We start from the raw sequence: 72,089 nt of genomic DNA, 5'->3' as shown, positions 1-72,089 counted from the left end.
ATATTCGGACGAACTCCCGGAAAGCACCTGGACTTTACGACAATCTTCTTGACGAGTTCCGATGAGCTTCTTTAGCAAGCTCCTGGACTTCTCGATTAGTTCCAGCAGAACTTCTGATAAACATTCGAACTTCCGACGAACTCTTGAACTCCCAACGAGATATAGATCTTGACTCTGACACAACACCTGCTTTATGTCTTACTGCTATCGTAGTTAATCTTGCACACTTTTTTCAACATACAGATTAGATCAAATAATTTACCAATTGATTTCATCATCAAAATCTGAGATTCAGTAGGAAAACACTATAGCAATCACTTGAGAGATCCCCTCCTCTAGTTCTAAGTTTAGAATTCTATTGAAGGAGGAGTGAGTGCTTATAAAAGATTGTCTCCTAAACCTATAAAAAAGAGAAGAGGGGTGTAAAAGGGTTGTTGATCTTCGCCTATTGAAAAAAGATCGATTGTGGAAGTCAATGGCCTTAAGTGAAGAGGAATCGAGAGTGGATGTAAGTCACGACGACCGAACCACTATAAAAATCTAGTTTGCATTTCCTTCATAATTTTTCCTTATACTACAAACTAAATTCTAACTTTCACTATGCTTCTGTATGCTTTTAAGTTAAGCATCTTTTTGATACATTATCACTGAATGAACCAAATAGCAAGCCTAATTCAGCCCTAATTCGGGTCTAGTTGGCCCTTAATTGAGTTAGTATGGTTACACCCAAACCTAACTCAAATTAAGACCTAACTATAATGATTAAGACTTAAACAATTATAAAATAGTAAATCTAAGTTGTCTAGCTTGTTATTTGTTCATCCGAGCTCTCGACAAACTTCCGGTGCATCGTCCGAACCTTTGGCATATCGCCCAATCCATCAGCATGTTAACTCTCACAACGTCCGATCTTGGCGCAACATCCGATTTATCCAGCCCAATGCCCGATCTCTAACTCTGACCTAAATTTTGATTCTTTTTCTTTAATTATTTTATCTTTTCATGATCGAAGTTAGTCCTGCATCATTTTTCTCAAATAGCACATTAGATCATAAACTCATCAATTGATTTCATCGTCAAAATCCAGGATTCGACAATAGATATGTAGGATTTCAGGGATATACAATCTCCTTAGGTAACACATTTTTTTATATATGCATAGTTTTTCGATTTCACACGATGATGAAACTTTTTCTGGGAAAATTCTAGGATTTTATTTCATGTTCTTCTACTACACATATGATACTGCTCTAGATTTTCCAACATAGGAAATAAATTCAATGAGCCTTTCTATGGCTACGATTACCCCGATCACATCGATGACATTCCTTTAATGAAATTCTTGTTGTGCTCACGGCTTTAGGCCATCGAGGAAGCTAAACAGCTTGTCATTCTCAAACATAACTTGTATGTCTGGTATCAATGTAGAAAATTACTTTACATAGTTCTGAATGAAAGTAGTTTGGCAGAGTTGTCTCAACTTCCTTCTTGTGACGAACTCTGTGTTCTCAAGTAGAAACTAAGTTCTCAACTCCTACTTTAAGTCCTCCCATATGTCTGTTGAATCTTGGATTTTGATGATGAAACCAATTTATAGTGTTTATGATTTAATCAGTGTTTTGAGTGATGTATGAAGCTTCGATTATGGAGAGATAATTAAAGCAGGAAGAATCATGTTAAGCCAGAGTAGAACATGTCAAAAGGTTGGACGTCAAGCTGAATGATTGGTCAACATATCGATAGAAGGCTTCGGGCCATGGGTTCAAGCATCGAGCCAAGAAAAGCAAAAATTGCGCCAAGGAAATCAGAGTTACGGAAGTCAACTGGCCGATTGGGCAATAGACCGTAAGAGAGGACCATGTACCGAAGAATCAGACGAAGTGTCGATGAACCAATGATATGTCGGACAATATTTAATTAGCTTAATAATAATTATTTAGATATAAGTAGGTTTTATTTATGCAGGATTAACTATGATAGCGATCAAGGCATAAAGCATAATGAAGTCTTGGAGTTAAGAACAAGATTTAGTTGGGAGTCCGAGAGTTCATCGGAAGTCTGAACATTCGTTGGAAGTTCTGCCAAAATTAACCGAGAAGTCCAAGAGCTTGCCAGGGGTCCGTTGGAATATTGTCGAGAGATCGTCAAAAGTTCGTTAGAAGATAGCCGGAAGAAACCTAGACTTACTAGACTTATTTAGCTTAGTGTATGCCTTAAAATTTATAGTTAGAACATAATTTGGTTACAATTGGGTCAACCCAATTAGGGGCTAATTGAGCCTAAGTTTGGGCTATGTTAGGCAAAGTAAAAGGCCCAAATAGTGACCCAACATGTGGCACCGTCGGTGACACAATCTCTGAGACTATGTCAGACAATGGTATCGCTAGATTGGGTGGTGGTACCATCCATTGACAGTGTCAAGTGGTGGTACCACCAGTCTGGGTAGTGGTACTACCCAAACATAGTCTTCCAAGCGGTGGTATTGCCAGTACCTTAAAAATCGGGGATGAGACTCTTTTAAGCTCCAAGTTTGAATCTATTTGAGGCCTATAAATATCCCTCTCATCCCTACTCAGATAACACAACAACTGAGTACCCAAATTGGGAAAAATGCTATTGTAATCTTGAGAGTTCTCCTCTAGCCCAAGTGTTTAGAATTATGTTTAAGAAGGAGTAAGTGGGGGTGTAAAGGTTCTCTCCTGAACCTGTCAAAAGGAGAATCAAGTTATAAGGGTAATTGATCTTCGCCCATTGAAGAAAGATCGTTAGTGGGTGCTGGTGGCCTCGACAGAAGAGGAATCGGTGGAGTGGATGTAGGTCACAACGACCGAACTACTATAAAACTTGGTTTGCATTTTCATTCTTATAAATTATCTTTACTGCAAACTACATTACCTGCTTATTGCTTTTACTATGCTTATGAACGAGATTTGAAGTTATCTTTCCGAGATCAATTTTAATCGAACGAAGAGTTTTTCATAATTGATATTTTTAACCGCTACACTAATTCACACCCCCACAAACCACAACCCCACACCCCCCCCTCTCCTTCTCCTAGTACTGACTCGATCCTAATAATGTCCACTTAAAATATCAATTAGTTGATTTTTTACAAAACCTTTAAATAAGGAATAATTTAATTTTATTAGAAAAAAAATATGCATGTTAAATCTTCCAAATGTATGAGTTCCTCTTATATATTTTTTTAATTTCTCAATTCTTTTTGAAAATTGAGTTTTCTTTTTACCGAGATCATTTCCTATCACCTTCTTGAAGTTTTATTCATAGATTTTTTATCCTTCGTAAAAGAAGAGATTTTATTCATTGACTTTTAGTATACTTGATCTTTTATGCAATAATCATTTTCTACGAATCCTTCTTCCTTCTTTTACTATAATAGGGATTTGATTCATGAATTTTTAGTATGCACATTTTGATCTTTTATATAATGAATCCTTTCTCTATCTATTTATGAAAGTAGAAGATTCATGGACTTTCGACTCTTATAACTTGATCCTTTTTGTGATGAATGAATTTCTCCCTTCTTTTTTCTTTTTTTTTTATTTTTATGACAAAAGGAAGAAAAAAAATTGCTAACATCTCAAGAAAAGAAAAAAAATGCTAAATTGCACATCTTAAGAAGAACCAAAAACTACTTGAATATCTAAATAGAAGTACTAGCTTGCCCATTTCAAAAAGCAAAAGTAGTTATCTTACAAAGTTTTTGCTTAACTTCTTATTTCACAAATTTGCTAGCTTGCATAAATTGGTGTAAAACTTACTTGCATAGTTTAAAATACTTATTGAATGATTCTCATTTTTATTGATGACAAAGGGGGAGAAATGATGAATGTTTGGAATCATAATCTTGAATTTGGTATCATGCATAAAGTAATAGATGGTTAAAAAATGCTTTAGTATCATGTATGTTATGCCTAAAATGATTGAAAATATGAATGCTTTGGTATCATGAATATTATGCCCAAAATGATGTTAATTTTGGTATCATGCATGAAGTGATGAATGCTTTAGTATCATATAGGTTATGCCCAAAGTGATTTATTATCATGCATAAAGTGATGAAATTGTGCATGTTATACTTTGATGACTTGAAACTATGATGATGCACAATGTATGAAATTTTGATATATTGCATTTGATCACTATTATTGAAATTATTTCACTTGAATTCAAAGATTATGATTCCTTTTGAATTCAAGATTGCCTTATCTTAATATGGCATATAGATGGGGGAGTGAAGGTTAACTCCATCATCAATTGGTTATCATCATCAAAAAGAGAGATTGTTGAATCTCGGATTTTGATGATTAAATCAATTGATGAATTAATGATCTAATCCATGAGATAAGTTATGCAGGACTAACTACAATTGTGAGAAAGGCAAAATGATTAAAGAAGAATCAAAGTTGGGCCAGAGTCAATGATCAAGTATCGAGCCAGATGAATCGGGGGATACACCGAAGGATCGGACGATGCAGTGAAAGCTCGTCAGAAGTTCACCAGGAGTTCGCCAAAAGATCGTCGGATGTTCGTCAGGAGTTCGTTGGAAGATCATCGAGAGTTTGTCAAAAGTTCATCGAGAGTTCAGTTGAATAATTGACGTGCCGGACAACTTAGATTGCTTATATCGTAATTGTTTTAACCTTAACTATCGTAGTTAGGACTTTAATTTAAATTGATTTTGGAAGAAATCCTACTAACTTAATTAGGGGCTAACTAGGCCCTTAATAGGGTTGAATTAGGCCTATTGGATGGCTCATTCAGCTACTTGGAGCCATGTCAGGCGGTGGTACTGCCTAGATTGGGCGGTGGTACCGTCAGCAATTAATACTACCATTCTGTCACGGACTTAGCTGGTTTTGCCTAAGTCGTGCGGCACCCTTGCGTGTGCGTCCGCAAAGGTCAACCTCCCCGAAGTCTCCCATTGTCCCTTAGGACTAACAAAAGAGAGAACGGGCTAAAGAAAACGCCTCAATCGGGATCCACAAGCAAACATCTTCGAAAAACACTTCATAGACAATGCAAATTACAAACATACTTTACAAGCTCTGAACAGTGGCACAACAAAGGGTAAAATGGTCCATTACAGACCGAAAATCTCTCGCACGTATCCACATGACACAACCTTTATTTACAAGCCTAAAGAGGCCACCAACCCAACTAAAATGGGACTATTAAGCCTTCGGCTGCCCCTCTACATGTTGTACAAGGCATGAACATGCCAAAAAACACGGACATACATAAGCATTACATCAAACATCCTGTTTCGAAGTTTGTCCGTGACATTCTATCCCACTTATTCCTTCGACGTCCTCGTTGAAGCCTTTGTCGACACTGCAACTCCTCGCCTTTGCTGAGTCTTCAATCTTCTGCTCCAACTACAATGCGCCTATTCGCTCCTTGTTGCTCTCCGCTATTGTTTTTGAGTAGTCGAACCTTCGATCCGCCATGCTGCTTCAACTCACCAATGAATCTGACTTTGGTGTGGGGTTGGCTGAGTTGTGTTGATCCTTATTGACTCCTGCGGATCCCCCATATGAAGGAAAAGACCATCCTTACTGCACTAGTCGCTCAAATTCCTCTTGCTGCTTAAACTGGGTGGATGCTTGTTGGAGCTTTTAACGAGCATCGTCTTGCAAACTGCTGAAGTTTTGGGTCCTTCCTCCATAAAATTTGCTCATTGACTCTTCTTTCACTTAGTTGTCACATCCAAGTAGGTTCGCATCACTTTCGCTTTCGATTGGCATTTCATTGGGAAATGAAGCGGACAATCTACTCTTAGTAGCACTGATCACCGTTGGTGAGGATTTGACAACTATTATCTTCCATTATCTTCGAAAGGTCTTTGAACTTATGCAGAGCTCCTCTGTTGGATAGATAAGAGAATTGGGATACTCGGTTTCGCTCATTCTCTTAAGAGTTGAGAAGGCAAAGGTTACTTGACTTCGCCCGCTTCCTCGAGATTGTACTTCATGCATCGAGCTGGTTACTGGCCTTCGCTTGCTCTTTGCTCACACTTCTGAAGCACTTGAAGTGTTTGCACTCCTTGCGTTGAGTTAGTTACTGTGATTCACCTTCTCAATGCCATCGAACTTCTGGAATGCAGGAAGTTTTCACCCCAACTTGGAGTAATTCTCTCATAGGTTTGGTCGCCTCTGGGATTGTACCGTCTTCTCCATCAACCCTGCCGCCTACTCCATTGAGTAGCAAAGGTACAGCACCGCGTACTGCCTGCTTCGTTCCTTGGTTATGCACTCTTGCATGACCCGAAGTCCTTCACTTTCGGCTATCTTAATGAGAAGCTCATTGACACCGGTCTTACGAAGTTTCTCGGCCTCTGCCCTTCAACCTTGTCTCGGTACTTGGAGATTGCCTCTGCATGCTCCACCTCCTCGGCCCCTTTCACCGAAGTGGAGCTTCCAATAGCTCCCAATCATACCTCCGTATGATCTAGTCCCTCCCGAGACTAAGTCGTGTGTATCGCATTGCCACGAACTATTCCACCACGATCCGCTGCACCATGTCGCCTCCTGGTGACATCTCCATTGCATTCTGATCCTTATGGAATAAACTCGAATTGTGAACCCTCCATGTGTGGCCTCTGCCAATACATCGCAGGGTCTCCTCCACCTTCGATTTTATTCACTCCTTTGGCAATCGACCTTCATCCACCCACTCTTGGGTCACACCTAGATGAAGTACCGCTCTAGGACAGTCCGTCGCCTAGTAGCTCCCGAAGTCCACCGACTTCTCTATAATTTGTGCACCATTGTCTGGATCCTGGGCCTCTGCCCCTACCAGCATAATCTCCGCTGCGCATTGCTTCCTTTATGGCAACTTGAATGGCAACACTGTGGCATATTCTTCAAGAGTACCCACCTCTGAGTCCTCTTGCCCCGTGCTAAGGCCTTCTGAACCCAATTTCGCCTCCGCAAATTGAGTCGCCTTAGTTCCTCCATCAAATGCTTCTCCGAGATAAGGTGCATGTGCCCAGAAGCTCCCTTCGTCTTTGGCACCATACAAGATGAGTCCACTCCGTCAAAATGAAGGACCCATGGAACAACATGATCCTACTCTTGCCTCTGCAAGAGTTCATATCCTTGACCTCTGTCTAAGGAAAGCACTGTGCCTCTGCTCCATGTTCCAACTTCTATGTTGGCTCCCTTCATGCGGCTTGGGTACTTCGCCAAGTTACACCCAAGTTGCTCCGCTCCTCATTTTTGCATTGAGTCGATGGTGGCCCTCGCGCCCACCATTCCACAGGTCAGCCCTCCCTTGAGTCCGATCTCCACATCGACTCCAAGTGTGCCTTCATTTAAGTTACTTTGGGTCACTCCCCCACTTGATCTCGCAATGCATCCACCAATGCATTCTCTCAAGCGAGATCATGCGACGACTCCTCGCCGCTTGCTCAGTCCATCGAGCTTCGTGGAGTTGTTGTTTGTTGAGGTACTCCTCCTCAACATGTGAGGTTCGTCCCATATGATTCTCCCTCTAGAGAGCCGGGACTTATCCCTCCTGGATAACTACCCCGTTGGAGCAACATCTCTCTTCGTTTCGGAGACCACCATCCCCTTGGACTACTCCGATCTGTTGAACAAACTGTGTATTGTTCTGCCTCCTGCAAACGCACTTGCTAGATTACGACTCCCCGTCAATACAGTCCCCGCTGCACCCCTCAAGGCCTAGCAACATGCTGAACTCGTTGCACACTTCAGCCTCCTACGGATGTATCCTTCACATGCCGAAGAGAAAGTTTCAATGCTCCATGGCACCGAGTTTCGGTTGCCTTGGGATGGCCACGAACATTCCATCGTCCGCATACAAGCCCATGCATGAGTACCAAATTCTTTGAGTTAGCAATTCCCCTCACCTCTATGAGCTTTGCAGAACTCTTTTGGTCATTGAACAACTCATTCCACCTTGGATGGTCTCATCCTTTACTAAGCGCCTCGCTTGTCTTGAGCACCATCAAGTATAGTTGTCAATGTTGAGCCGTAGCTCAAACTCAGCCATCCCAACCTTTATGCGCTCCACATTCTTCCAAGCTTGCTTGTTCTTGTGGTGCCTCTTGCGCGAAAGGTTGGCCATTCCTTTGAATGCCAATGTCAGATGCCCGCTCCTCCGAGCAACTCCTTTTCCCTGCATCTCCATGCCCGTTTTCCCCCAAACGGTTGCGCGTGTGCTGACTGCCCTCAACGCAGCCCCGCTAGGTCCCCCACGTTTGCATGCTAAGTGTTTCTATGAGTGCTTGTCCCGCTCTGATACCATCTGTCACGGACTTAGCTGGTTTTGCCTAAGTCGTGCGGCAACCTTGCGTGTCCGTCCGCAAAGGTCAGCCTCCCCGAAGTCTCCCATTGTCCCTTAGGACCAACAAAAGAGAGAACGGGCTAGAGAGAACGCCTCAATCGGGATCCACAAGCAAACATCTCCGAAAAACACTTCATAAACAATGCAAATTACAAACAAACTTTACAAGCTCTGAACAGTGGCACAATAAAGGGTAAAATGATCCATTATAGACCGAAAATCTCTCGCACGTGTCCACATGACACAACCTTTATTTACAAGCCTAAAGAGGCCACCAACCCAACTAAAATGGGACTATTAAGCCTTCGGCTGCCCCTCTACATGTTGTACAAGGCATGAACATGCCAAAAGACACGGACATACATAAGCATTACATCAAACATCCTGTTTCGAAGTTTGTCTATGACAATTTGATGGTACCTCCCTGTCAGGTGATGATACTACTAGAGCCCGGTCTTCGAGGCTTTATCAGGTGGTCGTACTGCCTAGTGTTAGTCTGCAGGAGGTGGTACCATCCAATGATGGTGGTGGTATTGCTAGTACCTTGAAAACTAGGGATGAGACACTTTTTGATTATATTTTTGTAGTTATTAGGGTCTATAAATACCCTACTCTTTACTGCATGAAAGAGCACGAAAGTATGAACAAAGTCTTAGGATTTTGAGTTGTAAAAGTGTTACAAAAGTGCTAAGTGTCCTCCTCCTTTAGCTTTGTGATCATTCTAAGAGGGGTGTGAGGTTTGTAAAGGTTGTCTTCTAAACCTGTGAAAAGTATAAAGAGTTGTAAGAGGGTAGTTAGTCTTCGCCCATTGAAGGAAGACCATTAATAAACATCGATAGTCTTGACAGAAGAGGAATCGAGAGTGGACGTAGGTTACGACGATCGAACCACTATAAATTTGGTGTGCACTATTTTTTCTGCTCTTCATTACTATGTTTTAATTGCTTATTACATTTACTTCAAGTGAAGCATACTTTCGATATTATTTTTGATACGGATTTCATAGAATCAAGTTTTTTTATATCATTAAAGTTTTTCAAATCAACATAAGTTTTAGTGTAAGCATTGATTCACCCCTTACCGATTTCAGTCCTAACAATACCTATTGTATTAAACCCAAGGGAATCAAACCCCACCGCATGGATAACATCCTCGATAAACTTAAATATCATCCCATGTATCAACTCACGGATTTATCATCCACTGGCACATCTCTCGTAGAATGATAACTTGTTAAGAATCATCTGATAAGATATCTTCTATATAATTTTTTCTTGACCAGGTACTACTCATGTTACCTCATCATCTTCACCTTGTTGTGAGGTTTACCACCCTCGGAATTTGCAACAAGGGTACAAACTCTTCTAGTGAAACTAATGAGAACTAACTTAAAAATACATAAATACATATATAACATTAGCACTATCTTATTTGCTACTTGCTATAACCACGTACATATTCACATGTATTAATTTATGATTAAAAAATATGATTAAAATAATTATACTAACACATCATGGAAGCATACCATGATACAAGTATATAAAGAACATGAACCATATTTAAAGCAAAGCTTATAACACTTTATCATATCCAAAAAAAATAGAAATAAATGTTTATCCATATCTTTGCTATTTAAAAATAAAATTTATTATTTTAAAAACATCTATTTGGGTCGACGAGCCACTTACTGAGTCCAATATTGGGTTGACTTAGTCCGTGATCAAGATGGCATGAAAATTAAAGCAACGTAACGTTTGGTTGAAAGAGAGTCACATCATCGTTGACTACGACGACAAATGTGAGACTCGTTAGTTGCCGATGTATCTATCAAGATAGATATAAAAGCACAAGCAAGCACTTCTCCAGCAACTGCACAACTTAATCAAGCTCGTGACTGTCATTTGATTTCCAACACCAATAACTACATGTGTCTTCCAAATGTATGTCGATCATGCAAGCCATGTAGAATACTTATGGTGGTTTTGCAATCCCCCCAACAATAGGACTCTCGAGTTGGTGGCAACCCTTCTCAGCCATTGTAACAAATACCTTGCATCATCCCCTTATCAAGGCATAACAAAAGGTAGGAGACAGGGTGGATTCAAGATGATTTTTAACACCCGCATCATAAGGAGAAATCTAGATGGAATAACAAATCTTAAATCTACTCTTTGCAGCAAAAGTTGAATTGTCATCTTGCTTGCCGTGAATAGTGTGCAGTAATCTTTGCCAGCATTCCAAAAAATACACGAGAGTCAGATAGCAGAAGGTAATATAAAATCAGAACCTTGCACTTCTCACGCCTCCTAATAAAATATGTTTTAAGAGGAGAAACCAAAGAAATAGTATCATCAATTAATTATCATTATAAAAAAAAAAAAAGATTATTGAATCCCGAATTATGATGATAAAATCAATTAATGAATTTATGAACTAATCGGTATTGAGAAAAAGTGATACAGAACTAACTTCGATAATGAAAAGATAAATCAATTGAAGTAGAAGAAGGGTCAGAGTTAGAAATAGCGCGTCAAGATGGAAGGATCAATTGCGCTAAGATCAAATATTGGCGATGTCAACATGCCGATAGATCGGACAATACGCCAATATCATTTTTTTTTTTTTGAATTTAGCATGTTTTCATGTTGAATATATAATCTAATGTATTTCATTTCAATTTTTGAGTTTAACAATATGTAGATTTTCCAAACCACATCAAACTTTTATCATAGGAGTCAAATATGATACCGATGCTCTTTCCATTTTTTTTTTAATAGGATGATTTTATGGGTATTTTATGTGAAATTTATTATATTTTTAATTAATTTTATAACTGAGTGTATTTCAATTCATTTTCAAGGGTATTTTTATTTTTGAAAGATTTTAAGATTTTGACACTTTTCAAGTGGATCCTACAATCAAAAATATTTCAATTTATTTTCAAGGATAATGATATAAAATTCTTCCAAACCACCTAAAACTTTCACATTATAGTCAAATATGATATTAGTGCCTTTTTAAATATTTTTATTTTATAATTATATGATTATTTTATATCAAATTTAATATATTTGTTATTAAATCTACAGTCACGTTTACTTCAGTTCATTTTTAAGTGCAAGGGCATGAAGTTTCTTCAAACCACCAAAAGCTTTCACATGTGAATCAAATATGATATTAATACTCTTTCCAGTGTTTTTCTATTTTATAATAATTTTATAGATATTTAATATCAAACTTGACATATTTTCAAGTTGAATATTTAGTCGAGTGTAATAATATGAAATTTCTCAAGATCAATTAAGACCTTCACATTAGTAGTAAAATATAATAATAACATGCTTGTAACATTGTTTCTACTTTTGGAGGAATTTAAGAGTTTTTTTATGAAATTTGAGATATTTTTCATATTTGATTTCATTTTCAAGTGTGATGAGAGGGAGCTCCTCGAAACCACATGAAACTTTCACATAAGTAGTCAACCATGATACTAATACTCATTTCAGTGTTTTTTTTTTTTTTTTTTAAGGATTTTATCGGTTTTCTAAGAGATTTTTGGCATGTTTTCATGTGGATTTTATAATCGAATGTATTTTAATTAATTTCTTAGTTAAACAACATGATGTTCCTCCACACCACTTCAAACACTGAAATTAATGGTCAGATATGACACTAATATTCATTTTAGTTTTTTCTATTTTTCAATCTTTTGAGGATTGTATGGGTTCTTGTATGAAATTTAGCATATTTTCAACTAAATTTTATAATCAAGTACATTTCAATTCATTTTCAAGTATAACAAATGAAGTTCTTCCAGACCACCTAAAACTTGTTACTTAATAGTCAAATATAAAATTAACACCCATTTCAGTACTTTTTTTATTTTTTAATAATTTTATGAGCTTTTCATATAATTTAGCATACCTTCACGTGGATCCGACATTTTAGAATATTTAAGTTCATTTTCAAATGTAGGGACATGAAGTTCCTCCAAACCATCTAAAACTTTACTCATATGAGGTATTCATAATTTATTTTTTTAATAGATTTGTCTATTTTAGAATATTTTAAAAGTTCTTATGAAATTTATTATATTTTCATGTTAATTGTGTAGTGGAGTGTATTTCAATTTAATTTTTGGTGTAATAAGATGAAGTTTGTTCAGAAAACTTTAAACTTTCATCATCTAAGGTAAATATGATATAAATGGTGAATCAATTAGTTTTTAAGTCTATGATGATTTTAGTAGCTATTTTGGAAATATTAGGCTTTAGGCCTCTTTGAAGAAATTTATCATACCAAGTACAGGAAGCTCTCATGGGTGCTATTGTAGGCACAACTGTGGATCATGCTGTGTTGGGGAGGCCACGGGGACGATGGAGGAGGAGAGGCCGTAGATGTAGTCAATGCAACCAAACTCGATGGCCCAACAACGGAGAAGGGAGAAAGGTGGGAGATCGGAAATGAGGAAATGTGATTAGTAGGCCATGCTCTTGATCGCCACGGCATTATCTGCAATTTCTCAAGTATCCTCCATATCTACGATGGACAACGAAAGAAGGAAAAGGAAGAAGGTGGAGAAGTTGTTATCTAAGAGGGAGAAGTTAGAACCGGATCCATTTAATCCGGTTTGATCTTTGGTTTATTCCTTGGTTTACATAGATTCAATCTCAAACCTCACCTACCACGTAATAAAGTTCAATTAATAACGACAGAACTATTCATTCACGAAAATAAATGCTTCCTAATAAATTCTCAATATAGAGGTACTACCGATTAAAAAATAATCATGGCGTTTTTGCAATAAATTAGTTTATAGGCTCATCTTCATCTTCCTATAAGAACAAAGGTTTGTATATATATATATATATATATATATATATATATATATATATATATGTATATACTTTGCAAATTTTAACTGCAATGTTCTTAAGAAATTAAGATATTTAAGATATCCTTCGCATATAAGAACAGCATAATTACTCAAATTTTCATCCAAAACTTCTGTTGGAAAAATTTTCCGGAGAATTATGATATTGAGAAGATGATAAGAGACTAAAGACTAAAACCTTCTATCGATCATAATAACTTGCAATCTCTCTCAAACTCTCAAATCTCCCTTAAATACTCAATGCATTACGTTGTCTGATCAAGTCAATAGTTTGACTTTAACTAAAACTCTACTTTAACTAAAACTTTTAGATCAATCTCTTATCTAATAATAGAGCTTCATTTAATATTCCGACAGAATAAGCATTCCATAGCGGCATATACTGCTGGAGTTAAAAGCTGACATCAACATTAAAAAAAAAAAGTCATCTTCTGCTAATACATTAATAACTATATGTTTAGTTGGTCATATCTGATCGATCAGCTTGAGCAACTTTCGTACATCTGAAAACAAAAGGTGCTCCATAACAACTGCATTCACATAAATTGATCATTCAAAAGGTGAAGTTTGATCAACAAACCTCGGTCTCAAACTTGAGACAAATACCCATGCTGAAGAGTTCCTGGTAGAGCAGCTTGGCACCATAAGGAACATTGATCCGGACTATATTCTCACCAGACTGGCAGAACCCGCAATATGGACCACGAATCTTCTTGCCTCCAGGCACAGGTCGCAAGATAACATTTACAGCTCGCTGGCATTTCTGGCAGATGTGCATCTGAAAGAAGTCACTCAGCATAAACAAGCGCTCATGAAGGTTGGCTGCTGCACCATGGGCAAGCAAGCAGTCTCGTTCCATTTCTCCAAACTTCACCCCGCCAAACCGCTTTCTGTCTGCCACTGGCTGCCTCGTCAGTGGGTGAACTGGTCCGGTGTTCCTGAACTTAACCTTATCTTCGGCCATATGGATCAGCCGCTGATAGAACGTAGGGCCCATGAAGATCATAGAGCGCATCATTTCACCGGTCCGACCATTTAAAACTCTTTCACTTCCCCATCTAGAGTACCCTGCTCTGAAATTTGATTAGGTAGATAATTAAATAGGAGGGTGTAAAATCTGAGTTGGTTCAAGCAGACAATGCAATTTTTGTACATGAATAATAAAAGCTTCAAAAACCAGTAATCAGCAAACTCTTTATGAATCTGCACAATCAACCTTAGCAAGAATAAGAAAAAACTATAAAGTCGAAGTTTTCATTATCCCTCACCATATTGGAATATTTATATTTTCCCTCAAAACACTAGAAAACTGTCTATATGTACACATACAAAGTATATAAATATGTGTTGAGTTCAAATGTTCAAGCTTTTAAATTTTCTTAACATGAGTATATGTGAAATTTCTTGCTTTGATGAGTAATAAAATTTTGGACACTTTAACACTGATAGAGATGTAAATGAATTTTTTATATGGCTACTAAAGTGATAAATTGCTTGTTTCATGCTGACCTAAAGTCACCAATCACTCGCTTCATGGTAACCAAAAGTCACAACGGAGAAGACATGAAAAGCATGTTTACATGAAACTTCAAACTGCTCAGCATGAACTGATTGTTTTATGCTGTCATTTTTGTTCACATAAAGGAAAAATGACAATGCTGGGAAGGGAGAAAAAAATGACAATGCTGAGAAGGGACAGCCAAACATCCAGCAGAAACTAGTTTGGTACCAACCTGAAACAAAACCTGTTTTTTCAAGAAGTGCTGATCCTACCTGAATAGAATCAATCGCTTTGGCTATTTCCTGATCTTGACCTCAACCTAATGGACCAAAACCAATCCATTTAAGATGTCCCAATGGGCTAATGTATTCAGATCATGTCTAGATTGGGCAAAGCTTTTAAGATGTCCCAATGGGCTAATGCGTCAGATCATGTCTAGATCAGGAAAGCTAGCTCCATCAAACAGGGTTAAGCACAGTTTCCTTGCACAAAGGATCCAAAAGACCCTGTTGGATCTGGCCAGATACGATCATAAGGTAAACATAGATGTTTTACCCACCAAGTCAAGACCAACTCTACCAGATTTTGGCAGCCTTAGTTGTAATATCCCTCACTGTTGAAAATTATTAATAAGGGTTTATATGTAAATTTAAGGACCTATATGTAAATATAAAAATTTCAAGGACTAAACTTCTATGTTGCAAAATAAAAAGAAAATAAAGAAAACCGAAATTTTCGGTTTTATCCCACCGCCTCCCACGCACTCTCTGTTTCTTCGAGAAACAGAGAGCGGTGGGGCGTGAGGAGAGAAGAAAGAAGAAGAAGAGGGAAAAGAAAAGAGGAGGAAGAGGGAGAAGAGAAGAAAAGAAGAAGAAGAAGAAGAGAAGGAGAAGAAGAGAAGGATAAGAGAGGGAAGAGGGAGAGGAGCGAGAGGTGGCAGCAGCTAGGGCTGTAGCACCTCTGTTTCCTGCAGGTGGAAACAGAGGAGAGGTGTGGGGCGTTCGAAGAGGAGAAGAAGAAGAAGAGGAAGAGAAGAGGAAGAGGAAGCAGGAGAAGAGGTTGTGATACCTCTGTTTCCTGCAGAGGAAACAGAGGAGAGGGTGTGTGTGACGCTGGGGAGGAGGGAAGAAGAAGAGGAGAAGAAGAGAAGAAATAGAGAAGGGGAAGAAGGGGCTGCGGCTGCGGCGATGGCAGCTGCAGTTGGAAGAGTAGAAGGAGAGGAAGATGAGCAGGGGAGGAAGAAGAGGCTGCAGCCGTGGCTGAGGCTGCGACTGCAGCAGTGCAGCTGGGAAAGAAGAGAAGGAAAGGAAGAAGAAGAGAAAGGAAAAGGGAAGAAGAGAGGAAGAGGAGAAGGGGAGGCAGCTGCGGCAGTGGCAGCTGTAGCTGGAAGAGAAGGAGAGGAAATAGAGCAGGGGAGGAAGAAGAGGCTGCGGCTGTGGTGGCTGCGGCCATGGCTGCGACTGCGGCAGTTGCAGTTGGGAAAGAAAAGAAAGGAAAGGGGGAAAAAGGGGCTGCGGACGGGATTGCGGCCGCAGTGACTGTGTATGCAGCAGCTATGTCTGCAAAAGAAGGGAGAAAGGAAGGTAGTGCGGTGGAAGGGGCTGCGATTGTGGCAGCGGCAGCGGCGGCGGCTGTGGCAGCTGCGTTTGGGAAAGAAAAAGAAGGAATGAGAGTAAGAGAGAGCAAGTGACTTTGCCTCGATGTTCGACACGTGGTGTAGTTGCGAATAAAGGAAGAAAACGGGAGAACAAAACAAAACAGAGAGAGGACACGGAGGAAAAGTAGAAGGATTGGACTGACACCTTCCTTAGATATTAAGATCAAAATATTTGAAAGGCAAGTTCCCTGATCGTTTCTCCTATAATTGCTCTGATATTTCTTATTGCAAGTTTCCCGATCGTTCCTCCTGTAATTGTTCTAATCTTTCCTATTGCAAGTATCCTGATCTTTCCTCACTGTCATTTTTATCTCTACATTTGCTTTGAATATGAGGAACTTTGAATTGTTCTAGCCTTGCATTTGATATATCTCTTGTTTAGACATATCGATCCGAATCTGTGCAACTTCTGAGATTTTGACCTTTCTACCTTGTTATGATTATAACTTCATGTATTGACCTCTGATTTGGACAAAACTTATTTGATCAGAATATAGACTCATAAACCTTTGTTTTGATTGCTTATTTTAAGAATTCGGAGTAAGTTTGTCTGCCCAAACTTCTGTTTCAAATGAGCCTACAGATTCTGCAAAACAGGGATCGAAATTTCTGACCTTTTGATACTGAACTGCTTATAAGTCCCTGTTGCAAACGTTGATTTATTCAAAGCTTATTTCATTGGAAACTAGACTCGTAGATCTTTCTATTGATATATTGATTAAAAGATTTGGAATCCAAACAGCTACCCAGTTATCTGTTGAATCTGACATTATGAATTCTGCCAAACAGAGATTTTGTTCTACGACCCTTGTTTACCAAATTATTTGTAACTCTCTCTATTGGACAGTTCAATTCATATGAAGCCTGTCTTATCTGAAAGTATAATCCAATGATAAATTTCTGAGTAAATTGGAGCACGATTGATAGTTTGAATCATTTGTTCAATGTGCCTCTTGTATTTTGCAAGAAATCGAGCTTTGGTCGATTTCTAATATTCTGGTTTCATTCCTTTGGAAATTGATATCCTTTAGCTTTCTTATTCAATTGAGCTTTATAATACTGCTTTGAATTCTTGTATGCTCTTGTCCTTAAAGTTATTTGCATTCTTGAAAACTATTGTGTAACGTTTATGCTATATCGTATTGACTCATTTAGGCACATGTGTATCCCATTGTTCCGCATTTGCTTTCGATATGTGCCTATTCCATTTCCTTTCAAAATCCGAATATCATTGTGAAAGATTATTGCTTACTTCGTATTGACTCGTAAAGGCACATGTACGTTTTGTTGTTCCGCGTGTGCTTCCGAAATGTGCTACTTATTGTTAAAACTGTCCTCTTGTACTCTGGTGTTATGGGATTGTCTGGACCTTTGCCAGAAATGGTAAAGGGTGTTATTCTGGTCCTTTGCCAGAAATGGTAAAGGGTGTTATTCTGGACCTTTGCCAGAAATGGTAAAGGGTATGTGCTTAGAGCCTGCGATGCTCTGCCGGCCCCCTCTGACTTCACCTAGACGTGGGTGGATGGAGCTCCCAGACGTGGGAGACTTTTGTCAGGTGGTCATTCGGAAATGGATGAATCACATTCTGACTGAGATCCCACTACACCTTCTGTATGTTTGATATGATATCCAGAGCTTTGGTTATGTGTTTCTGTACATGCTTTGGATAAGAATGATATGATTGCAACGTCAAGGACGACGTTTGAGCTTCTGTACGGTATTTGTTTTTGATATGCTCTAAAATGGTTCATTCACTGTTGATATGTTTCGAAATGTTCCATATGCCGTTGATATGCTCCGGAACATTTCATACGCCATTGATAAGCTCCGAAATGTTTCATTTGTTATTGATATGCTCCGAAACATTTCATATGCCTTTGTTATGCTCCGAAACGTTTCATCTGTTATTGGCATGTTTCAAAATGTTCCATATGTCGTTGATATGCTCAGGAACTTTTCCTACGCCATTGATATGCTCCAATTACTCTGTGCTCCATTTGCTATGAACTGATATGTTCTGAAATGTCATATCTGCCATTGATATGCTCCAATTACTCTATGCTCCATTTGTTATGAATCAAATATGTTTTGAATGACATGATACATATGATTTTGTATCTAATGAGATGGTATCCTTGAGAATTCTTGTATTCTGCCTTACATTATGATACCTTACTCGTTTGAAACCGTTCCTTTTGTTCTGAATATGTTTTGTCACTTGCTGAGCCGTTTTTTGCTCACTCCGTTGTTATATAAATCGTTCAGGTCAGCGTGTCACTCTTCGAGATGTTTGATTTGGGCTGAGGCAATGGATAGCTATTCAGAATTATGGGCAAGTCTTGTTGGTTGTTATGCTATTGTTGTATAAGCATATTTTGTATGTAATGAATTGTTCTGATGATCGAAATGGATATACCATGTAAAAGTGTTAGAAGATCTCTCTTATTTGGAATTTCGGAATGTTAAGTCTAATTTATGACGATATGAACTTGTGGTGAATAGTTGGAGTTCTGATTGTATAATTTATTTAGCTTGTGGATTTATAAATGTTGTTCATGTTTGTCAAGTTGGCTTGGGTTGCTATAAATGTGAATTATCGAGTGATGTGATATATGATTTTAAAATGCACATGTTTTATGGATGTGAATTTGATTGAATGTTTTTCAGTGTCCTCAAACGTTAGTTTGGATCCTGGATTGGTCTGTGATGAAAATTTAAAAAAAATCATGGATATTTTGAGGGGCGTGACAGAGGTGGTATCAGAGCATCATTTGAGGATCACTGAAATATTTGATATGATAACGTGCAAAATATATTGAGGTCTAGTGAACTATAGTGATTGGTGAAAATTTTCTTTGATGTATTTTAGGAATCTAGGATTATGAGGACATTTAGTCCTCCTATTTCATTTGTTTTTGATTAATTAAGTGGGATGAAAGGGGTAATCAGGGATATTGAATCAGAGTGGCGTAGCAGAAGCATGGTGCACCTAATTTCATTGGTGGTAGAAAAATATGATTGAAAATGAATTAGAAAGTGATAACAAGAGGGTCAAGACATTTGAATTTGAAATGGGAAGTCACCACAAAAGACTCAATCACGTGTGGATTGCAACTTAAATTATGAAACAAGTTTGTGTTTATGGGTGACTAGAGTTTATTTTGCTTGTAGAAAGTTGGATCATAAAATAAAAGACTGTCCTTTGAACAAGAAGAAAGAGTCACTGCCTCATAAACCATCAGCCCATGTCAGAGTGTATGCTATCACTGAATATGATTCTAAAACTTCTGAATTAGTGATCAAAGGTATTATACATGTTTATGAAAGAATGCAAATATTTGTTTGACCATGGGTCCCATCTACGATTTGATTCGTAACATGTTGCTTATCACTTGGGCATTCAACCTAGACCACTGCATTATGTGATATATGTAAATACAATCATTGGAGATTCTTTAATAACGAACTTGAATCTGGTCCTCTTGTCTGATTTTATTGGAGAACTTGAGCTTTTGCTGATTTAGTTCTCCTAGAGATTTGGAGTTTTGATATTATACTTGGTATGGATTGGCTATATTCCTACCATACCAATAGGGATTAGTATATAACAAAAGATCACTTTTTGCATATTTGATCAGCCGATCTTTTATTTTGAGAGTATTGGACATGATTTATCTCATTGCCTAATGTATCCCAGGATGAATTGCCCGAATTACCTCCAAACGTGACTTTGCTTTTGATTTGGTCCTTGGGACAATCCTAAAATCTAAGCCTCTCTACAGAATAATATCATTTGAGTAGATGGAATTAGAAAAACAACTACAAGGATTATTAAATGAGGATTTTATTTGGCTTAATATTTTATCATGGGGTGCTCTGGTGTTAGTTAAAAAGATGGATGGAACATTGAGGTTTTGTATTGATTATGGATAGTTGAATCAAGTGACCAAAAAAAAAAAAAAAAAACGAGTATTTTCTTAAGTAACGACTGGCTTGATTAATTACAGGGTGCGCAAGTATTTTTAGAAATTGATTGAAGGTCGGGTTACCGTCTATTGAGGATCAAGGAGGAGAATATTTCGGTCATTCTTGGATAATTATGTCATTATATTGTATAGATGAAATTATTTAAGAGCAGGAGGAGGAAATAAAGATATCATAATCCTCATCTTTTCATCGATTGAGCTATGATCAATTTAGAGGACTAAATTTTCATTTAAGGAGGGGAGAGTGTAATATCCCTCACTTTTGAAAATTATTAATAAGGGTTTATATATAAATTTGAGGACCTATATGTAAATATAAAAATTTCAAGGACTAAACTGCTATGTTGCAAAATGAAAAGAAAATAAAGAAAACCGAAAATTTCGGTTTTAACCCACCGCCTCCCACGCACTCTCTGTTTCTTCGAGAAACAGAGAGGAGCGGTGGGGCGTGAGGAGAGAAGAAAGAAGAAGAAGAGGGAAAAGAAGAGAGGAGGAAGAGGGAGAAGAGAAGAAAAGAAGAAGAAGAAGAAGAGAGGGAAGATGGAGAGGAGAGGGGGAGGCAACAGCAGCAGCTAGGGCATCTGCACCTCTGTTTCCCGCAGGTGGAAACAGAGGAGAGTATGTGTGGGGCGTTGGGGAGGAGAAGGGAAGAAGAAGAAGAGAGGAGGATAGCTGCGGCAAGGCTACAGCGAGGAGGTGTGTGGCGTTGGGGAGGAAAAAGGAAGAGGAGAAGAAGAGAAGGAGAAGAAGAGAAGGAGAAGAGAGGGAAGAGGGAGAGGAGCGAGAGGTGGCAGCAGCTAGGGCTGCAGCACCTCTGTTTCCTGCAGGTGGAAACAGAGGAGAGGTGTGGGGCATTCGAAGAGGAGAAGAAGAAGAAGAAGAGGAAGAGAAGAGGAAGAGGAAGCAGGAGAAGAGGTTGTGATACCTCTGTTTCCTGCAGAGGAAACAGAGGAGAGGGTGTGTGTGACGCTGGGGAGGAGGGAAGAAGAAGAGGAGAAGAAGAAGAGAAGAAAAAGAGAAGGGGAAGAAGGGGCAGCGGCTGCGGCGATGGCAGCTGCAGTTGGAAGAGTAGGAGAGGAAGATGAGCAGGGGAGGAAGAAGAGGCTGCAGCCGTGGCTGAGGCTGCGACTGCAGCAGTGCAGCTGGGAAAGAAGAGAAGGAAAGGAAGAAGAAGAGAAAGGAAAAGGGAAGAAGAGAGGAAGAGGAGAAGGGGAGGCAGCTGCGGCAGTGGCAGCTGCAGCTGGAAGCGAAGTAGAGGAAATAGAGCAGGGGAGGAAGAAGAGGCTGCGGCTGTGGTGGCTGCGACCATGGCTGCGACTGCGGCAGTTGCAGTTGGGAAAGAAAAGAAAGGAAAGGGGGAAAAAGGGGCTGCGGACGGGATTGCGGCCGCAGCCACTGCGTATGCAGCAGCTATGTCTGCAAAAGAAGGGAGAAAGGAAGGTAGTGCGGTGGAAGGGGCTGCGATTGTGGCAGCGGCAGCGGCGGCGGCTGTGGCAGCTGCGTTTGGGAAAGAAAAAGAAGGAATGAGAGTAAGAGAGAGCAGGTGACTTTGCCTCGATGTTCGACACGTGGTGTAGTTGCGAATAAAGGAAGAAAACGGGAGCACAAAACGAAACAGAGAGAGGACACGAAGGAAAAGTAGAAGGATTGGACTGACACCTTCCTTGGATATTCAGATCAAAATATTTGAAAGGCAAGTTCTCTGATCGTTTCTCCTATAATTGCTCTGATATTTCTTATTGCAAGTTTCCCGATCGTTCCTCTTGTAATTGTTCTAATCTTTCCTATTGCAAGTATCCTGATCTTTCCTCACTGTCATTTTTATCTCTACATTTGCTTTGAATATGAGGAACTTTGAATTGTTCTAGCCTTGCATTTGATATATCTCTTGTTTAGACATATCGATCCGAATCTGTGCAACTTATGAGATTTTGACTTTTCTACCTTGTTATGATTATAACTTCATGTATTGACCTCTGATTTGAACAAAACTTATTTGATCAGAATATAGACTCATAAACCTTTGTTTTGATAGCTTATTTTAAGAATTCGGAGTAAGTTTGTCTGCCCAAACTTATGTTTCAAATGAGCCTACAGATTCTGCAAAACAGGGATCGAAATTTCTGACCTTTTGATACTGAACTGCTTATAAGTCCCTGTTGCAAACGTTGATTTATTCAAAGCTTATTTCATTGGAAACTAGACTCGTAGATCTTTCTTTTGATATATGGATTGAAAGATTTGGAATCCAAGCACCTGCCTAGTTATCTGTTGAATCTGACATTATGAATTCTGCCAAACAAAGATTTTGTTCTACGACCCTTGTTTACCAAATTATTTGTAACTCTCTCTATTGGACAGTTCAATTCATATGAAGCCTGTCTTATCTGAAAGTATAATCCAATGATATATTTCTGAGTAAATTGGAGCACGATTGATAGTTTGAATTATTTGTTCAATGTGCCTCTTATATTCTGCAAGAAATCGAGCTTTGGTCGATTTCTAATATTCTGGTTTCATTCCTTTGGAAATTGATATCCTTTAGCTTTCTTATTCAATTGAGCTTTATAATACTGCTTTGAATTCTTGTATGCTCTTGTCCTTAAAGTTATTTGCATTCTTGAAAACTATTGTGTAACGTTTATGCTATATCGTATTGACTCATTTAGACACATGTGTATCCCATTGTTCCGCATTTGCTTTCGATATGTGCCTATTCCATTTCCTTTCAAAATCCGAATATCATTGTGAAAGATTATTGCTTACTTCGTATTGACTCGTAAAGGCACATGTACGTTTTGTTGTTCCGCGTGTGCTTCCGATATGTGCTACTTATTGTTAAAACTATCCTCTTGTACTCTGGTGTTGTGGGATTGTCTGGACCTTTGTCAGAAATGGTAAAGGGTGTTATTCTGGACCTTTGCCAGAAATGGTAAAGGGTATGTGCTTAGAGCCTGCGATGCTCTGCCGGCCCCCTCTGACTTCACCTAGACGTGGGTGGATGGAGCTCCCAGACGTGGGAGACTTTTGTCAGGTGGTCATTCGGAAATGGATGAATCACATTCTGACTGAGATCCCACTACACCTTCTGTATGTTTGATATGATATCCAGAGCTTTGGTTATGTGTTTCTGTACATGCTTTGGATAAGAATGATATGATTGCAACGTCAAGGACGACGTTTGAGCTTCTGTACGGTATTTGTTTTTTATATGCTCTGAAATGGTTCATTCTCTGTTGATATGTTTCGAAATGTTCTATATGCCGTTGATATGCTCCGGAACATTTCATACGCCATTGATAAGCTCCGAAATGTTTCATTTGTTATTGATATTCTCCGAAACATTTCATATGCCTTTGTTATGCTCCGAAACGTTTCATCTGTTATTGGCATGTTTCGAAATGTTCCATATGTCGTTGATATGCTCAGGAACTTTTCCTACGCTATTGATATGCTCCAATTACTCTGTGCTCCATTTCCTATGAACTGATATGTTCTGAAATGTCCTATCTGCCATTGATATGCTCCAATTACTCTATGCTCCATTTGTTATGAATCAAATATGTTTTGAATGACATGATACATATGATTTTGTATCTAATGAGATGGTATCCTTGAGAATTCTTGTATTCTGCCTTACATTATGATACCTTACTCGTTTGAAACCGTTCCTTTTGTTCTGAATATGTTTTGTCACTTGCTGAGCCGTTTTTGGCTCACTCCGTTGTTATATAAATCTTTCAGGTCAGCGTGTCACTCTTCGAGATGTTTGATTTGGGCTGAGGCAATGGATAGCTATTCAGAATTATGGGCAAGTCTTGTTGGTTGTTATGCTATTGTTGTATAAGCATATTTTATATGTAATGAATTGTTCTGATGATCGAAATGGATATACTGTGTAAAAGTGTTAGAAGATCTCTCTTATTTGGAATTTCTGAATGTTAAGTCTAATTTATGACGATATGAACTTGTGGTGAATAGTTGGAGTTCTGATTGTTTAATTTATTTAGCTTGTGGATTTATAAATGTTGTTCATGTTTGTCAAGTTGGCTTGGGTTGTCATAAATGTGAATTATCGAGTGATGTGATATATGATTTTAAAATGCACAGGTTTTATGGATGTGAATTTGATTGAATGTTTTTCAGTGTCCTCAAACGTTAGTTTGGATCCTGGATTGGTCTGTGATGAAAATTTAAAAAAAATCATGGATAATTTGAGGGGCGTGACACTAGTATTCCTATTTGTTATGGGACACAAGTCAAGAAACATTGAACACCTAGCACATTAGGTTGAGCACTTTAATGTAACTAAGATAGTCCGCATGAGCGCGACTTAACTTTAACTCTTGAAGATGATCTAAACTAATACCAGCAAGCAAATTTGCAAAGAACATAAAACATAACCAACCTGTGTAACTGGGCTGTTATGTCATCAACTGAGGCAGTGGAGAATGGTGTAGCGTATCTTTTTGAACCTTCACAAGCAATTCCTTTCCCCAAAGCAGCCTCAAGAAGCTGTCCAGGGGTCTGCCGAGTTGGAAAGGCATGTGGATTTATAACAATGTCTGGAACTATACCTTGATGGGTAAAAGGAAAGTTCTCTTGAGTTTCCAAAAAACCAATGACACCTTTCTGGCCATGCATACTGGAAAACTTGTCCCCTAAACAGGGAGATCGGACCTGCATACACACAATAAAAAGATCAAGTTTATATTCAAAAGACAAATTTTAAGTGCAGTTCCTCCCTGTAAAAGTGTTAATAGTTGTACAAAATATGAAAAGCAAAGAACCAAAAACATTTAAAAGTCTCTTCTGCAGGAAAGCAGAACAGAACAATTCAAATAAACAGTTAAAATAGTATTAACATAAAATAGTTAATAACTCTACACATACCTTCTTAAAGTGTCCAGAACATGGTTGTCAAACTTGCTTTCCTACCTAGGATCATAATAGGGTTCACCAACTAGAATCATAGGATCAGTTCATAGAATCATAAGAACCTACAATCTAAACAAATTAATTTTAAGGATCATATAAATACTCATAGAAAAGTATAAATTTTTTTTTAGAATTTTGTTACTTAAGCTTAATAATTGCATTTTTTAAATAAATACATATTCTAATAATATTATTTATGATTTGGATGAATAATAATCTTATTGTTCTGTGTTCTTATTCTTTCAGGTCCGGAACAATGGTTCGATTAATCTCTCTTATATTACTTGAGCATCTTAGCCAATGAAAGTTATTTTCTAAAGGAGCGATTGCATTACTGATGATATTTCTGTGATGATGTTTCAAGAAGATAACAGAGAAAAAGTTATTCCTTCAATTAGATATAAATATGCACAACCCTCAGATTATTTCATACAAGTATCTCTTTTATTTCTTTTTCATACAAACTAACTGACAAGACTAGTGCCAATGTCCATTTTGTCTCTGGTTCTAGAATTCAAGATTAGGGTTGAGTGATATTACATATGTTACATTAGAATTCAAGATTAAGTCTGAGAGATGTTATATGTGCCCATCCAGCCATCTTACTCTGGCACTTGCACAAAAAGTCTGGATGTAATATCAGATGGAGTCATTTCCATATGCTAAATTTCTGGCTTCATGTACTGGTAGTTCTTATGAAAGGCCCAATTTTAATAATTGAACTTCACAACAGCGAGACAAAATTTAGAGAAAGAGCTGACACATTAAAGCTCAATTTAGATCAACAACTAACCTGTCTCAACGTCACAACTGCAAAGTTTTTTCCTTCATCATTTGCTGAAAGAACAACTTTTTGGACCATCCCTTTCTCAGTGTGTTTTAGCTTGATACTATGATCATCTCCTGATTCTGCAACCTTACCAATGACAATGTCACCGCTTTGTAGGCTTGCACCAATATATGGAAAGCCATCATCATCTAAGCTATCGACACGTCCTTTTTTGCTTTCTATTTTTCCAAAAGCTACCTTATCCTTTAGCTTTATACGTTTTGTAAGCTCTTTATTGTCCACATCAGCTTTGTAACTCCTGAAGTGTTCTGTACGAAACATTCCACGCTCCAGCGAAGTCCTATTCATGACCAATGAATCCTCTTGATTGTACCCTTGGTGAACATTGACTGCTACAATAGCATTCTGACCATTGAAATACTCTGGTCTAGTCATGCTGTCTTTTCTGCCGAGAGAATAATCAGCCCTGACGAGGCAATCAGCTATTACTGTTCTAAAAAGTGGTGTCTGAGGATAGTATAGATGGTGAGAAAGAGTGTCTACTCTGATACTTGGATTTGTCGTGGAAAAACCAATAGCCTGCTGAGAATGCTTTTCAGACTGGTACAGAACCCTCCTAGCAAAATTGTGGCTGGCAAAGGGAATGATGCCACAACTTAAGCCCAGTAAGAAAGACGGATCAAGTTCACAGTGTGAGTAATTTGGAGCAGAAATTCCTTCATTCACTGCAAGAAGATACTTGATTCCCCATGCAGTTTGGCAATCTTCCTCTTCCTCAACACCTATGAGTTCTATAATTTCCTGGTCCATAAGAGATTGAAATGAACAAACCCCTCCCTTGAGATTCCTAATCTTCTTTAAATTTTCCACGATTAAAAGGGGTCTCAGAATTCTTCCAGCATCAGTAAATATACGGACTTCTTTCTGGTGCTTGTCTCTTTTTATTTCCACCTAAGCAAAAAAAGAAATATAGTAACAAAACAACCACTCCAAAATAGTCAAGAGCCAAGATAAGTACAAGGCAATCAATTCTATAGCAAACAAGGAGAAATAAAAAGCATCTTTCAGAAGCCATAGACTATACAAGTTGTTTACATGAAACTCTTGGTATTCTCCAAAGGGAATTTGCTGGCTATCAGTGCTACACAGGGTGGTGTTGTCAATTGTGAGGTCAGTCATGATGGTACAGTTATATGAAGAAGATATATATATGGACAGTGTGATGTCTGACCAGATTTTATTGGAAAATCAGAATGTAGCCACGCACTAATCGTAGAAGCCAATGTGATGGTGCCTTAGTAAATAAACTATTAAATGGGCCAGCGCCAAGAAGGTATAGAGGTGTTTCCAATACTTCACTGGAAGAATTTTATAATACTAAACATAAGGACCATCAAGATCAAAAAATCATGGCCTCATATTTATATGAAATCTGATCATAAACCAGCTAATTAGCTCATATGATCAATTTTTCCAAGGACTCTATAGAAAGATAAAAATACTCTTATATGTAAACAGCACGGTTTGCTGTTCCAGTACTTCAAAAAATTACTTTTTTTAATAGTTAACTCAGTTGGCAAGAATGAGTTCACTGTTCATGGAAAACAAACTCTCTGTGAGGCTACGTAAGGCTGCATATGTTGATGCTAACCCCAGCAGTAACACTGAGCGGCCACCTTTTAGTTGGAAAGTCATTAACCTGATCATGCTCCAGACACATTCATTGGTGTACTTAAAATAAGAAACATAATTCTTTAATTAATTCTCCATGTAACAAAACCATCATATGTAAAATGCTAATGATTACCTACAAAAAGAAATCCTCATTATATATTATAATGGATATAGATTTTGTCGCAGGGTTCAACCTAAGTGCCCGCAACCAAGAAAAAAAGAAACCCATTTTCTTAAGGTAAAAATACACAAAACTGAACAAAGCAAGCAAGAACCAACCATGTAACAATATCACATTAACCTTATAAACATTTCAATCTATGTATATCCAATATGCAAAGGAACAATCAACTAACCTGTGGATGGATTAACTTGGCACGACGCATAGATCTGAGCCTGTCAGCAAATGAGCTCATATCTGGGCAAACTCCAACCCAGTCACCATTCAAAAAAACTTTATGCATTTGGCTCAATGATGATAGAGATATTTCATCCAGTTTCTCCATTCCGCATGCAATCAACTTATCCAAAATGGGTTCCATTATTTTAGAGCTAACAACAGCTGTAACAGCTAAATTTTTAACAAGGCCACAATTCTCCCCATCCGGTGTCGATAAAAAGCACAACTTGCCCCAGTAGGATGGATTTCTGCATGTATATTACGCATTCAATAAGTTTCAACAAACTTCACCAGACAAACAAAAGATTCATTATCTGTGATTATTAGCCACAAGGTCACAGAGATCACAGGTGTCATTTCTCCATTAAAATAAGTTAAAGAAGAAATTCTTGGGTATAAAACTGAAGGTATGAATCTAAAAAAGCAAAGTGCAATGAACAAATTCTCCAGCCATAACTTGCCTAGTGCACTAGCATGAAAAGATTTTTTTTTCCTTAATTTACTGGCATCAGCTTAATTGTTATTATCCCTAATATGACAAATTATCTGAAATGACTAGAAATCTTATAGATAACAACTACCACTAAGACCAAATAATTGTCATGCTGGGTGACGCGATGCAGTAAGTACCATACTGGAAGGTTATTGGCATATGTGCTGAAATGTGCTAATGCTGCCAGCACATTGCCAAGCGAGTTTTTGGCCTATCAGAGGGGCATGCCAATAGCATTCTCACACAGCACAGTATGGATCCTTGGTTAAAACATGCACACGGTGACTAAAGCTAAATTGAAGGAATGAACCCCCTTTTCCATTATACAAGCAATCAAGCCTGCTACATTATATTTAGTAAGATCAAAATGATCAAAAGTTAACATTTATCCAAAAATAACATCCCATATTTCATCAAGCGTTTGGAACTTTGTGAAAGAACATGATGGTTGTTAGTATCTGCCCATTATCATCTGGAAAAACAATATGACCATATGATCAACTACAAGTCCATATGGTCCGATATTGGTCCTCAGTCTAACTAATAAATACTGGTTAGAACCTGAACCCCATGGTCTGATTTAATTAAGAGGACCACAAGGTCAAGCATATGGATATATTCAGTCAACATTACTCAATAAAGAAAAACATGATAGCTGATATGCACCTACTTGATTGGAAGAACTCTCTTCAACCTTGCTTATTCAGAAAAAAAAAACAAAACAGAATAAAAGAAAACATAGCAATGTTATTCTACTTGAACCAACATCTCTCTATTTAAAGAAATTATTACATATAGAAGAAAGATATAAAGCAAATAGCTCATCAAGTACCAGCATTATATTTCTTACATCTTCATGGAAGAGACAAGAAAGCAAGGACTCACGGATATCTAGCATCACCCGCCTTCCCTGCATATGCAACTTGCTGACGTGTTTTTCTCATGTCAGACATCATCTGTAGGGGATTTGTTCTTCTGAGAGTCGCCACTATGCCAGACAATCTCTCTGTCTTTTTATATGGATGAGTCCATGCACCAGTGGAAAAGGCTCGATTTAGACCATTTGTGATTATTGAGGCATCTAAGTAGCGCTCAATCGGCTGCAAGTCTCTATCTCCAGACAAATCTCTCTGCATAGCTCTAACCATCCGCTTCTCAGCATGTCTGATATGTGCCCGTAGCTCCCTAGCAAGTAGTTCACCAGCTAAGTCCAACCTCTTGTTTCTAAAATCATCCTTGTTGTCACATTTCCGTTTACCAAAACTGGACAGCAAGAGGCATTTGACCATATATCCTAAAAAATGAGCCTTTGTCCTATGCCCAATAATATTGGGAAAGAGATACTTGGCAACATATTCATCAAAGGATTCACTGGGAGGGAACTTTGCATTCTTAATCAGTGCATTTACATGCTCACGAGCCTTGTCTAAACTACGGAAACCCTCAAACTGTTCATCAGCATCCTTAATAGTTGCTAATATTATGTTAATCATACCAGCATCACAGTCTTTGAGATCAATCATTTCAAGAACTTCTTTGTCAGAAGATGCCCCAAGAGCAAAAAACATAATCCAAATTGGCATAGTGGCATACAAGAAGTAGACGCTAATAACTTTGCCTCCGTGAAAGCCTTCAGCTTTTGGAGCTTCAACAAGCTTCACGTATATTCTTTTCCGTTTAATTTCAGACAAATAAGAAACTGTCGCAACTGGCTTGTCAATGACCCAAAGTCTTGTTAAACATCTCTGTTCCTGTCCAATGAAGGTCTGTATAACAGAAATAAAAATGGCAAAAAATTACCACTGTATAAAGAGGAAATTAAGAATTTTTCTTGAAGGAACATATTCCAAAGACCATTTTAAACCGAAAGTAAAACATCTGCTATAAAGGAACCATTGTAAAAGAAAAGTATGAATTTTGCTACAAAGATAAAATTGAAAAGGCATATATACTTTGGTCGAGGATGAGCAAAAAGATAAGACAGCATACTCTCACAATCCACCATGTTGCACAACAATTCTCAACCAGTAAAGTAAGATATTAGATTTTCTAGCACAGACATAATTTGCAGCAAAAAAAACTTATCCTAACCAACTATAACTTTAATAATCACCAACATGAAAGAGATCATAGTCTGCATATAGGCTTTTATGTGGGACACAGATAAGTTGTTAGGATTTCCAATATAACTGCTTCAATTTTCAAGAAATACACCCAGCATTTGACAGAAATAAATATGATTTTGGAGGTGATAAATTAAACTGAAAAGTTTACCAAAGATTGTTGACACTTACAGACGTTTGATTGTAAACAAAAATAAAAAACAATAAAGAATAGAAATGGGCAAATTACTGGTGACATTTGGCATAAGAATGGTACAAATTTTACCATTCAGAACCTAAGAGAGATTATGCAGAAAGCACAAAACTTGTTCAATCCTCCAAAAAATAAGACCACAGGACCAAATAGTAGCAAGGAAGCAAAGGAGCACATCAGCTTCTATCTTGCCCAAAAATCAACAAATCTATAGAAAATTTTAATAATAAACAGGGGCAGCACTTACCCGGTAGAAAAATAAAAAAAATAAAGAGAGAAAAGGTACAAAGAAAGAAGGCAAGAGATGTCAAGGAGTTAAATCAAGAAAACAAACAATAGGATATCACTCCCATAATAATGAAACGATATCCTAAGCACAATCTCAAATTCAGCCTAAGCAATTGCTTAATTTGTAATAGGTACATGTTCTGAGCAATTATTTTTGTGCACCATTATATTGTGATCACTGACCAACAAATGATTTGAAGCAGCATAGCACAAAAAACATTATAAGTCCATAAGAAACCCAAAGAAAAAGGAAAAAGAACATAAAGGACTCAGAGGACCCAATGTCAGCCGAAACAATATGTCAGAGAAATCCAATCAAACAGAAATGGTCCCCCATTAATTATGAAGAATTTAGCTATTAGATATTTAGATGCCTATGCACTTATTGTGGTCCTTCAGGCACCATAGTGAATCTAGATTTAGATTAATAAATCTAAAAGTTAATTCTAGCCAACCTGAATACCTGATACATAAATAATAAAAAAACTATGTCAAACGAAGAGCATTAGTTCTATACAATTATCAGGATCGACTTCAGTGGCTTCCATACTGAAGTCCACCCTAACAAAGTTAAATAGTTCTAAATTGATCAGGAAGGAATTTAAGGAATTGTTTTGGATGTTATATGTGAAATGATATAGTGGACTTAATGTGGTAAAATATTCTATACAACAATTTACTTCCATCATTTAATTGCAGATTATGAGAAACTCAAGATATATTATGAACAACCTCCACAACAACATTATCAGATCAACTTTTGATCTAAATCAATAGGCACTAGTAACAAATTACAATAGAACATACAACCAATACATGATACTCCAATGATGAGTCTTCTCGTGGAAACATACAAAGAATAATGATAATCATATAACAAAACTAATATTAGATATATTATCAAATTAAACATGTAAACTTATTTCTTACAGCAACAAAGTCATGCTAATATATTTACCTTCTCCATCCCTTTGATCAAGAAGTAGCCACCTGAATCAAAAAGGCAATCACTTTTGCCAAGTGCACTCAACCAGCAAAGATTTGATTGCACCATCACAGGCAACCTTCCTATTGTGATTTCCCCTTCATCATCATTCTGCACTCGCTTCTGAATATATGAGCTGTTGCCAATCTTGGCCTTGTCACTTTTTTCTTGTACATATACCTGAGAAGAATGCAATTGACAATTCTCAATCCCGAAAAGACCCCGGGGGGGGTGGGTGGGGGCGGGGGATGGGATTTGTTGGGAATAGCATAGGTTCGATCACTTGAAAACCTTCACTATACATCTCAAAAAATATGAAACTCACAGTTGCTACTTGCTGGACACGATTTACACAGTGGCAACCTTCGAAGAACCTTTTGATAACACTGGTTCAAGCAATACATATTTGTATACCGATATCATTTTAATGCATGGTTAACCTAAAGCACCATCATGAGGGTATTTAAAATAATTGTAGTAAAGCATCAGCATACGACTTGACTCTTTGAAGCTACAACAGATATCCTTGTCAATCCTCACTTTCCTGGTGTAACCCAGAAAAATGAATTACGTAGTCTTTTTCTCATACAATATATCTCCAATATTGCTCAAAAGCATAGTTCACATTTACTTAAACTGTTATATTAAATTAAAACTGGCATAATTGTTCACACTAGGAGTCATAGCAACACTCACTAATTGTCTTATAAAAAGTTAAAATACAAACATTGCATGTATAAGGACACTAATCAGAAACCACAAGTCAATGCACTAAGAAGAGAAAGCTCTAAAAATGCTTATCTTGAAAGAATGTCAATTAAAAAGAAGGATCAAGGATCAAAAGCACAATTATCTCATTTAATATATAAAGTTTGAACCAAAGAGTTCACTAAGTGTGCAATTCATGGTATGCATCCAACATTTATAATACCACAATATGATCAAATTTATAATACCAAGCAGTCCCATTAGGTTTATGAGATGAAAGCCGTATTAGATGGATTCTTCTCACTAAAAATTGAAAGATTGTAGAACACCATGATAATTTTAAAACTGCAAATTAATGAGATTGTAATGAAAACAAGAACAACTAACTTGCTGACCTGAACTCTCACTTTAACTTTCATTTGGGAAGAATATGTCATATTCTGAAGACGTGCATGTCTAGGCAACAATTTAAGTGATCCCTCCTCTATGTCGTTCTTCTCAGGCCAAAATTCAGGCTTTTCTAGCCTAACTTTTCCAAAAGTGATTGATGCATGTCTCCATGCACCATCCCCTTTCTTTGAAGGATCATATCCCGGTTCGACAACGACGTCACCAAGGGTATCAAACAGATCTTGAATCCCATGCTCAACAAAATCATTATATGAGCTTATCTGGTGATTAATGAGGCCCCATTCCTTAAAGAAAGCCCTTGCTGCCTCTTTGCAGAACTTCTCCAAGTTTCCAATGTTCAAGTCGCTATCTAGACTCCCTTTAGTTGGGGAATCGATATCCATAGACTCAGGCCCAGCTTGGCTTTTCCCATGATCTTCCTTCAAAAAGCCAGATTCAAGGTCTGATCCATTTCCACTAGGCGGCTCCTCCTCGTCCATCAACGAATGCCAAAAGACCTAGAACAAAATATGGCCCTGAATGAATACCTTCATCATCAGATTCATGGAGTGAGCACAAGATTCAGCAACCCTCCAGAAACAACAAGTTAGTATAAAAACAGCGTTGTCAACTATAATGAACAAAAGTTAACTATTATTAACAATAATTAACATCGATTGGGGGCTGTCGGTGCTGGTCGGGAGGGGACTGAGAGGAGAAGAGGGGGCTGTCGGGTGAAGAAGCAGAGAGGAACAGAGACAAAGGAGGGTCGGGAGTCTGGCGGTTGCTCTGCTGTGGAGACAGAGAAGGGGGGGGTGTAGGGGGAGACAGCAGAACCAGTGGCAAGAGGGAGAGCAACACCGAGAGGAAGGAGGGCGAGGCGCACAGTGGTGAAAGAGAGGGAGGGCAAAGAGGACGATATACCGTCGTTCGCGAGAGGGGAGGCTCCGCTGGAGGGCCGTCTTGCGCAATGCCAGTCGCTGGCAACGAATCGGATTGCCGATCAAGTCTCCCGCGGTGATTAGGTTTCCACGGAGCAGAGAGAGAGGAGAGAGGGGGTTAAGTAACTTCAATTTAAATCAGGGATTAGTTAGATCAGAGTTTAAACCAGAGGGGGTTAAGTGACTTTGAATTGATGGGATCGGGTTCGAACTCGCCAGATTTTTTTTTGTTTTTTTTTTTTTGTTCAAAGTAATGAGAGAAACTATATTAAGTTAAAAAAGGGATAGAGATCAGCACATAAAAAATTATAAAACACAGGGATAAATTTTCTCTCCAATTAAAAGAAACTAATTTGATTCTTGTATAAATCGTCGATAAATCAACACATTTGTTATTCTCCCTAAATAGATGGAATTTTTTTCATCAAGAAAAACTCAAAGCTCACCTGAGCCGTTGAATGTACATTTAAATCGGTCTGATCTGATTCAAGCGATCGCCAGAGCCTAATTTTAACCATCCGAAAGGTTCGGATTCGGATCAGTATATACCAGTCGGTATGAGCCAAATCTGATGAGACTGCGGTCATTGAATGCACATTCATTAAAAACTGTTTATGATGTTTAAAATGAATACAGTTGAAACTGAAAAGAAAGATTTATCTCCTGCAGATCAATGTTCGCAGGACTGGGATTGATCCTACAGTTTGTACTACAATCGGCCAAATTTTACTTTCAAAATACAATTAAAAAATAAAATATCACATTTGGATTAAATAATAAGTTATTCATTATTTTTTTATATTATATGTCACAAAAAATAAAATAAAAAGTCATGACACACCATGCTATTTTTAATTCGTATTCTGCCTTGGCAGTGACTGACGTGGCATTCGTGCTGCAGTCTGGCCAACAAAGAAGCTTTCACTTGACAATAGCACCAGATTCACCTGCCACTCTCCCCCATCAAGAACCACGATAGTAGTAGTTAATTCATACGCTTCAAGCTATTTCGAAAATACATAATAAAGCCACAAGCTGCCGCAATAGCAACTGCACATTGAAGGGAGAGGAACGCTGGTTTTCCTTTTCATTTTAGCGTGGTTCCTAGTCCTTTCTCTCTTGTGCCTGAGACTTCAATTTTACTGTAACTACATGGACAACGCGTATAAAGAAACAAAGGCACGGCAGTGACATTTTCACTGTAAGAATCATGTCGCGGTATACATGCCAGTTGAAGCTTTTCACAATTTCACTGCTGCGTTTCAACCTAACACAATTTAGTCTTTCAAGGAGCTTGAAGAAATCATTACTTGAAATCTGCTTCGAAGATTGCCATAATTCCACTCTTTCCACGACAAGAAACTGAGGCTGCAGCGGCAACAATTCTGATAAGGCACAATAGTTACTTTGCAAAGATATTGCCAACTGAAAATACAAGTATGAGAAAGATAGTTCACGCATAACAAACATTCATGTCGAAATTTTATCCTCGATAAATAAAAACTCGGAGCATTAATGCTCATTTGTCCTTGTCTAGCTTTTTGTGGCTTGTTTTTCTTTAGCCTTTTGGATCTTCAGAACTTTCTTGACAATCTTCTGCTCTTCAACCAAAAATGCTCTGATAATCCTACCAAACCAAAATAAAACCAGATAACAGAAATATTAACAAAATTGGGGAAAAAAAACCCAGGAATCATGATGTTCGAGAGCATTTAATTGCTAACCTTTCTCTAACAGCACTTCCAGATAGGACTCCACCATATGCACGGTTCACAGTCCTCTGGTTTCTAGACAATCTAGACCTCTTGTACTGAGCAGGTCTTAGATGAGGTATCTGCAAGTACAAAACAACCATCAAATAAAGAAAAAAAACATTCTACTAGTTATATTAGATTTAACTTGTTTGCCACAGATTCACACCAACCCACCAAGTCACAACATTTATTCACAGTAAATCACAACAAAGTTCATTGAGATTACACAAAAGCACAGATAACAACAAAATGATAGTTCTCAGAAAAGAATCAGAAAAAAAAAAACTAGAAAAAAATGTCACTCGATAACGATAATCATGCTTCAGACATTTCTATTAACTGATGCAACTGCATACACTAAAAAGACCTTTGTCAAAGATGGGCCAAAATAACTGATCCATTGTGCAACAAACATATACCTTGGAATAAGAATATATCCTATTGAGATCAGTTACCCTTAATTAAAATTAAACAGATCTAGGTTTCCTATTTGGGGCTTAAACTTAGGTCATGTCTCTTTGAGATCCAGATCTGCTCTAAATCTGTCGCTGATTACAGTTTTTTATAGAGCGATGGACATCCATCAAGAATCCCACAAAGAGCGGCCTAGATTTACCATACCGACTCTAGATTGAAATCAATTAATATCCTAATAATATGGCATACAATGTCGATTCAGATTTTGCAACCAGAAATGAAGAGAAAAACAGAATGGAAGAACAAGGGTCACAGGCTCACCCCGTGATAAGATAGTTTCAGGTTAACAAAAAGCTGGAAGTCTGAAAGCTAGAAGTTGATCAAAATCATCAAAAACGAGCAACAATATGAATCCAATACCTAGTAAAAAATAAGAATAAATGTTAAAATTATTATATTTGTACTGTTTGTTCTTATTTCTTTTCTCTAAGGTACAAGGGCTCAAAACCTATAACTAAAGCTCTTATCCAGGGTTTTTGGTCATGTTCTTTAGATGATTTAATGAAAACTTGCACGATCCATGTTGGTTATCCCTTTCTCCCTCTTGAGTATTTTGTCCAGCTTCCAACCCCCCAGCTTCCCTAACACTAGGTCCAACTTTACCACCACCGTCTCCTACCTCCATCACCCTCAAATTGTGAACCATGTTCATATCTAATTAATTAAAAGTTATCTACTAGCCTCAACAATAACCCTACTTATGCATGCTTATTGTTAAGTCTTTGCCATTGAGGGTCACAAGGAAAGATAAAGGAAGAGTGTTGCATTAGATAGCTAAAAGCCAGCCTACAACTTAGGCAAATCTTTATGAATATAAATCTCTGCCATCGTCGCTAAATGGCAGGAAAAAACACAACCCCAAAAAGTTGGGTCGCATGAATTTGTTGCTGTTGGGACCAGCCTCTACAATGAGCAGAGACACCTATAAATTAAATTGATAAAAAAGTTAAATGCCTTCAGTAGAAGCAAAAGAATTATGATATGCTAGAACAACTTGAAGCTTTCGTGTTGTCATAATTATAGATACAAACTTCACAAAGTTAGGACCACCAGCCAAGGTAGACTAGCAATGTAGTGGAACATGACAATTTTGATCAAAAAAGAATTTTACACAAACGGAAACAAGAATACCATAAGCAAGCACAAGACAAAAACATTCTTTTTAAGGTTTTGGCAAACAGATATGGTTAACTTCTGGATTGTAAGGCACATCAACAACATAAAACGTGAAGAAGGTACCAAATTCTGATAAGCATTGACATTTTCATTTTAACGTTACAGTACTGCAGAACATGTTCCTCTTGTAAATTAAAACGCTTGCCGAGTAATACTAAACCGAATACGAAACGAACAAAGTGAATCGCCTTCATCTACCATTTAACTCATGAAAACAACGAGAAATCATACAATGCTACTACAAGTAACAAGTCCGAAACAGAAGCAAAAGGGCAAATATGGAATTCCAAAGTGTTAAAAGTTAGTTAACATATGAATTCAAAGCAAGGAAAAACATACTCCTTGAATCCTCTTGCCAGTCACAGGGCATTTTGGCCCACTCGCCCTCTTGTTTGTGTACTGATAGACAAGCCTCCCACCTGCGCTTTCGGATCAACGTCATTAGCAAGATCGGATCAAACAAATGAGCTCCCAAGGAAAGGAAAACAAAATTGAGTAGAGAATCAGAAGTTAACAAAGATCAGGCAAACCCTAAAGCAGATGAGGGAGGCCAAGATGGGATATTGACCTGGGGTTTTGACAACCCTAGTCTGGTTCGACTTGGTGGCATAGCTATGCCTCTTCCGATACGTTAAGCGGTGCACCATCTCGCCTTCCCACTTATCTCTGTTTCTCCCTCCCTTTCTCCGCCCGCGCCACCTCCACGCTCTTCTAAACCACCAAGCGGAGCAGACCAAAGTGATGGATGCGGCTATTTAAGGAGCCGGCCGCAGCCATAACAATAAAGCAGAAAGATGACCTAGATCCAACGGACTTCGTTTATTTGATCCGACGGTCATCATTTTTTCTATTTTCACCGACCGAAGACGAAGAGTAAGGCAGAGTTGACTTTGACTTTGACGACAAATAATTAAGAATTTATAGTTTTGTTGTTATTGTTGTATGGATACCCATTTTCTTTTGCATTTTATTTTGACAAATTGAATCAAAGATGTGAGTGAATTTCTAAATAAATTTTCCATACAATAAATTAATTAATTGATTAATCGACCAGTGGAATTCAATATTTAATATGATTTCCATTTTATTTCTACCTTGCACCGTAAAATTAGTTTGAAAATTGTGATAAGTAAATTTGGTTCAAACTTGTGACAAACTACTATTTGGCATGAGTGCTTTAATCCTTAATGTCAAAGACGGTCAGAAGAAGAAATTTCAACTGAAACTTTTCTTCCTTGATTACAAATAGCTCCTCTAATCAATCTTATGAGATCCAAGCTTAAGTATACTCTACGAACACGAAGACCTTACTTTAATCTCGTCTCAATTATTTAGAGAATATATTTTTTGGGAAACTCAATTTTTGACTATTTGACGCTTCGGTTAGAATTGGAGGAATTGCAAAGAAGAAATCAATAATATATGTTGTCTTGGCTTAATTGTTAGATGAATTAACTAATATAAATTTGGTATAAGATGTGTCTGGAGATAAGTTGTAGGTTAATCTCATGTTATTAAGAGTACATGCATTGGATTTGACTAATAACGTAGTAGTAAGATCAGAAACATAAAACTACCCACAAATAATTTGAAATGAAACATCTCGAACTCTTCAAGCTGTGCTAGTCAAAATAAATTGCATGGAATTAATACTGTTTGACAATAAAGTAGTAGATGGAGAATTAATTAATACCATTGAACCAAATGCTAAGCTATGTGCTATCTCGGAGAACTTCAAAATAATTCCGACATATCCCGTCTTACTGTCACAATATCCCAATATATTACATACATTTAATTTGCTTAGCTCTATTTTATATATGGTTAAATTAGTTAGCTAATTTATGTTAGTGTTCATTAGCTATTGTACTATTGTACTTCAGATTTTATGTTGTACAGAAAAAAAATGTAATATGTCATTCGAAGAATCTATTCAATTGATCATTCGGCAGCTAATCTCATCGATAGGTGTTATACTATTGTATATTACTTCTTTTTAGGTGATTATGAAACAAACAAATTATTGTTGCAAGCGTAGCAAAGTATGTTACCCTTATTGATATTACAAGTGAATTACTTTAAAGGTACATGGATTATTTCAAGATTTAAGAATATCATCTCAATCTTCAACAGTATCATGTTATAAATATCATCTTTTACATAACAACTTCCACATAGTAGGAATATATTTTATAAAAAAAATCTTATTTATATGAATTCAAATCATGCACATGTTTCTATAAATAACCTAAGAATGTTTTAAAATATTTTTTTAAAGCACCAAAATAATTTAGAGTCCAAGATACACATATTCTTATGTATCATTACTAATTTAAAGTCATTTTTATATCTGGTGAAGTCGCTCTTAAAGAGACAAAAATGCATCAAAACTTTTAGAGGTGGAAGTTATAGTAATCATAGTGGACATAGTAGTTGTATATCTTAATAAGATATCTGATAACTTTATCTTTTACGTAGATCCTTCCAATCTTTTTCTTGTTCATCTATTATATAATGATAAATCAGACGATTAGAGTTAGTTCTCGATTTAAAAAATAAGACAAGTTTCAATAATGGATCGATTAAGAGATCCTTGTTAATAGATAATTCAATTTCTCATGGGTTTGAATGACTCTGTTATTCATGCTCAGATTCTCCTTATACAATTGTAATTTCATTATTAGAAAGGTTCCTTTGATGATTTTTCAAGATGATTATTATAATTGGTCTTTTCTAGAGAGGTCATATCGGTAAGTTCCCAAAAAAACAATCATACTAATAACACATCAAATCAAATCAAATAAAAGAATATCTACATTGTGGTCACTTGAACAAGAACATCCTCACTATGGATGATATTATTTACATAACTATGTTATTGAACATAAATTTCATAAAAACAAATAATAAATTAGGAAATAAAATGGAAGCATCTACCAACAACTTATAGTAAGAGGCTCCACTTTTCACTTATGAACAATATCAATAACTCTTATATCTGTTAAGCAATGGTAGTATTTAGTTGGAGGATAAATATTCCTTTAGATCTTTTATCTCATATTGATTACACGATTTCAAATAAATAGATATGTTATAGATTATATTATTTTATCTCTCAACTTATTATATAAAACATGGATTACCAAATGGATAAAAAAATATTCTTTTGGGTGTTCTTTTTTGCCTTCATTTTATGTCAATTTATTATCGACCAAGAAGATGACTAAATCCTTAAATTATTCAATCAATTATTTTTTAAATTTTTATCCATTATAAAATTTAGCAATAAAAAAGGAGACAGCATAATATTCTCGACTATTTTTTCATAAAACATTGCTCATCCTAAAAGCTAATAATATATCTTTATAATACGATTTATAGCATAGATTTCTGAAATTTGATTTGCTCTAATAAATTTTATGATATTTACCCTTTAGTTGAACAAACTATACCATTTTTTTTATCTAAGTTTAATTTCTATTATTGAACCACTTGAAATAATTCTTTGAGTTCATTCTCATTCGAATAAATTTTTTTGTACTATTATAGATAATAGGAACATATCTATATATCTCATACACTTTAAATGAGAATTGTAAACTCTTTTAAAATTCTTTTTTATTCTTTTGAAGAAAACTAATTCGGTCAAAAGTTTAGACTAATTCAAGTAGATAATTGGAGTGAATTCAATTTTTATGCAAGTTTTTCACTGATTATGAACTTTTTTATAAGCATAATTGTATCTCTGTATTAACAAAATGAAGTTGTAAAACACAAATACTATTACACTTTAAATGTACCCGATCCTTAAGATTTTAATCTCATATTCTATTAACATTTTGGGAGAGAGTGCTAACGGCAAGTTACCTTATTAAACATTTTTATGTACGCCCCTCCTCGATAGAAATACACCATTTGAAGTCTAATCGACCACATATTTATAATACTCTGCGTGTGTTTGATTGTTTATATTATGTTACAATGTTTAACCTAAAAATAAATTTTACTAATGAGCTTGAAAATGTATTTTGGTGGTATATCCCTTTAGGTTTATAAAGCCTATGATTTGGATATTAAATAAATTTTCACAAGTTGAGATGTTATTTTCCATGAATACATATGTTATATGCCTAATTAAATTATGATTATGTTTATTTGGAGAAATATGATATCCATCCTATAAGTCATCAAAAGGGAGAAGATGGAGATTATGAGTATCACCTATGTTTTTATTCTTTGATAAATCTTTTATCTTTGTGTTAATCTATATTATTTTATTGATTTAATTTTCATAATCTACGAACATGTAATTGAAACAAGATTTACGTATGGAAAAGAGAAATAGAGATGGTTATATTTCAGAGTATATAAATGGTTGACCAGCCCACAAAAGACTGGTTTGCACCATGCCATAGATGGTTGGGAAACCAACCTAACACTCGATCGGATCGAATCGCCATAAACAATGTGGACGGCTGCACGCAGCAACCAACCCAAGACCTGTAAGTTAGTGGCATGCATCCCAACTCAAAATATCAATCATGTTGGACTTTATCTATAAAGCAAGAGTTGGTCAAAAATTGCATCTCCGAGTCATTAATTTGCTCCATGTTAAGCTGTAGGTCTATTTATCTCAAGATGATGCAACTTGCACCCATGCCACCCATTAGGTTCTTTCTTGTCCACTCGATAATAAATAAGCATAAAATTAGTGGAAGCTTTGTATTCTATTCTTCCCTCAATACTTTAATCTTCCATAATGACATAGACTTTAAGAAATCATACTAAAGCTAAAGCTCCTTAGCCTTCATTAAAATGATCTATGTAATATAGGGTGTTTAGAAGAAGAATTTAAGGCCTCCATCTAATAAACTTAAAACCCCTAGTTATACAGGATTTATAATTAGTCTTTAAAAGCAAATACTAGTCTCTAACCATAGCCATATTGGATTTGAGGTTTGTTATTTATAAGGTGATGCTTGCCTTGTAGAAGTAGTCTCTTCTAATTAGGATATAGTAAAAAAGCAAAATAAAATAAATAATAAATCTTTATAAGGACCAACATGAGATTAGTTAGATAAATCCCCAAAACTGAACATGCAAGACTATGCAGATAGCTTCAATTGAATCCATAATATGACACGAATATGTTAAGAACTAACATGATATAGATTTTGCTAAGAGAAACATGAATCAGACTCTCATTAGAATAGACCCAAACAGGTTAACAACGGGTTAACTTGTCAAGTATTATTGAATAAGTGTTTGAGGCCCACCCCGAGCAACAAACCTGCTAAACACCGACCCAACCCATTAATCTCAGATTAGATATCTAATGACAAAAGAAGTGATTTACCTTTGTATTCACCCCTTCAGATATAATAGAAGGTGGTAGGGTATAAATCCACAATGTGGTGGAAGAAAGTTACGAACCTACAAGAATATAAAAGTTGGCCTTGCAACTGTAGTAGACCATGCCCCATCATATCAACAATCACCCCGATTACAACTAGCCTCCATAAGTTACACTTTGCATTACAGCAGTTGTGACATGATTCCTGTTAGGGTTGATAAGTATAATTATATTCAAATTAATTAGTAGAGCTTCAATTAAATTAAAATTTATTAATGAATTATAATTTATTTTTATAAATACATATTGAGTTTTAGAATTTTGATGAGACAAAAGGGTCCGCAGGGTCATCTCTAAAGTGGTTGGAAGATAAGTTCTTATGTAAAGTAGAGTCTTGAGTGGAAATTATAAACATAAAAATCATAATTATACTATCATTATATAAAAAATTTTAATATAAAAAATTAAAATTAAATAATGATAGATTAAATTTATAATATGTATATTTTTATGTCATTCAGAAAGTTTTTATCTGATCTACAAGTGCACTTGTGAGGATCGTGAAAACAAGGGTGAATTAGTGCTACCAAAATAAAGTTTCGATTAAAAAATACGTATCGGAAATTTGATTAACTTATAATATGAGTAGGGGTAGTGAGCAACTAAATCATTTAGTAATAACAAGGAAAAGCATAAAGAAAAAACAAATCAGATTTATAGTAGTTCGATCATCCCATCCACTTTCGATTCTTCTTCCCTTAAGGCCACCGGCTTTTACTACCGATCTTCTTTTCAATAGGCGAAGATCAACTACCCTTATTACAACTCTTTCTCCTTTTCATAGGCTTACGAGAGAATATTCATACCTCTCTTTTACAAGAAAACCCCACACCTCCCTTAGAATAATCAAAAATCTTAAAGAGGAAGAGACTTAATACTTTTCAAGAGAGTTTACACACTTTGAATCACAAGGTTTCATGCTTCCATCAAGCAAGCACGAGTGAGGTATTTATAGATCCCAAATGACTTTAGAAATGGAGCCAAAAATTTAAATCTCTGGATTTTCGAGGTACTGGCAGTGGTACTACCACCGTACAATGCTTAGGAACCTAGGCTCTAGTGGTACCATCGCTTGCTTGGGTGGTATTGTCAGGAACGAGTCAGTGCTAAGAGGGGGGTGGGGGGGTGGGTGAATTAGTGTAGTGGATAAAATTACGTCGGTTTGAAAATCTTTCGTTCGATTAAAATCGATTTTGAAAAGATGTTAACTTGAAACACGTTCATAAGAGTGTGCAGCTAAAGTAACGAAGAAGTATAGCAGTTTGCAATAAATGTAAATAGCAAAGAAGAAATGCAAACCAGATTTTATAATGGTTCGGTCGTTGTGACCTACATTCGCTCCCGATTCCTCTTCTAACGAGGCCATAGTATCCACTAACGATCTTCCTTCAAAGGGCAAAGATCAAATACCCATTTACACCTCGATTCTCCTTTTGACAAGTTCACAAACGAACCTTTATAACCCCCTTCACTCCTCTCTTAAACAAGACTAATACTTAAAGCTTGAGAGGAGTTCTCACGAGATTACAATAGCGTTTTTGTTTCTTTTTGCTCTCAATTCTTATGTGTATTAACCAGGGATGAGAGGGGTATTTATAGGCCTCAAGTGGATTCAAACTTGGAGCTTAAAAATGTCTTATCTTGGGTTTTTCGGGTTATGGTGGTACCACCACCTACAGTACTAACACTGGGCGGTACCACCGCCCAGTCTGACGGTACCACCGCCCAGTCTGACGGTACCACCGCTTGGCACCCTATTAAGACTCTAGCTAAGAGGTGAAGAGGTTGGCTAAGATTAGGATTAGTTTGAAGGTTGCTTCTTAGAGTAGGAGTTCTATTATGAGTTAGTTAGAAGTAGGAGTCTTGAGTAGGAGTCATATTAGGAGTTGGGGTTTAGAAGCCCTATAAATAGTAATGTATTCATCATCTTTTCTCAAGGAATAGATGAATATTTTTAGCATCCTTTGAGCAGTAACCTGGGAGGAAGGAACCCCTATAGAGTTCCAAGGAGGTTGATCCCCTAAAGAGACTAACCTCAAGCTTAGAATTTGCTAGGGTTCTAACACACCCTACCACTGGGAGATACAATCGCTCAATCTAGCGGTACCACCGCTTGATAGTCTTGGAGACTGTGTCTGGGCGATACCATCACCTAACACAGTCTCGAAAACCATGCTATGACGGTTCCACCTGTTGGGTCACTATTTGAGCCTTCACTTAGCTCAACAGAGCCCAATTAGCCCCTAATTGAATTGGCCCAATTTCAACCCAATTATGTACTAACTATGAATTTTAATGTATATACTAAGTAAATTAAGTCCGGTTAGTCTAGGTTTCTTCTGGCAATCTTCCAGCGAACTTCCGACGATCTTTCAAAAATGTTACAGCAGACTTCTAGCAAGCTCCTAGACTTCACGATGATTTTCTTAGCGAGTGCTTATGAGCTTCTTTGGCAAGCTCCTGGACTTCTCGAACAATTCCGGCAGAACTTTTGATGAATGTCTGGACTTCTGATGAATTCTCGAACTCTCAACGGAATCTCATTCTTGACTCCGGGATTTCATTTTGCTTTATGCCTTGATCGCTATCGTAGTTAATCCTGGATATTTAAAACCTACTTTGATCTATATAATTATTACAAAGCTTGAATCAAATGTTGTCTAGTATGTCATTGGTTCATCGACACTTCGTCCGATTCTTCGGTGCATCATCCTCTCTTGAGACCTATTGCACAATCAGCCAGTTGACCTCCGCAACTCTGATTTCCTTAGTGTAATTTCTGCTCTTCTTGGCCCGATACCCGAACCCATGGCCCGAAGCCTTCTTTCGATATATCGAACGATCCTTTGGCTCGACGTCCAATCTTTTAACATGTTCCTTTCCGGCCCAACATGATTCTTCTTATCTTAATTGTCTCTTCCTAATCGAAGCTTCCTAAATCACTCAAAACGCAGATCATATAAACACTATCAATTGGTTTTTGTTAGGATCAAGAGCACTAAGAGAGGGGGGGGGGGGTGTGAATTAGTGCAGTAGAAAACTTTTGACGTTTAAAACTGTGTTCGTACGTTGAAATCCGATTCTGACGTAAAAGTTGTTTTGTGCATATAATAACTTTGAAAGCTTACAGAAACATATTTGAAGTAAAGTAAGGAAGGCAGTTTGCAGTTAAGATAAATAGCATGAATGAAATGCAAACCAGATTTTAGAGTGGTTCGGTCAAACGTGACCTACATCCACTTTTGGCTTCCTCCTGCGACGAGGTCACCGGCATCTACTAGAGGCCTTCCTTTAATAGGCGAAGGCCAACCACCCTTTTACAGTTTCACTCTTTTTGATGGGCTTAAGAGACAACCTTTACATAATTTCTCTCCTCTCTTGAAAGCTCAAAACTTAGAAGAAAAGAGGGAGGAGAACTTCTAGCCTTTACAACACTTTTGAGCTCTAAAAATCATAGAGTAAGATTAGATTTTTGGTTCCCTTTCATATAGGAAAGGGTGGGGTATATATGGGCCCTAAACTAGTTTGAATTTGGAGCTAAAAAATGTCATATCTCGGATTTTTGGGGTCCTGGCCCGAAGCCTTCTTTCGATATATCGAACGATCCTTTGGCTCGACGTCCAATCTTTTAACATATTCCTTTCCGGCCCAACATGATTCTTCTTACCTTAATTGTCTCTTCCTAATCGAAGCTTCCTAAATCACTCAAAACGTAGATCAGATAAATACTATCAATTGGTTTCTGTTAGGATCAAGAGCACTAAGAGAGGGGGGGGGGGGGTGTGAATTAGTGCAGCAGAAAACTTTCGACGTTTAAAACTGTGTTCGTACGTTGAAATCCGATTTTGACGTAAAAGTTGTTTTGTGCATATAATAACTTTGAAAGCTTATAGAAACATATTTGAAGTAAAGTAAGGAAGGCAATTTGCAGTTAAGATAAATAGCATGAATGAAATACAAACCAGATTTTAGAGTGGTTCGGTCAAACGTGACCTATAACCACTTTTGGCTTCCTCCAGCGACGAGGTCACCGGCATCTACTAGAGGCCTTCCTTCAATAGGCGAAGGCCAACCACCCTTTTACAGTTTCACTCTTTTTGACGGGCTTAGGAGACAACCCTTACAAAATTTCTCTCCTCTCTTGAAAGCTCAAAACTTCGAAAAAAAGAGGGAGGAGAACTTCTAGCCTTTACAACACTTTTGAGCTCTAAAAATCACAGAGTAAGATTATATTTTTGGTTCCCTTTTATATAGGAAAGGGTGGAGTATATATGGGCCCTAAACTAGTTTGAATTTGGAGCTCAAAAATGTCATATCTCGGATTTCTGGGGTCTTGGCCCGAAGCCTTCTTTCGATATATCGAGCGATCCTTTGGCTCGACATCCAATCTTTTAACATGTTCCTTTCAAGCCCAACATGATTCTTCTTACCTTAATTGTCTCTTCCTAATTGAAGCTTCCTAAATCACTCAAAACGCAGATCAGATAAACACTATCAATTGGTTTCTGTTAGGATCAAGAGCACTAAGAGAGGGGGAGGGGTGTAAATTAGTGCAGCAGAAAACTTTCGACGTTTAAAACTGTGTTCGTACGTTGAAATCCGATTCTGACGTAAAAGTTGACTACGATGAAACCTTCTCACCCATAGCAATGCTAAAATCCATTAGAATTCTATTAGTTATTGCAGCACACTATGATTATGAGATATGATAGATGGATGTGAAAACTGCATTCCTCAATAGGAACCTCAAGGAGGAGGTGTATATGATGCAACCTGAGGGATTCGTGTCCAAGAACTGCCCAGATAAGGTGTGTAGGTTGCTTAGATCCATTTATGGACTAAAGCAAGCTTCCCGAAGTTGGAACATAAGATTTGATGAGGCAATCAGATCTTATGACTTCGTTAAGAACGAAGATAAGCCTTGTGTATACAGGAAGGTAAGTGGGAGCGCTATCACCATTTTGGTGTTATATGTGGATGACATCATAATCATTGGGAATGACGTAGGAATGCTATCCACAGTAAAGACTTTGTTATCTAGACACTTCTCCATGAAAGACTTAGGGGAAGCATCCTATATCTTGGGGATCCAAGAGGATGCTTGGCTTGTCCCAGTCTAGGTACATAAAAACCATTGTCAAAAGGTTTGACATGGAAAATTCCAAGAGAGGTCTCATACCGATGAGACATGGGATATCGCTTTCTACGAGTACATCCCCAAAAACTCCAAAAGAATGGGCGAACATGGATATGATACCTTATGCCTCAGCAATAGGGTCTATCATATATGATATGCTTTGTACTAGGCTTGATATAACGCATGCTCTAAGTGTCACGAGCAGGTATCAGGCGGATCCAGGCTTAGAGCACTGGAAAGCAATAAAGTGTATCCTTAAGTACTTGAGAAGGACTAAGGATCTTTTACTAGTATATGGAGGTAATAGCCTTAAGGTTGAAGGCTACACGGACTCAAGTTTTCAATCTGATGTCGATGATAGCAAGTAGAATTCAGGGTATGTGTACACCTTGAATGGAGGAGCAGTGTGCTCGAAGAGTTCCAAGCAAGATACTACTGCTGACTCGAACACGAAGGCGGAGTACATTGTTGCATCAGATACAGCAAAGGAGGGAGTCAGGGTGAAGAAGTTCATCACAGATTTGGGAGTCGTGCCATCTAGCGAGGAGCCGATCTCCTAATATTACGACAACAACGGGGTGATTGCTCAAGCGAAGGAACCTAGGTCTCATCAGAAATCTAAGCATATTCTGAGGAGGTTCCACCTTATCAGAGAGATCGTAACTCGAGGAGATGTAGTAGTGGAAAGAGTTTCATCTGAAGATAACTTTGCAGATCCCCTGACAAATTCATTGTCTCAGATTGACTTTGAGCGTCACAAGGGTCTGATGGGGATAAGACACATAGATGATTGGCTTTAGGTCAAGTGGGAGATTGTTAGTCATAGGTGCCCAACAAGCCAATCACGTGAGTGATGGCACGTGTTGTTGGGAAATCATGGAGGCGATATCACATGCGCAGCGGAAGAACAAGAAAACAAAAATCCCCGATTCCCAAAAAGATGTTCGTCGTCGTAAGAAGATTGGTGCACAAAAATCCGCAAAACACAAAACTGCGTATAGAGATTGTGTTACCTAGGGAGATCGTATATCCCTGTTTCCTTACAGATCCTTAGGAGAGGGTGAAGGAGGTCAAGCGTCCTCCTCTCTAACGGTGATCCACACAGCAGGGTTGCGACGACGCTCCTCAAAACTCCAGGCCTACTCTGAGGTGGAGAGGGAGAGGAGAATAGGAAGGGCAAGCAAAGACTCTAGCCTATGAGGCTGTGAATCCCTCTTATTTATAGAGATCCCGTGTCAAACCCTAATGGGTCGTTCCCTAGTGGGTATTGGATCTGCATCCAATAAGACAAGGGCTCCGTTGGATATCTCATATCCGAACCTCTACTCATCGCAATGCCTACCATATGTGTGTGACCCTCTAGGCCCAATATCGAGCTGGCCGTGAGTCATACCTGTCAGAACTCCTTCTAACTCAGTGAATTATTATCTTTGTAATAATTCACTCGACTCATCGACTACGGACGTACTAGGCCACTACGCCGTAGTCCCCAGACGATACAGGGGAATCCAATCCATTGGACCTGTCTGTCCTCAGTTACCATGTACCTATAGTCCCTCATCCATCTAATATCCCAGAGACCGTATATCGAGCATGGTGCTGTCAGACCCATACGGTTTCTACTCGAGTCTCGCACTAATCGGATTCTCCCGGAGAACTCTTTCTCTCTCAACCCGAATGACCCTGGCCAGGGATTTGTCTGAGCAAGAACACATGGGATATTCCTCTCATGACGCCGAGAGTGGATGATCCTCTATCGACACTCAATAGCCCTCGTAAGGTCAACTACCACTCCCAATGACCAGCTGTACTAGATCTGGGACAGCCAAACCTATAAGTCTGGTATCAAAGAGTGGAGCACTCATACAGGACATCCTTGGTGTCTCAAGTCTAAGGACCAGATACACCACTAGGACTACGGAATCGCTGTCTGACAATAAGGCATCATCAACCATCTAGCATTCCGTAAGCGGATCAATCAGTGAACTCATTCTCCAATGAGCACCTGTACTGTATCCCTAGTGTCCCTACACGAGCAGCTATGAGACCAGCTGCATCCATCATATGGACGGGTATACAGCACACCAGTCTATCTGGTTATTACGATGTCCTTCTGGAGTAACCTATGACCGGGATTATTTAGGATATGTGTTTAAAGGTGAATCGATCTCATTATCGTGATCTCATCACGATCTGATTCCTATTGCACAAATCCAAGGACATCACAATATATATATATGCATTTATGCAATAGTTATAAAGTGATATACGCCAAAATATAATAAGCAAAAAGATTCTGTATCAAGTCACACGTGCCATCACTCACGTGATTGGCTTGCTGGGCACCTATGACTAGCAATCTCCCACTTGACCTAAAGCCAATCACCTATGTGTCGGATCCCCATCAGACCCCTAGGACGCTAAAAAACAATCTGAGACAATGGCTTTGTTAGTGGATCTGCAATGTTATCTTCAGATAGAACTCTTTCCACTACTACATCTCCTCGGGTTACGATCTCTCTTATAAGCTGGAACCTCCTCAGAACACTTCTGATGAGACCCGGGTTCCCTTATTTGAGTAATCACCCCATAGTTGTCGCAATATAAGGAAGTCGACTTGTCGCTATCTGTATCAACTCCCAAATCTGTGATGAACTTCTTCACCCAAACTCCCTCCTTTGCTGCATCTGATGCAGCAATGTACTCCACCTCTGTGGTCGAGTTAGTAGTGGTATCTTGCTTGGAACTCTTCCAGCACACTGCTCCTCCATTCAAGGTGTACACATACCCTGAATTCGACTTGCTATCATTGACATTAGACTGAAAACTTGAGTCAGTGTAGCCTTCAACCTTAAGGTTATTACCTCCATATACTAGTAAAAGATCCTTAGTCCTTCTCAAGTACTTAAGGATACACTTTACTACTTTCCAGTGCTCCAAGCCTGGATCCGCCTGATACCTGCTCGTGACACTCAGAGCATGCGCTATATCAGGCCTAGTACATAGCATGGCATACATGATATACCATATTGCTGAGGCATAAGGTATAATATCCATGTTCGCCCTTTCTTAGAATTTTCAATGCCAAACCTTTTGACAATGGTTTCTATGTACCTGGACTGGGACAAGCCAAGCATCCTCTTGGATCTATCTCTATAGATTCTAATCCCCAAGATATAGGATGCTTCCCCTAAGTCCTTTATGGAGAAGTGTCTAGATAACCAAGCCTTTACTGTGGATAGCATTCCTACGTCATTCCCAATGATGAGGATGTCATCCACATATAACACCAAAAAGGTGATAGCGCTCCCACTTACCTTCCTGTATACACAAGGCTCATCTTCATTCTTAACGAAGTCATAAGATTTGATTGCCTCATCAAATCTTATGTTCCAACTTCGGGAAGCTTGCTTTAGTCCATAAATGGATTTAAGCAACCTACACACCTTATCTGGGCAGTTCTTGGACACGAATCCCTCAGGTTGCATCATATACACCTCCTCCTCGAGGTCCCATTGAGGAATATGGTTTTCACATCCATCTGCCAGATCTCATAATCATAGTGTGCTGCAATAGCCAATAGAATTCTGATGGATTTTAGCATTGATACAGGTGAGAAGGTTTCGTCGTAGTCAACACCTTGCCTTTGACGATACCCTTTAGCCACTAGCCTTGCTTTATAGGTCTCTACCTTTCCATCTACTCCGATCTTTTTCTTAAAGATCCATTTGCAACCGATGGGTACAATACCTTCGGGCGCATCAACTAGGTTCCAAACCTTATTGGAGTACATAGAATCCATCTCAGAATTCATGGCTTCTTGCCACTTCCCGGAGTCTATACTCATAATAGCCTCCTCGTAGGTCTGAGGATCAATATCCTCAGCATCCTCTCCTCTAATATGTCCCACATATCTCTCAGGAGGATGAGATACTCTATCAGACCTGAGTAAAGTTGAAACTTGTGTATTAGGTACCTGAACAGACTCGGGCTGTAGAGTGGTGCTTGAGCTTGGTTCTCTAACTTCGCTCAACTCTATCATTCTCCCACTGTCTCCGCCAAGAATGTGTTCCTTCTCAAGGAACACTCCTCTCTTAGCTACAAAGACCTTTTTGTCCTCGGGATGATAGAAGTAATACCCACAAGTTTCCTTGGGGTATCCCACAAATTTGCATCGCTCTGTCCTTGATTCCAACAACTCATTGGCTCTCTCTCTAGTTCTACTAAATGGAGATTTGGTCAGTTTTCCACGAATGCAAGGCTCACAAGTTGCATATGACACATAGTCGAATGGATCTAGATATCCATCATTTAGCAACTTTTGAATCCTTCTTTCATGGATGTGACCTAGCCTACAATGCCACAGGTATGCACTGTTCAACTCATCTCGTTTCCTTTTGGACACATTTACATTCTTAATATGTGGAGTGGTGTCTAACATAAATAAACCATTATGCAATGTTCCTTTCGTGATGATCTTATCATCTAATAATATCGAACAATCATTGTTCTCAAAAATAAATTTATATCCACTAACTGTTAAACATGAAATGGAGATAATGTTTTTGATAATAGAAGGAACAAAATAACATGCATCTAATGCAATAAAAGCTCCACTAGGCAGATGTAGGGCGACCTCGCCAACAGCTAATACAGCAACTTTTGCTCCATTACCCATCTTGAGGTCCATCTCGCCTCTCTCTTGTCTCCTAAGCCTTGCTAGAACCTGCAACGAATTGCATATATCATAAGCACTACCGGTATCCAATACCCATGTGTTATCATAAGAGTCTGACAAATGGAGACTGATCATGAATGTACCTGAAGCTTCATCAAGCTTTTGTTTCGCCCTTTCTGCAAGGTACTCTTTGCAGTTTCTCTTCCAATGCCCATCTTTACCACAGTGGAAGCACTAGCCTTTGTCCTTTGCTGGGTCTTTCTTAGCAACCTTTGCTTTACCTTGTTTGCCCTTGCCCTTTCCCTTCTTAAGGGACCTTTCTGCTTTCCTTTTCTTTCTGGTCTCACCAGTGTAGAGAACTGGCTTCTCTTTCTTAATAGTACTATCTGCCTCCCTCAACATATTGAGGAGCTCTGGGAGAGTCACCTCAAGCTTGTTCATATTAAAATTCATTATGAATTGTGAAAAGGAATCTGGTAGGGACTGAAGCACAATGTACACACACAAGTTATCCTCTAGGACCATTCCTAGACCTGTGAGTTTCTCTATCCACTCAATCATCTTTAGGACATGGTTCTGAACCGGTGTCCCCTCAGTCATCCTAGCGCGGAAAAGGCTCTTGGATATCTCATATCGTTGAGTCCTTCCCTGTTCCTCAAACAATTTGCGGACATGTAGGAGAATGGATCTGGCATCTATCTTTTCATGTTGTCTCTGTAACTCTGGAGTCATAGAGCCCAATATATAGCACTGAGCAAGAGTGGAGTCATCAATGTACTTCACGTAGCGAGCGATCTCATCCTCGCTTACCCCTTCTTCGGGCGTAGGCATCACTGTATCAAGGACGTACACGATTTTCTCCGCTGTGAGAACAATTCTCAAGTTACGGAGCCAATCCATATAATTTGGACCAGTGAGGCGGTTGACATCAAGTATGCCACGTAAGGGATTTGAAAGCGACATTTTCTGAAAATAAAGATGTAGCAGAAATGAATAACATGCAGATTTTGCAAGAAATAAACTATCAAGATATGGACTTCTATCTTAATATGCTCCCACTATTTTACTAACGAGTCACGCGACACCCTCAGCACGTGAAACGGAAGTCTCCGGCAGACTTCTAGTGGGGATCAGGATCCAATTAGCGTCTTAGTGTAACCTCGAGGGACTCGACCAATCACACTAAGCCTAAAAGGTAGGCAACTCTTGCCGATCACAACTCCTTGTGATTCCCGTCCTGTTCGGCCTCCGAATCACCATGGCCTCGAGGGACTCGACCAACCATGATGCTCGGTTAAGTCAACACCTTCGTTACAAGATGAGTTTGATTTGATGATATACCCTCGAGGGACTCGACCAAGTATACCATGCCCTCAGGTCACCGGTGACATCTCTATGTCGTAAGCAAGATAGCGAATCGCGATATAGGTGAGTCTCAAGGGACTCGACCAACTCAACCTACACCGGGAATCGGTTCCTACTTATAACGATGGAAGGCCACGTGGGTCAATCTAATTGCCACACGTTTACCAACTTAATATTATCGAGAGATGTTTCTATAATTTGGTCTCCTAATATGATATGTCACACATATACATATTTAATATATATCTATATCGCATGCAAATATATATATATATATATCTAGTATGTGTATAAGCAATCACATCAGATGATCATGGACCACAACCTAATATGATTAGGCCCGAGCCAGTAGGCCTAATCACTCACATCAAGATCTATGTGTGCAACGGTGCATCTCCATGCCCTGTGATCGTCCATCTCGTCCTCGTCGATTCCGTCGACATCTTGATGCATCTCCATGCATCACGATCGTCCATCTCCTGGGTCCCGCTATCGCATCCACGCTCCCGCTGCGCCTCCTCATGTGATTACAACTTAATCATAGGCACGTAGACCCTACAATAAACGAGAAATATAATGGAGGCTCGCAGACCTCAATAATAATAATCACAAGTACACACATCACACGGTCTATGATCATCCGTCCACACATCATACATCACATGTATAAATAATCATCATAATGTAGGACTACTAGATAATAATAAAAAATAATAATCAAATAAACCTTTTAATTAATTAATATTTTCTGAAATCAGGGACATGTAGGGAATTTCTGAATTTATAGGGGTATTTTCGTAATTTGGACAAAAGACAGAAACTGGAATTTCTGAAATTCACAGGGGCAAAACTGTCCTTTTGCCCAAAACCCTAATTCCCTCTGCTGCCGCCGCCACCACCCTTCCGGCGGCGCCTGTGCGGCGGGGCGAGGGCACTGCCCTCGCCTGCAAGCGACACGCCCGCTAGCGGCGACGTCGCTGCGGGAGGGCGCCTCCTTCGGGCGCCGCAGCCTCCGCAGGCGGTGCTGTCCCGCCAGGCGGCCGCCCTTGTGGGAGGGGGTTTCGCTAGCGGGAGCAGCGGCGGCAAGCGTCGCTGCCCTGCGGCGGCAGGCGCCGCTTCCTTGCGGCGGCAGGGGCCTTTGCCCGTGGGCTGCCAGCCCCGCCGGCAGCAAGCCTGCTGCAAGCAGACCGTTGGCCGGCTGCTGCAGGCACAGCGCTTATGCATGCGCCGGCGCCATGCTGCCTAGCAGCGGCTGCGCCTGCCGCTGCTGTTGAATCTCGGATTTAGATGATGAAGTCAATTGTCATTTGTTATCTAATCTATGTGTTGAGATAAGTGTGCAGGATTAACTACGATGAGAGTAAGACAAGCAGCAGGTGTTGCGCCGGAGTCAAGATCATGATCACGTTGGGAGTTCGAGAGTTCGACGGAAGTTCGGACGGTCGTCGGAGGTTCAGCGAGAACAGATCCGAGAAGTCCAGAAGCTTGCCAAGCGAAGCTCGTCGGAACTCGCCAAGTGGATCGTCGCAAAGTCCAGGAGTATGCCGGATGTCCGCAGAAGGATCACCGAGGGTTTATCGGATGATCGACGGAAGTTCGCCGAAAACTCGCCGGAAGAAGCGATTGACGCATCGGAGCAAGCTGCAGAAGTTGTCTTAGAGTTAATCGTAGTTAGCACGATGATTAAGCTTGAAAATGGGAGGTGATCCCATTAGCTTAATCTTGGGGCAATTGGGCCCCTGAAAAGATTCAAATTGGGCCGAATGGAGCGAACCATTCGGACCCTGATTGCACCAGGCGGTGCAACCGCCTAGGACAGGAGGTGCAACCGCCTGGGCTGCGGGACTGGGCGGTGCAACCGCCCCAGCCAGGCGGTGCAACCGCCCAGGCCATGTCTTCCAGCGGGACTGGGCGGTGCAACCACCCCAGCCAAGAGGTGCAACCGCCCAGGGCTCAGTCTCCAAGCGAGACTGGGCGGTGGAACCTCCTCTGTCAAGAGGTAGCACCGCCAGAGCTCAAGTTTCGAGCTCTGCCAAGAGGTGCAACCACCGAGCTCGGTCTTCGAGCTCTAGGCAGAGAGGTGCAACCTCTTTGGACAGGTGATGCATCGCCTGAGCTCGGTCTTCGAGCTCTGGCAGAGAGGTGCAACCACCTCTGGCAGAGAGGTGCATCAGCCTGAGCTCAGTTTCGAGCTCTGCTAGGTGATGCAACCACCGAGCTCAGACTTCGAGCTCTGCCAGGCGATGCAACCACTGAGCTCAGTCTTCGAGCTCTGGCAGAGAGGTGCAATCGCCTGAGCTCAGTCTTCGAGCTCTGCCAGGCGGTGCCACCTCTCCAGTCAAGAGGTGCAACCGCCTGATCCCGGAATTCCGGGATTTGATCGTTTTGAGCTCCAAATTTGAATTGGGTTGGGGCCTATAAATACCCCACCCATTCAACACTGAAAGGATACAGATCCACACCGAATTCTTGATCTTTTCAGTGATTCTAAGAGCTCAAATTTGTGTAAAGTCCTAAAGTTCTCCTCCTTCTGTTCTTTAAGTCTTGAGTTGTAAAGAGAGGAGAGAAAGGATCTGTAAAGGTTGTCTCGTAAGCCTGTCAAAAGGAGAGAAACTGTAAAAGGGCAGTTAGCCTTCGCCCATTGAAGGAAGGCAGCTAGTTGACGTCGGTGACCTCGTCGGAGGAGGAAGCCAAAAGTGGAGTAGGTCAAGACTGACCGAACCACTCTAAATCTCTGGTTTGCTTTTACCTTGAGCACTTTTCCATTACTGCAAACCTCCTACATTGCTACTGCCCTCTGTGCCTTTACGAACGAGTTTCTAAGCTCTGATATTTCAGAATCTGCATTCAAACGTAAATCATGTTTTCGTACGATCTTCACACTGCAGTTTACGCTTACATTCGGATTCCATTTATAACTGCAAATTGCTTTCTACGTAAAACGCTTTTCAAGGTTCAAAACTGCCTTTAGACGCAAAACTACATTTAGACGTAAAATTACGTTTAGACGTAAAACTGCGTTTAGACGTAAAACTACGTTTAGACGTAAAACTGCGTTTAGACGTAAAACTGCGTTTAGACGTAAAACTGCGTTTAGACGCAAAACTGCGTTTAGACGCAAAACTGCGTTTAGACGTAAAACTGCGTTTTGACGTAAAACTGCGTTTGGACGTAAAACTGAGTTTAGACGCAAACTGCGCTTAGACGCAAACTGCGCTTAGACGCAAACTGTGCTTAGACGCAAACTGTGTTTAGACGCAAACTGCGCTTAGACGCAAAATTGCGCTTAGACGCAAACTGCACTGTGATTCTGCTTTTATATCAAAATCATTTTTTATCGGACGAACGCAGCTTTCGTTTTTAAATTGCTGTAAGATTTCCGCTGCACTAATTCACCCCCCCCCTCTTAGTGCTCTAGATCCTAACAATTGGTATCAGAGCAAGGTTAACTCTCTAAAGGATTAAAACCCAAGAGAGATGGCTTACGCCGGAAACCAAGAGGGGCATTCTATTACACGTCCACCCATGTTCAGTGGAATGGACTACACCTACTAGAAGACCCGAATGAGGATCTTTCTTATTTCTATGGATTTTGAACTGTGGAACCTTGTTGAAAACGGATTTTCAAAGTCTTCTCTTCCAATGATCGATTGGAATGAGTTGGAAAAGAAGGCTTTCGCTCTTAATGCAAAGGCTATGAATGCCTTATTTTGCGCACTTGATAAAAACGAGTTTAATCATGTTTCAACTTGCGAAACTGCATTTGATATTTGGCACACACTTGAAGTGACCCACGAGGGCACAAGTAGAGTGAAAGAGTCAAAAATCAATCTGTTGCTGCATTCTTTTGAACTTTTCCGAATGAAACCGAGTGAAACCATTGGCGACATGTTTACCCGTTTCACGGATGTCGTCAACGGTCTAAAAGGACTCGGAAAAAGTTTTTCAGATTTTGAACTCGTAAATAAAATACTAAGATCCCTTCCTAAAAGTTGGGATCCTAAAGTCACTGCCATTCAAGAGGCAAAAGATCTGCGCAACTTCCCTCTTGAAGAACTAATCGGGTCATTAATGACCTACGAAATGACTTGCAAAGCTCATGAAGAGCAAGAAGACATCCTTCCAAAGAACAGGAAGGATATGGCACTTAAAACTTCTGAATGCCACTTGAGAGAAAACTCAAGTGATGAGGACTGTGATGATGACTTGGCACTTTTGACAAGAAAGTTTAAGAAATTCTTCAAAAGAAACAAGTTTAAAAACGATGTGAAAAATAAACTTGAACCCAAGAAGGACCAAGTGATCTGCTACGAATGTAAAAAGCCGGGACACTACAAGAATGATTGTCCCCAAGTCAAAAGAAGAACATCAAAGAAGAAGGCTCTTCAAGCAACATGGGATGACTCGAGCGCATCTGAAGAAGAGGAGTCCAACACCGAGCAAGTTGCTCATTACGCCTTAATGGCCATCGGAGAGGAGGTAACGGATTTATTAGATGCTGATTTATCTTTCGAGGAATTATTAAATGCCTTCCATGATTTATTTGATGAATGCAAAGTTATAAATAGAAAATACAAATTGCTAAAAAAGGTACATGATAGTCTTACTTGTGATTTTAATAAGTTAAAAATCGAATATCATGATAGTTTAAATTCATGTATAAAATGTCATGATCTAGAAATCTGTCAAAAAGAAAACTTGCTACTTAAGGACAACTTGAAGAAATTCGAGGTTGGTAGCAAGTCATTAAACATGATCCTTACAAACAAGGGTCATGCTCCCAAAAGAAGTGGGATTGGATTTGTGAGGAGTCCTCACCAAAATCCAACTACCTTTGTAAAAGGCCCCATCTTACATGTTAGAAGCAAATGCAACTTTTGTTGCAAGTTGTTAGGATCGAGAGCACTAAGAGGGGGGGGGTGAATTAGTGCAGCGGAAATCTTATAATAATTAAAAACCAAAAGCTGCGTTTGTTCAAAAACTATTATGATGCAAAAGCAAATTCTCAGTTGTATCTAAGTGCAGTTTGCGTCTAAGCGCAGATTGCGTCTAAGCACAGTTTTGCGTCTAAGCGCAGATTGCGTCTAAGCGCAGTTTTGCGTCTAAGCGCAGTTTTGCGTCTAAACTTAGATTTACGTCTAAATGCAGATTTACGTCTAAACGCAGATTTACGTCTAAACACAGATTTACGTCTAAACATAGTTTTACGTCTAAACGCCGATTTACGTCTAAACGCAGTTTTACGTCTAAACGCAGTTTTACGTCTAAACGCAGTTTTACGTCTAAACGCAGTTTTACGTCTAAACGCAGATTTACGTCTAAACGCAGTTAGACGCAGATTTACGTCTAAACTTTGAAACTCGTTTGTATACTCGCAGAAGGCAGTATGCAGTTGAAACCAAGACGTAAACGTGAACTGAAATCTGATGATTGAGCGAAGAAAGCCGATTTACGTCTGAATGCAGTTTTACGTCTAAATGTTGAAACTCGTTCGTAAAATCGTAGAGGACAGATTGCAGTTATTAATAGGATTAAAATGTAAGCGTAAACTGCAAGGAAGCTCGTTCGTAAAAGCACGGAAAACAATTCTGCAGAATCAAACGTAAACGTAAACTGTAATGTATGAAAATACGAGTTTACGTCTGAATGCAGATTTGGAAGAACAGCACTTAGAACTTGTTCGAGAAAGCGCAGAGAGCAGTAGTGATGAGGGAGGTTTGCAGTAATGATAAAGTGCTCGAAAGTAAACGCAAACCAGAGATTTAGAGTGGTTCGGTCAGCCTTGACCTACTCCACTTTTGGCTTCCTCCACCGATGAGGTTGCCGACGTCAACTAGGTGGCTTCCTTCAATGGGCGAAGGCCAAACTTCCCTCTTACAATTTCTCTCCTTTTGACAGGCTTAGGAGACAACCTTTACAGATGTTTTCTCTCCTCTCTTTACAACTCAAACTTGAAGAACAGAAGGAGGAGGAAAACTAGCAGTTTTGAGCTCTAAGAACCACTGAAAAGATCAAGATTTCGGGTCAGTTCTTGCTCAATTCAGTGCTGAATGGGTGGGGTATTTATAGGCCCCAACCCAATTCAAAATTCGAGCTCAAAACGATCAAATCGATCAAATCCCAGAATTCTGGGATCAGGCGGTTGCACCTCTCGACTGGAGAGGTGGCACCGCCTGGCAGAGCTCGAAGACTGAGCTCTGCCGATTGCTTCTCTCTGCCAGAGCTCGAAGACTGAGCTCGATGGTTGCATCACCTGGCAGAGCTCGAAGACTGAGCTTGGTGATTGCATCACCTGGCAGAGCTCGAAACTGAGCTCGGTGGTTGCATCACCTGGCAGAGCTCCAAGCTGAGCTCAGGCTGATCCACCTCTCTGCCAGAGCTCGAAGACTGAGCTTGGTGAATGCATCACCTGGCAGAGCTCGAGACTGAGCTCAGGCTGATGCACCTCTCTGCCAGAGCTCGAAGACTGAGCTCGGTGGTTGCATCGCCTGGCAGAGCTCGGAACTTGAGCTCTGGCGGTGCAACCTCTTGGCTGGGGCGGTTGCACCTCCCAACCCCACAGCCCAGGCGGTTGCACCTCCTGGCTGGGGCGGTTGCACCTCCCAACCCCACAGCCCAGGCGGTTGCACCTCCTGGCTGGGGCGGTTGCACCTCCCAACCTCGCAGCCCTGGCGGTGGCACCTCCAGGCTGGAGAGGTGGCACCTCTTCACTATTCCAGCTCACTTGGTTTGGCTCCAAACTTGGTCCAAACCAGTCCGAACTTGGGCCTAATTGGCCCCTACTTGGGTTATAGGATTAACACCTAATCCTAACCCTAATTAACGTGCTAACTATGAATTTAAAGACATTTTCTAAGCTATTACAAAGTCCGCAAGTCAAGACTTCTTCTAGCGAGCTTCCGGCAAACTTCCGGCGGTCTTCCGATGAACTCTCGGAAACCATTCTGCGGACTCCCGGCAAGCTCCTAGACTTCACGATTTGTTCTTAGCGAGTTCCAACGAGCTTCTTCGGCAAGCTCCGATCTTTCTCGGCGAGTTCCGCGAACTCCCAACGAATCTTCGGACTTCCGTCGAACTCTTGAACTCGCAACAAATCCTTCGCGCTTGACTCCGACACTTTGTTTCGCTTTATGTCTTCATCGTTATCATAGTTAATCCTGCACAATTAAAACAAAACTTCAATCGAGACAATTAATCCTAAGCAATTAACCAAGTTGTCCGACATGTCATTGGTCCCTCGACGCTTCGTCCGATTCTTCGGCGCATCGTCCTCTCGTGCAGCCTATTGCCCAATCGGCCAGTTGACTCCGCAACTCCGATATCCTTGGCACAATACCCGCTCTTCTTGGCCCGATGCCCGAGTCCACGGCCCGAAGCCTTCTGTCGATACGTCGACCGATCCACTGGCCCGACGTCCAATCTTCTGACATGTTCCTTCGGCACAATATGATTTTCCTGCTTTAATTGTCTCATCCTGATCGAAGCATCCTGCGTCACTCAAAACGTAGATTAAATCATAAACATATATCAAGTAGTTTCATCATCAAAATACGAGATTCAACAATCTCCCCCTTTTTGATGATGACAACCACTTGATAACGGAGTTAAACTTAACTCCCGGAGTTTAAACAAACTCCCCCTATCAATATGCCATATTGATAGAACCTTGAATTCAAACTGAATTCAAATCATTGCAATATTCATCATGAATACTTGCAATACGTCAACATGAACTTATGCATCAACTTATGCATCACATGTCATGTCATCAACATACTTCTCCCCCTTTGTCATCAACAAAAAGGAGAAGTACTACAATCAAGTGTGTGTGATATTGGTTCAACTCATTGCATGAAAATCATAATATCAAGTTTTATCATCATGCAAGTTTGCTAATATCAAATACCAACATGAAAAATTGCGATGTAGGCTTTTGATATCATAATGCAAACATTTCAAGTGTTTATCAATTATAGCATTTCATCACATGGTAGGATATCAACGCGTAAAATTACGATACAAGTTCTTGATATCTTAACGCATGATGAAAACATGGCATAATACAAGTTTGGCAATCATAGCATCAATTCATATATCTCTTAATGATGCAAGCATTGCAAATATGGCAATCATATCAATTCATATATCTCTTGATGATGCAAGCCTAGCATCAGTGTTCATAGCATCAATTCATATATTTCTCCCCCTTTGTCATCAACAAAACGGAGAACGATATAAGCAAATTTTAAGCATAAGTGCTTGTTGTTACGTATGTGAAATAAATCCTTGCAAGTAAAAACACTTTCATCCATATTCATCAAATCCATTTCTCAAAAAATATTTTTCACATGATGTGTGTATGAGAGATGTATTTGCTAGTCAATTACATATGTCAAAAATCAATGATATGAACTAAACTTGATATGGCATATGCTTGTTAAGTTTGGAAGAGAATGAACTTGATATGTTAGACTCAAGAGAATCCGAAAATGAAATTTGAGTCTTTCTTCCATTCGAACAAGGTTTTGCTATAGATATTCAATTACAATCATGAAGGTAAAGCATGCTTGTTATCATGGAAGTTTTGTATTCAAGCACATAATTTTCAACATGTAATTGTGTAAAATCATTATGCCAGTCAAGTGATTCAATCATAAAGATAAGACATACTCATCATCATGATAGTATGATAGCAGGTTTACCATATACAAGCTAGCAGAAAATTTGTACATTTTAAGGCCCGCAAGCTAGCAATTTTGAGATGTTCAAGAAAGCAACTCTTGCTTCTTGATATATGCAAATTTGTCGAGTTTTGCTAGATGTGCAAGTTAGCATTTTTGCCTCTTGAGATAGGCAAGCTAGCAATCAAGTTTTTTCATCTTCTTGACTTGTACAAGCTAGCTATCTCCCCCTTTGTCATTGTCAACAAGGGAAAAACCCTTTACATCAATTTCTAAATCATGACAAAGGTAAGTAATCAATCTTATTTGTGCATCATTATAGTTTCAATGCACAAATTTATTAACATTACATTTCAAAAAATTTATGCATGATACCGAAAAATCAATCATCATCATGAGCATATCAAACATGATATTCAAGCATTCATGATACATCATTTTGGCAGCATGATCATAGATATTCAAACGATGGTATCTAGAATTCATTACATCCTATTATGCATGATCATTAACTCCTCATTTGTATTTCATGCATTATTTCATTTCATCTCATAAGGAATATCAAGAAGAGTTATTGGATGATGAGATAAATATTTTATGAATACACAGAATATCATAAGTGTTTCATGTATTCATATTATCACATGAAGCATATTATCATTTTTAAGATTCATAACATGAATAACGTTATTACTATTTCATCAAAATTAGTTTCGAGATTCACATAATATCATGAAATCATTAATCTCGATAAAATGGGAAAAACATTTTCTTTTTAAGTGATTCTTTTAACACATCATAAAAAAGAAAAACTCATTCATAATTCAAGTGATTTACAAGATATCATAAATGAATTTATCACTTGTATTTCACCAAAATCGAAAACTCTTAGAGATAGAAAATGATTGAAGCATTTAATCTGATTGAAGAATGATTCATATTTAAAGTGTAGCATTTGTCAGATCTGAAATCATCAAGTATAACTTTAATATTTTCATTGCAACATTAAGCAAGGTTTCATTGAACATAATTTTGAATGATTCTTATAAATGCCTAAAACTTCTTTAGTTTTAATTTATGATTGACTTTATAATAGCATGCTCAAATCTTTATTTTTATGTCAAAACCATACATTATATTTAATAAACAAAGACAATGAAAAATATCAAGCCTTCCAGACAAAAGCCATGTATCGTCATTGAAAAGCAATATGAAAATCATCAAAATATACATTCTTGCTTCTCAAGCACATAAGATTAATCTCACTAGGTGTAAAATCATTAGATTTCTATCTTGCATTAACATAAGACATGCAATTTTCATTATCATTTTCAAGATTACAAGCATGATCATATTTTTGCATTTTCATTGTTAAATTATTAAAAATATAATTTTCAAGAAAATTTAAAGAAAAAGAAAAGTGCATCATGAAAAGCATCATGTAATTTCGAAGTAAATTAGGGGGATTTCGATTACCTCATCATTGTAGGCTGTTAAGGCGTAGTTTGCTGCCTTGCTTTTGTTGACTTTCTCTTCTTCGGAGGAGCTTGATTCATCCCAATTTTTGTTCTTCTTCTTGCGTTTAAAGCAAGTAGTTCCATTCTTTTTGCTTTTTAATTTTCGTTTCATTTTAAGTTCACCATCACTTGAGCTTATGCTCGAGTGGTCTTCAAATGTTCTATGTCCCAAATCCTTCCTGTTCTTTGGAAGGTTGGTTTGTTCATCATTGTCCTCATCACTTGAGTCATCGCTCAAGTGGCATTCATTTGTCCAGAGTTCCAAATCCTTCCTGTTCTTTGGAAGGTGGTTCTCAAGTTCTTCACGTGCATTGCACGTCATTTCATATGTGATCAATGAACCAATTAGTTCTTCAAGTGGAAAATGGTTCAAGTTTTTCGATTCTTGAATAGCAGTTACTTTTGAATCCCAAGTTTTAGAAAGTGAGCGCAAAACTTTGTTAACGAGTTCAAAATCCGAAAAGCTTTTACCAAGTGATTTTAAATCATTGACGACATCCGTAAAACGGGTGTACATGTCAACAACGGTTTCGCTTGGTTTCATATGAAAAAGCTCGAAATCAAGCAGTAGAATATTAACTTTCGAGTCTTTGACTCTACTAGTTCCCTCGTGCGTGATTTCAAGAGTGCGCCAAATATCGAAAGCCGTTTCACACGTAGAAATCCGATTGAACTCATTTTTGTCCAATGCGCAAAATAAGGCATTCATAGCCTTTGCGTTTAAAGAAAAATTCTTCTTCTCCAAAACCGACCATTCGTTCATCGGTTTGGAGGGAAGTTGAAAACCGTTTTCAATGATATTCCATAAATCCAGATTTAGAGAAATTAAGAAAACTCTCATTCGAGTTTTCCAATAAGTGTAGTCCAATCCGTTAAAGAACGGTGGACGAAAGACCGAACAGCCCTCTTGAAAAGTCATTTCTCTCGGGTGTAAATCCGAAATGAGAAATACCCCGCTCTAATACCAATTGTTAGGATCGAGAGCACTAAGAGGGGGGGGTGAATTAGTGCAGCGGAAATCTTATAATAATTAAAAACCAAAAGCTGCGTTTGTTCAAAAACTATTATGATGCAAAAGCAAATTCTCAGTTTGTATCTAAGTGCAGTTTGCGTCTAAGCGCAGATTGCGTCTAAGCGCAGTTTTGCGTCTAAGCGCAGATTGCGTCTAAGCGCAGTTTTGCGTCTAAGCGCAGTTTTGCGTCTAAACTTAGATTTACGTCTAAATGCAGATTTACGTCTAAACGCAGATTTACGTCTAAACGCAGTTTTACGTCTAAACGTAGTTTTACGTCTAAACGCAGATTTACGTCTAAACGCAGTTTTACGTCTAAACACAGTTTTACGTCTAAACGCAGTTTTACGTCTAAACGCAGATTTACGTCTAAACGCAGTTAGACGCAGATTTACGTCTAAACTTTGAAACTCGTTTGTATACTCGCAGAAGGCAGTATGCAGTTGAAACCAAGACGTAAACGTGAACTGAAATCTGATGATTGAGCGAAGAAAGCCGATTTACGTCTGAATGCAGTTTTACGTCTAAATGTTGAAACTCGTTCGTAAAATCGTAGAGGACAGATTGCAGTTATTAATAGGATTAAAATGTAAGCGTAAACTGCAAGGAAGCTCGTTCGTAAAAGCACGGAAAACAATTCTGCAGAATCAAACGTAAACGTAAACTGTAATGTATGAAAATACGAGTTTACGTCTGAATGCAGATTTGGAAGAACAGCACTTAGAACTTGTTCGAGAAAGCGCAGAGAGCAGTAGTGATGAGGGAGGTTTGCAGTAATGATAAAGTGCTCGAAAGTAAACGCAAACCAGAGATTTAGAGTGGTTCGGTCAGCCTTGACCTACTCCACTTTTGGCTTCCTCCACCGATGAGGTTGCCGACGTCAACTAGGTGGCTTCCTTCAATGGGCGAAGGCCAAACTTCCCTCTTACAATTTCTCTCCTTTTGACAGGCTTAGGAGACAACCTTTACAGATGTTTTCTCTCCTCTCTTTACAACTCAAACTTGAAGAACAGAAGGAGGAGGAAAACTAGCAGTTTTGAGCTCTAAGAACCACTGAAAAGATCAAGATTTCGGGTCAGTTCTTGCTCAATTCAGTGCTGAATGGGTGGGGTATTTATAGGCCCCAACCCAATTCAAAATTCGAGCTCAAAACGATCAAATCGATCAAATCCCAGAATTCTGGGATCAGGCGGTTGCACCTCTCGACTGGAGAGGTGGCACCGCCTGGCAGAGCTCGAAGACTGAGCTCTGCCGATTGCTTCTCTCTGCCAGAGCTCGAAGACTGAGCTCGATGGTTGCATCACCTGGCAGAGCTCGAAGACTGAGCTTGGTGATTGCATCACCTGGCAGAGCTCGAAACTGAGCTCGGTGGTTGCATCACCTGGCAGAGCTCCAAGCTGAGCTCAGGCTGATCCACCTCTCTGCCAGAGCTCGAAGACTGAGCTTGGTGAATGCATCACCTGGCAGAGCTCGAGACTGAGCTCAGGCTGATGCACCTCTCTGCCAGAGCTCGAAGACTGAGCTCGGTGGTTGCATCGCCTGGCAGAGCTCGGAACTTGAGCTCTGGCGGTGCAACCTCTTGGCTGGGGCGGTTGCACCTCCCAACCCCACAGCCCAGGTGGTTGCACCTCCTGGCTGGGGCGGTTGCACCTCCCAACCCCACAGCCCAGGCGGTTGCACCTCCTGGCTGGGGCGGTTGCACCTCCCAACCTCGCAGCCCTGGCGGTGGCACCTCCAGGCTGGAGAGGTGGCACCTCTTCACTATTCCAGCTCACTTGGTTTGGCTCCAAACTTGGTCCAAACCAGTCCGAACTTGGGCCTAATTGGCCCCTACTTGGGTTATAGGATTAACACCTAATCCTAACCCTAATTAACGTGCTAACTATGAATTTAAAGACATTTTCTAAGCTATTACAAAGTCCGCAAGTCAAGACTTCTTCTAGCGAGCTTCCGGCAAACTTCCGGCGGTCTTCCGATGAACTCTCGGAAACCATTCTGCGGACTCCCGGCAAGCTCCTAGACTTCACGATTTGTTCTTAGCGAGTTCCAACGAGCTTCTTCGGCAAGCTCCGATCTTTCTCGGCGAGTTCCGCGAACTCCCAACGAATCTTCGGACTTCCGTCGAACTCTTGAACTCGCAACAAATCCTTCGCGCTTGACTCCGACACTTTGTTTCGCTTTATGTCTTCATCGTTATCATAGTTAATCCTGCACAATTAAAACAAAACTTCAATCGAGACAATTAATCCTAAGCAATTAACCAAGTTGTCCGACATGTCATTGGTCCCTCGACGCTTCGTCCGATTCTTCGGCGCATCGTCCTCTCGTGCAGCCTATTGCCCAATCGGTCAGTTGACTCCGTAACTCCGATATCCTTGGCACAATACCCGCTCTTCTTGGCCCGATGCCCGAGTCCACGGCCCGAAGCCTTCTGTCGATACGTCGACCGATCCACTGGCCCGACGTCCAATCTTCTGACATGTTCCTTCGGCACAATATGATTTTCCTGCTTTAATTGTCTCATCCTGATCGAAGCATCCTGCGTCACTCAAAACGCAGATTAAATCATAAACATATATCAAGTAGTTTCATCATCAAAATACGAGATTCAACACAAGTTTGGTCACAAGACACATTATTGTCCATTCAGGAAATGGAGTCCAAACAAATTGATATGGGTTCCTAAAGGAACCATGACAAATTCTATGCAACATGATAAAAAATGTAGATCTATTTTTGAGGAACCCAAAAGCAAATGGGTACCTAAACATCATCCTTTCTTGTAGAAAACTAAACCATCGCAAGCTAGGAGCAAGAGATGGTACCTTGACAGTGGATGCTCAAGGCATATGACCGGAGATTCATCCCAATTCTCTAAGCTCTCTAGCATAAACGAAGGATATGTCACCTTCGGAGACAACAACAAGGGTAAAATCATTGGCAAAGGAACCATAGGTAACAAATCCAACTTTTCTATTGAAGATGTTTTGCTAGTTGATGGTCTAAAACATAACCTCCTAAGCATTAGTCAATTATGTGATAAAGGATATATCATCAAATTTGAATCTAATGCTTGCGTCATTGAAAAACCTCACAAAAACATATCTATGATTGCATTAAAACAAAATAACGTATACACTATTGACATCGATGATTTATGTAATGAAACATGTTTTTCTGCTTTAAATGAGAATGCTTGGATATGGCACAGAAGATTAGGTCATGCTAGCATGAAGCTAATCACTCAAATATCATCCAAAGAACTTGTAAGAGGAATTCCTCATATCAAGTTCATCAAAGATAATGTATGTGATGCCTGCCAATTAGGTAAACAAACTAAGAGTAGCTTCAAATCTAAAAATCAAGTAAGCACCTCTAGGCCCTTACAATTGATCCATATGGACTTGTTCGGACCCATCTCCACATCAAGCCTAGGAGGTAGCAAATACGCTTTCGTCATTATAGATGACTATAGCAGATACACATGGACTTACTTTTTAAAACAGAAAAGTGAATGCCTTAGATCTTTTACCAAGTTTTGCAAACTCGTTCAGAATGAGAAAGGTTCTATGATTTCGTCAATTAGAAGTGATCATGGTGGTGAATTTCAAAACCATGATTTCCAAGAACTTTGTGAACTCAATGGATACAACCATAATTTCTCTACTCCTAGAAACCCTCAACAAAATGGAGTTGTAGAAAGAAAAAATCGAAATTTACAAGAAATGGCAAGAACCATGTTGAATGAACATAACCTACCCAAATATTTTTGGGCCGAAGCCGTAAATACTGCATGCTATATCTTAAATAGAGTTCTAGTGAGACCTCTACTAACCAAAACTCCCTATGAGTTATGGAACAATAAAAAACCCAACGTTTCATATTTCAAAGTCTTTGGGTGTAAGTGTTTTATCTTGAATGAAAAAGACAACTTAGGAAAATTTGATACTAAATCCGATGAAGGAATCTTTCTTGGTTATTCTACAGTTTCTAAAGCCTTTCGTATCTTTAATAAAAGAACTCTAATTATTGAAGAATCCATTCATGTTGTTTTCAATGAGACTTCTGAAATCACGAAAAATGATCTTGACGATGATGTTAATTTTGACTCTTTAAATTTAAACGAGACCCCGTCTCCAACTAGCAACTTGGATGCATCCACTTCTCAGATTTCCTTACCCAAGGATTGGAAGTATGTAGATGCTCATCCTAAGGAGCTAATCTTAGGAGACACATCAAAGGGAGTTCAAACACGATCTTCTCTTAAAACCTTTTGTGCAAATACCGCCTTTCTCTCCCAAATTGAACCCAAATGCGTTGATGAAGCCATGAAAGATGATTCATGGATTATCGCAATGCAAGATGAATTAAATCAATTTGAGAGAAATGAAGTGTGGAAGCTTGTTCCTAGACCAAATGATCATCTAGTTATTGGTACTAAATGGGTCTTCAGAAACAAGCAAAATGAAAATGGTATCGTGGTTAGAAACAAGGCTAGATTAGTGGCCAAAGGTTTCAACCAAGAAGAAGGTATCGATTACGAAGAAACCTTCGCTCCTGTGGCACGATTGGAAGCCATAAGGTTGCTCCTTGCCTACGCTAGCAGTAATAATTTTAAGTTGTTTCAAATGGATGTTAAAAGCGCCTTTCTTAATGGCTTTATTTCCGAAGAAGTCTATGTTGAACAACCTCCTGGATTTGAAAATAATAGTCTCCCTAATCATGTGTTTAGATTAACTAAAGCTCTCTATGGTTTAAAACAAGCTCCTAGGGCTTGGTATGAGAGACTTAGTTCTTTTCTTATTGAAAATAATTTCATAAAAGGCAAGGTTGATACTACATTATTCATCAAGAACTTTGAAAACAATTTTCTCATTGTTCAAGTTTATGTTGATGATATTATCTTTGGTTCTACAAATGAATCTCTTTGTGAATCCTTTGCGAAAACTATGAGTCGTGAATTCGAAATGAGTCTAATGGGAGAGTTAACATTCTTCTTAGGCCTACAAATCAAACAACTAAGCAATGGCATCTTTATTAGTCAAACCAAATATGCTGTGAGCTTGCTAAAGAAGTTCAAAATGAATAAATCAAAAGCCATTGACACTCCTATGAGCACCTCCACTAAGTTAGAAATTGATGAGAATGGAGAAAGCTTCGATCAAAAAACCTATAGGGGTATGATAGGAAGTTTACTTTACCTCACTGCCACCAGACCAGACATCATGTTCAGTGTAGGACTTTGTGCTAGATTTCAATCAGACCCTAAGATATCTCATCTCAAAGCAGTCAAAAGAATACTCAGATATCTTAATGGAACTACCAATCTAGGGTTATGGTACCCAAAATCAGAAAATTTTGAATTAACAGCTTATGCTGATGCGGACTTCGCTGGCTGTAAACTAGACAGAAAAAGCACATCAGGATCATGTCAATTTTTAGGACATGCCCTTGTATCCTTGTCATCTAAGAAACAAAACTCGGTTGCTCTATCAACAACCGAAGCTGAATACATTGCAGCAAGTGCATGCTGTGCACAAGTTGTATGGATGAAAAACACTTTAGAAGATTACAAAGTGAATCTTAAAGATATTCCCATTAAATGTGATAACACGAGTGCAATATGCTTAACTAAAAATCCTATACAACACTCAAGAACAAAACACATTGATATTAGACATCACTTTATACGAGATCATGTCACTAATCATGATGTAACCATAGAGTTTATTGATACCAAACATCAACTAGCTGATATCTTTACAAAACCCCTATGTGAAGAACAATTTGATTACATAAGAAGAGAATTAGGAATGTTGATGTGTCCGAATACTTAAACTTGTTAAAATTATTTTTCGGATGTTATTACTATTACATGCCTTGACATCGCTTGATCAAATAACATGTTGCAAATTATGTGACAAATATTTTTAACCAAATGCATGTAAGAAGTTCATTTTTCGGTTTGTATGCTAAAAATGGGATGTTCCTGTACACTCTTATGAAAACTTTTTGAAAAATGACTTTCCTCCTTCAAGCAACAAACGATAAAGAGATATTCAAAGAATTATATATGTCATGACTTCCTTTATGTGCTTGATAATGCTATCATGCTTTTTGTTGATGACAAAGGGGGAGAAACATATGAATTGATAAACACTATGTCATAGCTGAACTGCCATAATCATGTCTATGTCATAGTTGCAAATACTTGAGTGATGCTATAAACAATGTTATAGTTATGCCATCCTTGCATCACCAAGAGATATGTGAACATGTGCTATAGTTTGCATCATGTCTTGATTTGATATTCTATATTGTGAAGAAAATGCAAACTTGCTAGAAAATCTCAAATGTGTGCATCATGTAAAAAGTCCTTCGTAGCTTTATATGATTACATGATGAATAGTTACAAACACTATCATACAAACTTAATGATGTATGTCATGCTTTGACATCATTCTTGAAGAGATACATCATGATGGGCATCATGATGGGAGCATTGATAAGTTTAACTGATCTAACTTATTAATACGTCACGTGAATTCTTAGGTCTTGAATTCAAGGTTGACTTATCTCAACTA

At 38.8% G+C, this 72,089-nt stretch overlaps 2 protein-coding genes across 5 annotated transcripts; both read right to left on the bottom strand.

Annotated features, from left to right (window-relative positions):
- Positions 1-13,614: 13,614 nt before the first annotated feature.
- On the bottom strand, positions 13,615-34,434 carry LOC135584023 (DNA-directed RNA polymerases IV and V subunit 2-like). Of its 3 annotated transcripts, none has more exons than XM_065121379.1 (8): positions 34,279-34,434; positions 33,360-33,872; positions 32,230-32,436; positions 29,553-30,433; positions 28,131-28,422; positions 26,104-27,051; positions 24,781-25,052; positions 13,615-14,301 (listed from the first exon to the last, which is right to left on the bottom strand). In XM_065121379.1, the coding sequence occupies exons 2-8, from the start codon at positions 33,852-33,854 to the stop codon at positions 13,800-13,802; spliced, it is 3,597 nt and encodes a 1,198-aa protein (XP_064977451.1). In that variant the 5' UTR covers positions 33,855-33,872; positions 34,279-34,434; the 3' UTR covers positions 13,615-13,799. The 3 variants fall into 3 exon arrangements, with proteins under 3 accessions (XP_064977451.1, XP_064977450.1, XP_064977452.1); XM_065121378.1 differs by having other exon boundaries at positions 33,360-33,890; positions 34,279-34,430; XM_065121380.1 differs by having other exon boundaries at positions 33,360-33,902; positions 34,279-34,423.
- A 1,027-nt stretch (positions 34,435-35,461) lies between these two features.
- On the bottom strand, positions 35,462-38,428 carry LOC103994809 (large ribosomal subunit protein eL34). Of its 2 annotated transcripts, XR_010489388.1 has the most exons (5): positions 38,271-38,428; positions 38,042-38,121; positions 36,020-36,129; positions 35,764-35,922; positions 35,462-35,663 (listed from the first exon to the last, which is right to left on the bottom strand). XR_010489388.1 is itself a non-coding variant. In XM_065121376.1 (4 exons), the coding sequence occupies exons 1-4, from the start codon at positions 38,347-38,349 to the stop codon at positions 35,829-35,831; spliced, it is 363 nt and encodes a 120-aa protein (XP_064977448.1). In that variant the 5' UTR covers positions 38,350-38,428; the 3' UTR covers positions 35,679-35,828. The 2 variants fall into 2 exon arrangements, 1 of the variants encoding a protein (XP_064977448.1); XM_065121376.1 differs by lacking the exon at positions 35,462-35,663 and having other exon boundaries at positions 35,679-35,922.
- Between the last annotated feature and the right edge of the window lie 33,661 nt (positions 38,429-72,089).

This window comes from Musa acuminata, chromosome BXJ2-8, assembly GCF_036884655.1.
Source record: "Musa acuminata AAA Group cultivar baxijiao chromosome BXJ2-8, Cavendish_Baxijiao_AAA, whole genome shotgun sequence".
Classification (NCBI taxonomy): Eukaryota; Viridiplantae; Streptophyta; class Magnoliopsida; order Zingiberales; family Musaceae; genus Musa; species Musa acuminata.
The sequence above is the reverse complement of the archived record's forward strand: the minus strand, read 5'-3'. Positions and strand labels throughout refer to the sequence as shown.

Bases quoted from the DNA above. Each gene is read 5' to 3' on its own strand.
- LOC135584023 (XM_065121379.1), bottom strand. From the start codon at position 33,854: ATGGACGAGGAGGAGCCGCCTAGTGGAAATGGATCAGACCTTGAATCT. The intron at 32,437-33,359 runs GTCAGCAAGTTA...CATTCTTCTCAG, and splicing joins AAGTTAAAGTGAGAGTTCAG to GTATATGTACAAGAAAAAAG. The intron at 28,423-29,552 runs GTGAGTCCTTGC...ATATACATGCAG, and splicing joins GCGGGTGATGCTAGATATCC to AAATCCATCCTACTGGGGCA.
- LOC103994809 (XM_065121376.1), bottom strand. From the start codon at position 38,349: ATGGTGCACCGCTTAACGTATCGGAAGAGGCATAGCTATGCCACCAAG. The intron at 38,122-38,270 runs GTCAATATCCCA...CCGAAAGCGCAG, and splicing joins TAGGGTTGTCAAAACCCCAG to GTGGGAGGCTTGTCTATCAG. The intron at 35,923-36,019 runs GTTAGCAATTAA...TTGGTTTGGTAG, and splicing joins GGAAGTGCTGTTAGAGAAAG to GATTATCAGAGCATTTTTGG.